Here is a 72089-nt window from a genome sequence, read left to right as displayed (position 1 = left end):
GAACTATGCAGACACTTGCGACTTGATATCACAAAGTTGTTGTTTCTTGTGTATGGTCTTACTGTACCAAATTTGTCAATGAACTCTCAATTTTACACTAGGCCGCAGTTAGCGTTTACACCTTCCCACAAGTGACCAATGGTCTTCCCAAACGATAATTTCAATCTGGTTAGAATTAGCAGTCCTTTAATGATCAATTTGAAGGCCCAAAGACCAAATCCGGTTGAATTTTCAGCTTTCTGATGATGCAAAAGTCGCATGCACTTGTGTCTGCTCTCGGTCAACTTACTCGGTTGATTTTAGTGTCTGCCCAATATTTGTCCTTTACTTCAATGTTACACTTCCTGCAGGCTTTCAAGAGTTCTCATAAGAAATGAAGCCGGTATCGTCAATAAATGACTCACTAGCCCCTCTCCTAGGTGCTCAATGTCGTAGGTCTAGTGATGTCAATGTGAATCTCAATACTCAAAAGTGTCTCAATGGCGCTCACTAGTCTCTGCAATGGACGTAATAGGTTTCTCTCGTGTACAATGTACAAGAAGTTTACTTATGCACTCACCAATGTGATTTAATACACGGTGTTTCAAGACCCAGAGTATATCTCTCAAGCAATAGCCTGTTAATTCTATGCTCCCGTCCAGGCCTAGATGTGCAATTATTTGGAGTCAAAACTCTCACCGCGCTATGCACAATCGGGGTCGCAATGTATGCTCCCAGGTTGCCTAACAATGCACATCAAATAATGGCCCTAATTGCCCTCTGATGTAGCCCTAATGATCTTCATGCGCCAAGGCAATGAAGGCGTGGGGTAATAGGAAGATCCGCGGGCAGCAACACGTAGGAGATGTGGGCCCAAAAACGCGTAGGATGACTTGAGGAGGGCCGGCCAATTAAGCGTGGTAAGGCAAAGAGCCCGGGCCCGCGTAGGTCAAAGGAGCGCAGTTTATGAAGGCACTAACAACGTAGGAAGTAGAGGGGTGGGTGCAACGTAGGATGTCAAGGTGGCAACCGCTACTGCGTAGCATGAATATGAGGCGTGACTTGGGTTGGCCGAAAGGCGTAGGGGAGGGTGGCATACCAGCGTAGGATGGTGGGCTCAATACCACGTAGGAGGTGTGATGGGCCAGGCAATAATCACGTAGGATTACACGTGGCCACGAGCATGCATGCTTAGTATGCCGAAGCGCGTAGGATGTGTACAGTGCGTAGTATGTGTGTCAGCAAATTCGTCTCGTGCCCCTCCGGGCGTAGCATGTGTGAGGGCCCACCCGCGTAGAGGAATAATCCGGGGCATGTGGGCAGTGCTGGAGCCGTTTTTGGAGGCATAAAGCCAGCTTGGCCGTGATTGGTGCGCGTAAATAGGGGGCCTGTGGGTAGTGATGGGCTTGGCGGGCAGGCTCGTGCAGCGAGATAGGAGGAGCCGAAATGTGTGCGTGTGTGTGGGGTCGGGCGTCGACAGCCAAGGCGGGACCAGAGCAGGTGGGGTCGCGAGCTGCGGGGCCGCAGGGATTGCTTGCTCGCACAATTAAACCCAGGCAATTCGGGTGGGGTCGCCAGCTGTGGGGCCGACTCGGGCCGGGAGCGCGAGCGCGTAGGAGGTCTCGCCAGCTGCAGTAAACGCGTAGGAGAACTTGGGGCAGGTGCAGAGAGTAGGGGGTCTCGCCGGCTGCAATAAACGCGTAGGAGAACTTGGCAAGGCTCACGTAGGAGGTCAATGCAGCTAGCGCGAGAGCGTAGGAGGTAGGTCAGGGCCAGCTCAGCGCGAGTCACGGCGCGACAGGCGGTTCAGCGCGACGAGATAAGGGAGGTAGGTGAGTTTTTTGTTTTATTTTATTTTATTATTTTTTTAAAAAAAATAAATTTAAAAAAAAACAAAAAATAATAAAAATCACACCAATAAATTAAGAAAACACACATAAATCAAAAAATAAATATAAAAACACACAAATAGTATATTAAAATTTTCAAAAAATCATACAAAAATTCAAAAAGGCTCACAAAATAAATTAATAAAATACTCAAATAATAAAAAAACACATACAAAAATACAAAAAGGAACAAAAATAATAAATAAAAAACACAAATAATTCTAAAAAACACACAAAAAATCAAAACATGCACAAAATTACTAAAAATCAAAGCGATTTATCAGTTTTTTGAGCATAATTAGCACATTTGAGTAAAAATTATCAAAAATTACCAGAAAATTCTCAAAAATTCTAGATCAACCCACCGACCTAAAAGTTCACAATCAAGCAATCGAAACACCGAATTGATCACTCACTTAATCAAAATCGCACAAAACCATCATTCTTGAAGCACACAAATCGTCTCGAAACTGTGCTTAAATGAATATCAAAATCACCCTCTCTTGCACGATGACTAATCGCACTCAAAACAGCATTTTGCATCAATTAAACATCAATTCGAGCATCCAAATCTCAAATTTAATCAATCATTAACACGCTTTCTGCATCAAATCATGCACATAAGCATACATAACCAAATTTGACCGAATTTCGACAACATTTCGGCGTCACAACGGAATTAGAAAAACATAACCATAACTCATTGACAACCATAAGCAATCACATGCTTCTCATAAGCAATTTGGACTCCAAAACAGCCCCAAATTACCCCAAATTAGGCACTTCCGCCTACACTCAAGCGGGCATAAACCGCACCTAGTTTTGCATTTTACGAATGCACTTGGTTCATGAACCAAACCTGCACATAAAATCAGAGAATTAGCATTAATTTCAGCACCTTAATTAGCCACAAACTCAACGATTAAGCACTTGATTAGTGCCCAACACACTAGTGTGTGTGTGTGTGTGTGTGTGTGTGTGTGTGTGTGTCGATCCCATAAAATCACCTACACACAACCAACACAAAAATCAATGTGTAGCATCGTTTAGCATGAATGTAAGCACATAATCATCATGGACATGCATCAAATAATCAATACAAATTAGCACTTTGCAAAATGCCCAAATAATTAGTGAATGAAATTAGTGAAAATTAGTGATTAATAGGTGATTTCGGCTACGATTTGCGCACAAATGGAGTAGGATATGAGTGTGTGGATCACATAGGCATGTTGTCCATACACCCAACTCACTTTCTACTTGTGTGTAGCACAAAAAACACTTATCAATCAATGGGCAATTAGCATCAAAGTTAGGAAAAATTAGTGAATTTGATGGTCAAAATTAGTGATCAAAATTAAGAACTAATGATGTGTGTGGGTTGTTTTTTGATGTTCTAAGCATAATCAATCCTGACCCAAGCACTAATCACACTAAAAAACCACTCAATCAATCAACACACCTAATCTAAAAACTAACAAAATTAACAAAAAATTAGGGAAATTAGTGTCTCCTAATCACACCAATGGCACCTCTAGCTTAGGCAATCGGTCCCCGGCAACGGCGCCAATGTTGGAACGTCATCCTAGCATAGGGAGTACATCAACATAATGTCAATCCAAGGAGTAGGATCCGGCTAGGGCATGGAAACACACAAGTGGCTTGTGCGTGCCAAATGGAGGATTAGAAGGTGAAACCTACAAACAAAGAAATCTACGGAGCGGGTATGATGTTGCTACGAGGAGTGAGCACACTACTTACTCTACCATTCGGCCTAATCTCTCACACACAAGCTTAATCACGCACTACTCTCTAATCAATCACTAATCCAACTCTAATCAAGCACACAATGAGCATAGAATAACATAGAATGACCACACCGGGCACCAACACTTTACACAAGCCTACACACACTTAGTAGCATTCTTAAACAAGAGGGAAATATGAAAAAAGAGAGAGATTAATCAACAAATCAACCACTAATCTTTGATTAATCAAGCATTGATTACACCATGAGCAAATGAGAGAGAAGAGGTTAGAGTTTAGCTATTGGCATGAGGCCGAATCGTCCATGCACGCGCGTAGAAAGCTCAAGAACTCCATAGCCATCTCCTTCTTCACAAAGCTTATCTCAAGTGAGTAAGAATCCCCTTTCACATTGTGTGTTTTGAGTTATATACTCTCTAGGCTTTTTAGAAGTGGCCGGGCACCCAAATGGCCAAACTCACTTAATCTGCTATTTGCACTGCCTAGGATCTAAATATAGCTCAATGTTTACAACTTGGAACTCTTGATGAGCCCAAAACATAATTACAACCCGCATTTGCGGTCATTTGACGGAAAATCCTAAAACTTAAGTGACCGTCAATTGTGACCGTAACTCCATAGATAGTCATCAATTCCAACTCTTCTCTGTATCTATTGCTTGTATTTGCTTCAACTTCATCTTTACTTTGCATCCGCATCATCTTGCCTCGTTAGCTTTTACTAAAAATAGTAAAGAGCATCTTTTACTGGTCCGTTTGGCCATTGTTGACTTAGCCGCCAAACAGCAGTGGTATCAAAAATTTGACAAATTCATGCAGTCTCAGGATTACATAAGAAGTCAAGAGGATCACTGCTTATACACAAAGAGGTTGAATGATGGTTCTTTAATCATCTTGATCTTGTATGTAGGTGATATGCTTATTGCAGGTGAATCAATTAATGAGATTAATCATTTGAAAGATTTTCCATGAAAGATTTGGGAACTACCAATCACTGTCTTGGTATGTGCATCAAGAGAGACAGGCAACATGGAATTCTTGAATTATCTCAAGAAAAGTACATCCACAAAGTCTTGCAACATTTTAGTATGCAAGGGGGGAGGTCAGTGAGTACCCCAATGCAAGCATACTCCAAACTTAGCAAGGAAGATTCTCCCAAGACATTTTTTGAGAAAAAGGAAATGGCAAAAATGCCATATTCTTCAACAATTAGCAGTTTGATGTACGCTATGATAGCCACAAGACCAAACACGTGACCAGACATTGCACATGTAGTGGGAGTGGTTAGTAGGTACATGGAAAACCTTGGCAAGAAGCATTGGGAAGTAGTGAAGAAAATCCTCAGAAGGGTACAGCTAGCAAGTGTTTACGCTTTGAAAATAGCGATGCATCTATTGTAGGTTACACAGATGCTGATTATGCGGGTTGCGTCGATCATAGAAGATCCACATCTAGCTATGTGTTCATGTTTGCTAGAGTAGCTATCTCTTGGAGATCGTGTCTCCAAGACTGTACAGCTTCATCTACCACTGAGACAAAATATGTTGCTGCGTCTGACGATGCAAGCAAGGCAGCCATATGGTTAGCTTGCCTAGTGGGAGATTTGGGCATTCATGAGGTTCCAATATTACATTGTGATATTCAGAGTGCCATTGCTTTGGCAAAGAATCCGATGTTTCACTCAAAGTCGAAACACATAGAGGTCAAGTATCATGTAGTACGGGATATTTTGGCTGGCAAGCACATCAAGCTTATCAAGGTTCACACTGACGACAACCCCGCAGATGCTCTCATGAAGAGCCCTAGTCTCGGAGCCATTTACACATTGCATAGAACTTATGGGTGTAGGATGAAGCCTAGTTGATGCTTCATCATCTTTGTATAGACTAACTATACTGATGCCACTATTGGCCACCATGACCTCAAGTGGGAGGTTGTTGGGATGTAGGCCAAGTGGCCGTGGGAAACTACCCTTACCCTTACTTTCTCTAATCAATATAGGGAGAGAAAGTGAGAGAGTTGAATCTCTCACTTTCCTCTCCACTAACCCAAAACAGGCTGTGCTTCATCCCCTTTCCCAATTCTCTTCTCCCCTCTCCTGCATGCTTCCTCACACGCACACTCCGCTACGAGAACCCCTAGAGTGGCCCCATGGCCGGACACCTGCCCATTTGATTCTTTAGCTTATAATGAAAATAAGGAGAGTGAGAACTTCATTCTCACAAGCTCCACCAAAACAGATCTATGTATCATCATCCCCTTCCCTTTCTCTCTTGCACTCTCCACATCCACATCCATCTACACACTTGACATGATATTGGAGAGTTGGTAGTCACAATTGTACAAAATCTAGTAGAGTTTCAACCTACAAAAGAAGTTGAATGAGCGAGGAGACAGACAAGCATTGAAAAATGAAGGAGAAATGAGTAAGAGAGAAACAAATGCATGTCCAAGCGTAAGTGTGGCAAAAATGGATGAAAAACTTTGTTTAAGGGTGCCCTCCTCTTTATATAGGTGTGCACAAATACCTATATATGATTTGATTTTGAACGAATCTCGAGGCTAAAAATAGCCATTATGCATGGATTTGAAAATTTAATACGAATTTTGAGGCTCACGATTAAGAAGCTATATATAGTTCAAAACTCCTCTAAACATTTTTACTTAATCCACTTAGTTTCCTTTAAATCTTTAAGTATGATCTTCTATTCAAGTGATGCTTAGAGGACACGAAGGTACGGTTTACTTTTTCAAATTTTTTGTTAGTCTCTTCCTTACACAAATATACAAAGCATGAACGCTTATTCAAGCATGTTGAATTTGCGTATGGAAGACACTCCTAAAAAATTTCACAAAATACACATCATGCCTTTCATTTTTCCCCTCCAATTCAAGTACCACTACTTCTTATAACACTGCAATTGCTTGCCTATATCACTAGAAGAGGAAAGGATAAAACCAACCATAGTGCCATAGTATGCATTTCTTGAGCCATAAATCTTGGAGTAAGTCCAAAAACTCTGATAGCTTGAAATTGTGTATGAGTGTCTTCCATACAAAAATTCAGTGAGCTCAAATTGTATTTTGTTATACAATTCTAGGTGGGAAATGAAAAGGAAATATATTGATCCTTGTATTATTGCCCATTTCCTTGACTCTCTATGGTGGAAAGCCTTTGTAAAAAACTTCAACTTATAGTAGATGACCTATTGTATGTATCTTTCCTTTTTTGTATACTCCTTTGTATAGTTGCAATCAAAATTATCTAATAAATTTTTTGCTTCTTATGATCTTGTCCTATGCCACACTTGTCTATAAAACCACTAGAATACATCAAGCGAGCCATTAGCTTTTTGAGCTCCTCCACTTTTTTGTATACTCCTGTGTATAGTTGCAACAATATCCACCTTATCTAATAAAATTTTTGCTTCTTATGATCTTGTCCTATGCCACACTTGTCTATAAAACCATTAGAATACATCAAGTGAGCCATTAGCATTTTGAGCTCCTCCACTATGTTTAGTTTGTTTAAAAAACTTGGTTCTTGCTTGGTAGTGGGACTTCTCCATGAGTAGACCAAATTGACAAGCTTCCATATCTATTTATAAATCTGGGATTGTGATCATAAAAAAGAGAATCCATTTAGACACATATGCAAGTGTTGAAGCATTTAGCAGATTCATAATTCACAACTATTACCATGTAGCATGTGAAGTGCTCTGAGTCCCATGCATTTTTCATAGATTTTTTAAATTTGTGAAGCTCTTTCTTGAAGTTGGAGAGGTCTCTCCTTCCCTAATGAATTTTATCATAGTATGAGAAGACTGCATCCAAGGCTTCCCATGCTTCTACCTTCTGATTCGTGCTTTGTCATCAACTCCATGGTCCTTCACAGCATTGTGTAGGGCCTTCCATTGGTTGTACTAGACGTTAGATGCACCCCTACCCTAATGAATGTTATCACAGTAAGAGAAGACTGCATCCAAGGCTTCCCACACTTCTGCCTTCTGATATCCTTCTCTGCCATCAACTAGATGGTCCTTCACAACATTGTGTAGGGCCTTCCATTGGTTGTACTAGTCTTTAGATGCACCCGTACTTGATTTCCAATGGAATCCTAGGAATGTCTTGGCTTTCACCCCACCAATAAAATCTTTCCAAGGAACCTTATTTCCATTAGCTGACCTCTTGGGGACTATCTCAATGACCACATTCTCCCTATGAAGTCAAACGTCAGAGAATACCTTTTCGATACTTTTTATGGAAATCTCTCACTAAAAACGGTTGTAGTTTCCATGTAAAACCTATGTAAAGGTGCACAATCTTCTTAATGTTTCTATACATTGCATGTACACAATTGGACATTTGAGAGGGGAATATCTCAAATAGCTTAAAAAGTTTAGATCTTTAGAGTGTCTATCTAGGGCTTTGTTCCAATCAGTAGAATTCAACGCCTTTGCTTCACCCATATAGTAGATACAAGGGCTTTTGGAATTGGCATCCTTTGACACATTGTACATAAAATTTAGTGTCTTTAGGGGTCTCAAAAATGTGCCATTCCACCTTGTACCTACTACCAAAACCCTCAACATCTATCTCCTCTCCATCATGTTGGCCATTGATTATTCCAAGAATACTAGTGTGGTGGAACACCTAATTTAGCACATTAAAATCCTCACTATCTACCTCAAAAGCATCCAACCAGCAAATTTTCTTCTTTGAAATCACACTAAAATTTTTAGGTTTTGTTTTCCTCTTTGCTATCAAGAGCTCTATTCATGAGGATTATTGACATTATCTCAATTTTTCTTGTCTTCACAATTTTACTTTTATCTAATTTAATCACAAAAAATGGCATGCCCATTCACCTTATATATGTTGAAGATGGTAGAATTTTATCATTGCCCTCTACAAAGTTCTCAAGTCAAGAAAAAATTGTTGAAATTGTGAAACTTGAGTCTTTCTTCTTGCCATGATATATGTCATTAATATGAAAAGGATCCCCAAGCATGTCCATGACCTTGGAAGTAATTTTAAGCCTTTCTTACTAAAAAACTAATAGCTTTGGTAGCAAGGGACCCTTCACTCTTAACTGCTTCAGAGTTTTCTTTATGATCTTGAATAGTTTATCGGTAACGTGTCATCCTACTAATTCCAGCTTTGTCCATAGTCCCTTGGTCAAAGCTTGAATATAGAGAAGAATATGATGGGGTTAGATATGGTGAAAAGAAAGATGTCTAATAATTGAGAAAGGAAAAATTTGAAATTTGGGCCAAAAGAGGAAACCAGTGCTTTGGGAGGGAGAAATTTTGGGAAAGAGACACATTCCCAAGAGATTTGAAAGTGACACTTCATGTGGGACCCCAAACCACGACATCCTGTGCAAAATGCTAAAAAGATGGAGGTTTTTCCAAAATTTTGGGATATGAAATCTCTTGCCTACATTTTCAAAAATGAAAACCATGTTCTCTCTCTACCATTTGTTATAGTGCAAAAAAAATGACCTCAAACTTCCCCTAATGCTCCACAAAGAGAAAGCAAAAACTCTTCAACTATGTCATTGTATTGATCAACATATAGCTACAAAACCGTCAAAGTAGTAAAATCTTCTTCAATTGACCATCTTGTGGATGGTTTCAACACCATGAAACTCCATTAAAGATCCAAAAACTTCAAGATCATCATTTGGTGATTCTCCTTGCTTTTGATATCATGTAGGCAAAGCAATCTCTTCTTCAACTTGAGAGAAATCAACATCAAAATCAACAAATTTATGGTCAACTACACTCTTGCCTTCTCCTTGCAAAGTAAAGTACTCTTCTTGCATTTCAACTTTCTTAGTTTTCCTTGTTATAATCCAAATGTCAGCTTCTTTGTTGCACTTTCAATGTCTACACATGCATTGCATGGATCTCAACTGGATTGAGGGTGTGGGATTGAAGAAAATCCTCTTTAGTATTAGCACCTCATCTTGGGTTAGGGGTCTCTATGGCATTGGTGCTCCTTTGGCAATCCCTTTATCTAAATCAATAGTAATCCCATTGGATAAATCCACTTACCATCATCATCAACACTATCAAACTCCTCATCATACATCTTTCTCAAATGCAGACATGATTTTTTCAATTATTTAGTTCCTCTCTTGGTAGAACAAGACTTACTTCTACTACCCTTAATGTTATGCAAATATTCCAACGCCTCTTTGAGTTGAAACTTCAAATCATTTAGCTTCTCATTAGCTACACAAAACTTCCCTTTTGATGATGCTTTGTGACAATGCTTAACAACCTTGTGAAACTTTGTGCATAAACTAGCCAAACACCAATAGATGCATGCTTCTCCTTCAAGACAAGAATCACGAAGAAATAAGAACTTGATATTGCGACCATCTTTTAAACACAAATCACACTTTTTCTTCTTATTCTTCCCCAATCTTAAAATTAGAAATCAAACGGCTATGCTAGCACTCACATTCAATGCACCACATCGAATAGAGACTACATGCATGCTTGAAGTGGAGAGCATAGGATGGTGTACCTAGATCCACAACAAACTTGACACATAGCTTCTTATGCATGGTTTAAGATTTCTAAATGAAAAGATAAATTTTATGCAAGAACAAAGATATGGCTTAATTGCATCAAGAAAAATCCACAATTGTATTGCAAATTTAGCAATTTGATGCTTCAATATTGACTTCCAAGCTTTAACTTGGTAAATTTTGCAAACTCAACAAATCAGCTTCATTAATTCCAAGTTGCTTCCTCTCTACATAGATATTGTAGGTTCACCTTTGCAAGTTTGATTTTGGCAAGCACTTCAAGTTCTACAGGCACACAACTGCTCCTCATGTAGTGCAGGTGAACTATTGTAGAATTTAAATTGTAGTTTAACCACTATTGCTGGAAAACTGGTGCAGAGGTTGACGAACTACAAAATTATAGATTACTTATTATTGAAAGCTTGTTAGCTGCAGCGTGATGAATTGTGTAAAACTTGTTTACAAATTGACAAACTGTAGGAAATTTCACTGCAAAACTCTTTACCACACACTGACTAACCAACAAAATCATCAAAAATCTAATGAAGACAAACTTTTCCATAACTACCTACTTCCCAAAAGCATTGATCTTGCTTCCCACTAGAGACTTCTTAAAAGTGACCCACACCACTATAGGATCACCATGGGTAGATAGGCAGATCAATCTACATGGTTTACACATGCATACATAGAGATAGTGAGAGAAAGAAGAAGATGACGAGAGATACTTGTAATTGTTTAACTTCCATTCATTTGAATCCTCCCATAATGTCATACTAAGGCTTCATTTTATAACCTTTGGCCCAAGTTCACATAGATAACTACTTTGAAAGTCCCAAGACTCTCATGCACACTCCTTTGTCTCTTGCTCTTAATGCATCTAATGCTCAACATATGCCTTGGTTAGTGCACCTTGCCTAGGAGTAAGTGCTAGAAAGTAAAGCCAAGTATAATACTATAATCTTGGCATCCCTCATTAGCAAAAATTGAGCTTGTAAGCCTGATGGACTATTGACATTGAAATACTCATGAAGGAAGTGGTAATGGTAAGTAGCCTTAGGCTAGCCTCTACAATGTAATCAACACTATTTGGAAAAGGCATGGTGGTGGATCTAGCAAGGTTTCCCACTATTACAAGCTACAAAGCAATGGGAAAAGGTGGTAATGTGGATCACTCCATGACCAATCTAATATCCCATTTATAGTGGGAACGCCAAGATTGGTCACTCCTTGACCAATCAAATATCCCTACTAACGATAGTGGGAATGCCAAGATTGCCCATGATTGTGTATAATAGTAGTGGATTGATTAAAGGTGGCTTTGCTCTATGATGGTGTTCATGATATGGGTGATGAAATTCCCTTGCCAATATTACAAAGGCCAAGGCGGGTTTCCTCTTGGGCAATGTCTATGAGACCATAGAACCGCCAATTGTCATCCCTCTTGTCATTTGACTAAAATTTTAAGAAGATATGAGCATCATCTACCTTGACAAGAAGGCATCTCTTATTATGTCAGTGAAGGCATGCTAGGTGTGACCTATAGTTTATTACTTCCATGTTATCATGAAAGATAAAAATGAAAACCCAAAAATATATTTCCATGGCAGACATGAGCTTGATACCAACCATAATAAGCATAAAAGGAAAGATACAAAATGCTACCAAAATGAGCATGGTCCACTAGAGTGGAGATGTGAAATGCATATTAGGAGCAAGGGCCACACAAACGAATATGGGGGATAGAGGGTAGTAGGGAGAATGGGGCTACATTATGAATGGATAATTTCCATAAGTTGGCCTTGTTTACTTTCTCTAGGAGATGAGGAAGTTCAAAGGAAAGGTGATTTCTTGAAAGGAAAGTTGCATGTTCTCTTAACTTGACTTTCCTCATAAACAAAAAATATGAATCTCAAAAGAACAAATTAATGACTCTTTCTGCAAAATGCATTTATCCTCTTATTTTTAAAATATTTCCCCAAAAAATGTTTTTGTCATAAAGGCATATTCAATAAAACTAGTTTTGCTTGGTGGGCCTCTCTATACAATGTTGTAGCAACCATTGATTAAACAAACATGAAATTGAAGATATTTAAATGCAGTACCAATTTGAATACTCTATATAATTTAGAAGCAGATGACCAAGTGTATGAAAAATTCATCGGGAATGCCACTCACTGATTTCCTGCAGAGGTAAAGCACAATAGCCTTCCCAATCTTTAGATACTACCCGTCAAGAAGACCTCGGTCACGTCCTCAGAAAGTTCATTGATGAAGATAGTTGTGGTAAGAGTATTACCATGGCAGATACTCGTACCTTCAAGTCCTTGAACTTCTTCACAGACAATGTCAAAATCCCCTTGGCGACCACCTCCTCCTACGATTCACCAAGAACAACAAGATGGACTATTACCGTTTGCACGGAACCCGCACCTTCTACAACATGGCACTTCTTGATGGTGAGATGGCCGATTGCAAGCTCATGTTGTCGCATCCGGAGGTGGATGGACATCGATGTGGCATTCACAGACATGACATTAAAGCTTTCTGTCTTTGCCGTGTGTAAAGCACCCGATATAAAACTTAAATTAAACTCTACGCTATTTATAGCTCCATCATCTCCTTTTCTATGACCCAGATTTCAATCATGCCAGGGTTGAGTTTGGGCCGAGTGGGCCACTCTAGGATCCAAAAAGTAAAAAATCTAATTAGGCGTACCAAGCAACAAGTTTTGAGATAATGTAAATAGGTGAAACAAATAAGATAATAGGTTGTCTAAACAACCCACACTAATGACGGTTGTTTTGGAATTCCTTTTATATACTTGGGCAAAGTCTCCAACCTATAGTTGGGGGGCATCTTTGGGCAAGTGTGGATGGTCATGGCAATAGGTAGGGTAGAAAACTAAGACAAAGAGACATAGAGAGACCATTTATGACTCCATTCCACCATCAAGCCTGAATACTCGCTCCTATTTTTCTTGAACTTGGGACTTTACCTAGAACGTTTAGGGTAAAACTGTAAAATTTACATTTGTGAAAAAAAAACATCTCTATGGGGTAGGGAATGGTTTGTCAAGGACCATTCCCAAGAATGTAGGCGACCACATGGTGATCGGCCTGGGGGGGGCATGGTGGGAGCCTTATTCTTGGGGAATGGTCTCTAACAGACCATACAGACCATTCTCGGCCGTCACAGCCGAGGGGATTATATATATAGTTTCCTGTTGCACTTGCTTGGAGAGAAAGATGGCATTTGAAATTGTCATCCTTACCGAGGAGTAGCCCTTTATTATGAGATCCACATGTGGAAAGGGGTCCTATATATATAGCGATTAAGGATAGCTTATATAAGCAGATGGTTGAGAGGAGCTTAGTGCGATCTTTCAGCTGTCATTTTAGTACTATCATAGCAAGAGGAAACCGATTCACGTCAATGTGCTCAATCACATTTTCCATGTTACTATTTGCAATGGGTCATATATGAAATCTCGATGTTTTGAGAGTATACTCAGTATGTCACATGAAGTTTTATCCCTCTTAAATCCCAATTAGCAAGGCCATCCCAATTAGCGATTTTATTAGCAAGGTTGTACATAAAAATCAGTTTTGGAACATTGCATACAAAGGCATCTTGATATCTTCCTGTTTTAACACTAGCAATGCAAAATTTAAGATGAGATTCACGAAGTGTGGTAATGGTTTCTAAATCAACATTATGCACCCAAGTTTTCTCTTGATGTGGAGAAGCTATTTGAAGAAGAAGATTTCCCGAGCATGCAAGACATTCAAGCCAACATCCTTTAAAAAGTGACTACTTGCTTGCCTTTTTTGCTTTTGGATCATTCCATGTGACACTATGGATAGTGTGTGTAGTTTGAGTTAGCTTTGATCATAAGCAAGATTACAATGTTAACTGAAAGGAATGTGAGGCCATGTGGGTAAACATGGTAGAATAATGATATTTTCAATATGGAGATAATCTTTTTCTAGCTTCAAGCAGGTAAAGAAGACTTGGGGAATTTTTTTAAGGCAAAACAAAGCCTTTTTCATATCACATGAGTATGGAGTTAATTAGTTTCTGGGACCTCTTTCACACACATCACAATTACTCTGCACATTGCTCTTCTTCTATATGAGAACAACAACATTTTCCAATGGGACTCACTACGCATGTGGAGAGGAAGTGTACCCTTGGGCTCCAAGCTTTTTATTTGTGTCGCAAGGAATTCCAAGGGTTGTTCATTTAGAGCCCACAAACGAGAGATTCATTTTTCTTTTCGATGCACCAAAAGGCCCACAGGGGGAGGTGCTTATCCCATCTAAATATTAGCCATGAAACATGGTCGGGCAAGGGCCGCATACCGTCGGGCAAGAGCCACGCGCAGGCATCACCATGGCCACCTAATTGATGCACCAATTTCCTCAATCCCTATTGAAGGTAAGGATTCCAAATTTCAAAAGGGATTTCTTAGGCTTTGGAGCAATAAGCTTTCCTAAGATGATGCAACTTGGAAGGATGTGCACACATGGCAAGGGGTTCTATATATAGGGAACAAGCCCAACCTAAAGAACTTGGTTGGTTGGGTGGAGCTTTAGTGTGTTTTTCCTTGATCGAGTAGCACAACATGAGGCCGTGTTCACACATGAGGCCATGTGTGAACACGAATGATAAAGCTTTTGCAAAGCTCAAAGAATAGATGGGAAAATCAAGAGCAAGCTTACTCTAGTCCTCAAACGAAATAAGTAAAAAATAAAAGCTGAAATGCAATGCTAAGATGATGAGGCCCTAGAATATTGTCAACGTATTGTTGAGCTTAAAGAGTAAGGATTAGAACATGTCTTGTAATTAGGTTGTACAAATGTCTTCCAAAGGGATAACCCAGGAACCATGTTCTAAACTTAATGGGGTTTCCATATTCAGAGTAATATTTGTTGACACTTTTGAAGCCAACTTTTTACTCTTTCAAAATTCCTTTTCCGAAGCCTCCACCTTTGCACATGTAATAAGTACCAATGTTGCCTTTAATGAATCCTGAACATTTGTTATTAGCAACTTGCAATCAACATGGATAAAACAAGGCAAGCATGGTTTCCTTTACTTTCAATATTTTCTTCACGCTATGAAATCTTGGTTGGAGTTTACAATGTGTGTTCCAAACTTTTCACACCAAGTTTTCCATGGCTTTTGATTTGTCCATTTTATGCTACAAGTTTTTTGTACATCTTTTCAGAGCCCTAAATACGGTCTATTTTATCTGATACCAACAAACTTAATAAGATTTGGCCTTATTGGGGTTACTTTTTTGTGATTTCCTTATCCTAATGATGTCCTCGTAGACCAGTAGCTTGAGATTTGAAAGATTGCCCAAAACCTATGCATCCTTAGACCACAAAAATTTTAAGCTCCATTAAACCTCTTCCTTTAGCCATCTCAAATCTACAACCATGTGTTTTGGTAACTACACATTACATAAAGGATGTTTGTTGAGGATATTTGGATGGACCTTGTGCGCATACACAGTGCAACATGTGCTAAGTTGCAGAGTGAGTAACAAAACCTTGTTATTCACATACACATCTTGTTTATGTGATTTGAGGTGGAGTTAATTGGTCTTTAAATCATCAACACGCTAATCTACTCAAGACAAACGGAATAAGATGGACATTTGTACACTTCTATGACAATTTCTTTATAAACAAACATTTTGTGTATTCAAAAATGTAATATAGCTAGAGGAAAGATGAGATACTTTGGATGTGTGATAATAAGCACACGGTGAGGATGGAAGCATTAGGGACTATGTATGTGAGTCTATTAGTGATTCCTTTAGAGATACCTACCTTTCACTCCACACACACACACACACACAAAATGTACCTTTAAACATTTGAAGATACTCCATTGTACACAAGTTCAAATGTCCTCAACATACACCCTAGCTTGTTACCAAAAGGCAATGCCAATAAATGTACCACATAAAATAATATCTAATAGTTAACTTTGTCCTACTTGTTCCAAGTGGTTTACCACTACCAAGGGCTCTTGGGTACAACTCTGAAGTTTTTCTTAATCCATGTGGGACATTGAAGGTCCAAATTAGCAAGGCCATACACATACACAAAATCGATTTTATTGGCAAGGTTGCACATGTAAAACGATCAATTATGGAACACTGCATACAAAGGAATGTTGATGTCTTCCTATCTTAAAACAAGCAATTCATAATTTAAGACTAGATTCAAGTGCTTAAGTGTGTTGATGGTTTATGAAGCACCCAAGTTTTCTTTCAAGGCGAAGCTGCTATTTAAAAAAGCTTTACCCATGCATGCAAGACATTCGAGCCAACATCCTTAAAACAGTGACTACTTGATTTTGGATAACTCCATGCAACACAATTCATTGGATTGATAAAATCTTCTCAAGAAAGTTGTGCTCATGTTTAAACAAGTTTTGTGCAAACCTAAGAAATCCATGATGTGATGTAGTTCACATGGGATGTATATACAAAACATTGTTATGTCTGTTTTCTTTTGACCCTTCGGATACAATGAGTATCACAACCACTGATGACTTCTACAAGTTGCTTGAATTTGCTTCATGGGTATGACTGTGGTGTTATGATGCAATGATGTTGGCAATAAGCATATTACTCCTTGGAAGTGTTATCAATTTGAAGATGATACTGATGCATAATGAAAAGCCCAAAATGAATGTGTGAAATTAGGAATTAACGTATGCTTCCACTCACACACACAAACAAACACGAGCTTAAATGCATTGAAAAGATGAAGGCTTGCACTAATGATACGAAATAATTAAAGATTGATGCAGAAAAAAGGTAGTCCATAGCGTAAATGCACCAAGAAGGACTAGACAAAAACCAACTGATGAAGCCTGAATTTAAGAATGTTTCTTTCATGCAAATTTGGTGGCTTCCTGCTGCTGCATCCTGGGAGTATTTGGAGTGCACAAATTTAAAGGTTAAGGGTAAGAAAGTATAAAAGCCGCTAAAAATGCGCACTCTTAACGATTTACAGATAACCTCAAAAATATAAGAGCTATCTTGTGCCCTCTTGAAATGATGCATACATAAAGAGGTGCCTGACAAGACACTTTAGGAGAAACTGGGCATGTAGTCACTTTCATTGTTCCAGGGCCTTTCCACAAGTTCAGGCAACCACTGATACCATTGCTTGCCTTTAAGAAAAGGCCAAGTTTAAGAATCTTCTTTTAGAAAACGCCACCCACCACTTATTTTGTTTGCCGTTTCGGTGGTAAGCTCGTTCCATCAATCGCCCACTAGTCTCTTCCCTCAATTGCTTCAAGTAACTTCTCAGCAGTTCTGTAATAAAGATCAACAGCTCTTAGGGTACATAATGCATGTGCCAATGGCCACCACTTACATATGTATTTATTTCTCAGCAGTTCTGTAATAACGATCAACAGCTCTTAGGGCACATGCATGCTTTATAGATTTGAGTATTTTATAATTGGCCTTCAACAGACTACAATCTTACCACCTTCCTCTTGAGACAAGGGGGGTGTGAACAAGCCCCCAAGAGGAAATCCAGGTTCTCCAGGGATTGGGAAAATCTCAAGACCCAAAGTAATAATAGCTTTTGTTCCTTCAGCCTCAGTCCTGCAATTTTCTACTCTCTTGAGAGCCATATTTACATATAGTGTTAAATATATCAAGAGTTTGTCAGCTGAGCTCTTAACATCAAACTTGCGGAAAAAGACGTTGGCGCGGAAAAATGTTATGGCTTCATCAATGATGTCTACCTTGTCTGGAAGAAAATTAAAATTTCGTTACTCTTTTACAGGATAAGAAATTCACACTATTTACCATTGCAAGAAAATGGACCGTTACCTGGCTCAGCAGTCGGTGCAGGTCCTCGGATGTGGCTTTTCAAGGGAAGAAGAGGGCATCCACATGCATGTAAAATCCCTTCTGTATTCACAAACGATGAATGGTATACCTGAAAAGGTGAAGGGAAACTGAGACAAGGGGAAAACAAAATAAATGGGATATTGGCTTAATCTAGTGGAAAACTCTCTGACTGCCTTTAGAAAATTTACAATTTACTGCTAATTCATTTAAGATTCTCAAAAGAAACTGAGACAAGGCAGAAAACAAAATAAAAGGGATATTGGCTTAATCTATTGAAAGATTCAGTAGAGAGAGAGAGAGAGAGAGAGAGAGAGAGAGAGAGAGAGAGAGAGAGAGAGAGAGAGAGAGAGAGGGGTTGTCACAAAGAGATGACGTGGCATGCCCAACTCGAAAGAACCGGTCGAGTGGACAAGAGAAACTGAACCCAAAAGATGGCCGAGGGGCCTAAGGGGGGTTTAGGGATTAAAAATCCTAACCCCTACCAAATTAGAGAACTTATGAGCAGTGTCGAGGGGCCTAAACCCAAATAATCAAATGCTTGGTTGGCCATTCCATAAATTGCACTGACATGATAACATGGCAGGCTGTACGGATTTTCATGTTTTACGTTGGCGAATTTCAACCATTTTGGCATGAGCTTTCGGAGAGCAAATGCTTTGGGGTGCAGGTGCTTTTAGAACTGATGCTTTTGGGCGGCTCTCCTTTTGGGCTTTCCATGTAAGCTTATAAGGACCCTTGGGGCCTCATTCTCAGGGAGCATCTAGACGCAAAGTCTCGGAGAAGAGGACCCTCGGGAGTTGTACTTTGCGAAGCATAATAATAAAGAATTTAAAGTACCGAAAGGGGCGCCAATCTTTGGGTTCAATGCGTCTTGGCTCCGAATTCCACCGTGCTCTCTCTCTCTCTCTCTCTCTCTCACCTTCAAGAAACAAGTTGAGCGGTTTTGATGTGGTTTACCCAAAGAGATACGCCAATATTGCTTGCAAAAGAAGTCTGACTCCATTAAGAGACGTATGGGTCATGCCAAACATGGTTTTGGTATGCATGCCGGCACACTAACATACCCTTCGGACAAGCCAATGTCCACTAGAACGGGGCAAGATTCATTCAACGGTAACAAGAAGACGTGTTGAGTACTACAAAGAGGGCAAGTGTTACCGCTGTGGGAGCACGAGAACATTCTTGCAAGGTGCCCTAACAAAGCGTCAAAGGAGCAAGCGGAGGACAAACCAAAGAATTCCAAAGCAGCGGATGAGAGTACAAAAAAAGGGAAGACAAAAGCAGGATTGGTTCTGGATTTTGTGGGGACAAGCCCAAAACAGATAGACGAGAGTATGGAGCTCTACAGAGCTTGGGCAGAGTATGTGATCAGGAAGTCCTTATATTCTTCGATGGAGGAGCCAAGGCAAACTTCATCTCGACCGAATTGGCGGCTCGACTTGGAATCATGCCTAAAGAAATGGGACCATCGATGGAGGCAATTCTAGAGGCACCAAGGCGAGATGTTGCCATTAAACTTGTCATAAACAAACTTCAGTTGCATTGCCAAGACAGAAACCATCAGGGATTGGCCAGATTTGAAGAAAATACATGGTTTCTATCTTGGCCAGGGCCATTTGTACACCCTCTTCATAGACAAGGACTTTTACATCATGCTTCTCGAGGGATGTGACGTCCTTTTGGGGATCCCTTGGTACCACAAGAGCAGCGTCGTGGTCGATTATCGAGCAAGAAATACCACTTCGAAGAATGCGAAAGGCAAAAAAAATACTCTTAATGTAATCTATCCTCCTTGCATCTGCTTCGGCCGTTTCAAAATTAATAAAATCCAGTGTCTTTGTTTACTCGATCTACTTATATGAACTCGATGAGAATAAGAAGTCAAATACGTCAAACTTAGAGAAAGAACGACAAGAATTTTTGTATGCGAAAGTCGATTGTTTCTCTAAGGGTTTACCTCGAGAGCTACCTCCTGAGAGACCTGAAGATCATACGATTGATTTGATTCTTGGCAGCATGCCACTTAACCGTCAACCTTACAAAGTAAGCAGAGCCCAGAATGAGAAAATTATGAACCTAGTGAAAGAACGTCTTGAAAAATTTAGCCCAGTGCATTCCCTTATTGTTCACCAGTGCTTCTAGTGTTAAAGAAAGATGGATCTTGGAGAATGTGCATTGACTACAAAGCTTTCAGCAAATTCACCATCATGAACAAGTTTCCAATACCTAGATCGATGATATACTTGACAGGCTAGAGGGTTTTACTTGTTTCAACAGAATCGACTTGAAAAGTGGCTATCATCAAATCAGGATCGCTCCTGGAGAATATACAAGACCGCTTTCAGGGCATCCTTTGGATTGTACGAGTATTTGGTGATGCTTTTTGGTCTCAAAAATGCTCTTGGAATGTTCAACGGGATGATCCATCTCTTACAAGTTTTTCAAGCAGTACGAGGACATATATTGGTCGTCAACTAGAAAAAGAGGGAGTTTTTCTTACCAGAAAATACATTTTCTGGGACAATATCTCAATAGAGGGTGTATAGATGGCCCTGGCTAAGATAGAAACCATCAGGGATTGGCCAGATTTGAAGAAAATACACGAGGTTCGAGCTTTCTAGGACTATGTTCTTACTACAGGCAATTCATTCAAAGGTTTGCGGAGACTATTTCTCTTAAATCGAGATGTGGCTTACAATAGGAAATAGTCAATCCCTGATATAAACAAAAAATTTGATTTTCTTGTACTCAATCTCTAAGGTGAGGGATGTCACGTGCACATCTAACCCTACGTGCATGTGGACAAGCTGTAGCTCCTATTTCTAGGCTTTAAAACAGCCTTGAAAGTGTTTTGGCACCGTTGTGAGCCTGTACACAAGATGTGCATGTCCAAGCACTTTAGATTGGTTACATACCCTCTGATTGCACATGAGCACAGCCAGTGTCTGCTAGGTGTAGGCACTAGGGGGTGTTCCCATAGCATAGTATTTGTACTTGGCCTAGGTAGTGAATTGCATATGAAGCACCTCTTGTAATGAGTTTAATAACTTATTTGTAAGTGACTTTTCAGTCAGCATTGTTAAAAAGTCGTGGAACTCCTCCATAACTCTGATCGACCCAACCTTTTTGACATATATAGAGCCTTTTTGACCTTGTTGGTGACCCTCGAGATCATCTCTCTAGGCATTCAATACCTGCAGTACAAGTACCCGCACCATCTCAGCAACCCTGGCATTTTTGCAACCATTAGCGTTTTCTTCATCAGGTCAACCAGCGTTTTCAACTTACTATCACCAAATCCCTTAGTACTCCAACAAAAACACTAGCGTTCTCAGTTTTCAGCTCTGAGCCTCGTACAAGACCCCATCAACAATTGTGCAATCTAAAGCAAATACCTCTCTAGTGATAGCAATGGGGGCCCTTGGAGGGGGGTTTGGGACTCCATCCGGTGTTAGTCTCACATCACCTTCACTAGCATATCTCCTCTTCTCTCTCTAGTCTATTGCAGATCTCTGTCAAGAAGTAAAAAGAACTCTCTCATGAAGTAAAAGGAACCTTGAGTATACAATGAGCACTAATCTTGAGTTATCACCATCAATCACTTCCGTTGCACATTACAAGGGATTTTTGACATAATTTGGGATCGGATGGATCTGGAAGTGCCATGATAATTTTGTGGACAATGTCAGATCCTTCGATGGGGGCTATAATGCGCAACGGAAGTGATTTATGGTGATAACTTAGGATGAGTGCTCAATGCGTACTCAAGGTTCCTTTTATTTCATGATGATAGAGATTTGCAAAGACTGAGAGAGAGAAGAGAGATACTGTGAGTGAAAGAGAGAGAGAGAGAGAGAGAGAGAGAGGAGACTCAACACCAGATGGAGTCCCAATCCCCCCTCCAAGGGCCTCCCCCTCTATTGCTAGAGAGGTATTTTCTATAGATTGCGCAAATGTTGATACAATGGTCCTAGATGCTGAGATGCTGATGGATCTGCAAGGCTAAGGGCTGAAAAAGTAAAACGTTAGGGATGCTGACAGAAATCTGCAAACTCAACGAGGCTATGGACTGATCTGGCATGGCTGATGTCGAGGATGGGCTGAAAATTGAAAACGCTGATGATCAAGACTAAGATCTGCAAGCGATGAGGCCCTTGGATGCTTGAGAACTGCGGGGCTGATCTAACGCATGAACACTATCTACAAGAAGATGCTGAAAACGCCAAGACAAAGGTGGATAGAAAAAGCTAGTGGGTGCTTGCGGTGCTGGTACGGGTACAACAAGTACTGGATGTTTAGAAAGATGACCCCTAGGGTCTCCTATATAGGTGCAAAAGTTTGGGTCAGACAAGTAAATAGCCAGAGGCAGCCCACGAGTTTTAATAATACTGCCAAAATGTCAATTATTAATAAGTTAAAAACCCATTAATAAGAGGAGCTTTTATGCAGATACTACCTAGGCTTGGTATTAATGCTTCTGTAAGGGAGAACTCCCCAATGCCTACTCCTAGCAGACACAAGTTGTGTTCATGTGCAATCAGAGGGTATGCAACTACACTAAAGTGCTGGGACATGCACGTCCTGCGTACACGTTCACAAGGGTGCCATATCACTTCCTAGGTTGTCCTAAACCCTAGAAATAGGAGTTACAACTTTTCCACATACAGTAGGGTTAGATAAGCACGTGACGTCCCTCCCTTTTTATAGTGAGGTAGTGGTAGGAAAGTCCCACTCAACACGATCGTATGCTTTCTTGAAGTCAAGGATGAAAAAAGCGAGAGGCTCAGAAGATGATCTGGCCCACTCTACTGCCTCATAAAAAGTGAAGATATTATCCAGGATGCATCGATCCATGACAAAGCCTGTCTGAGAAGTATGAATAATATCTGGTAAGAACGGCCGCAAGCGATGGCTGATCATTAACGCTAAGATCTTATAGACCGAAGGGATTAGGGTAATAGGTCTCCACTGGAGCTAAGTGGTGTCACCCCCCTTCGGAATAAGAGATATGAGACCTGAACAAAGATCCGGATGCATATATCCTGATGCAAAGATGTCCTGACAACCGCGAAGCAGTGGTATATGCAATACATCCCAATATGTCAAAAAGAAAGCTCTAGTGAGGCCATCCTCTCCTAGACAAGAGGATGGATCAAGACTCTCTATAGCAGCATGGAGTTCTGCAAGTGTGAATGGTGCCAACAAGATCTTTGCCATAGTGTCTGTACAACGGTGTCTCGTGTGATGCCAGATCTGCTCACGGGCAAGTAAAACCTCAGTAGTGCATACATCAGCAGTGAACAATGTCTCAAAATAATCTGCAGACATATCAAGTATAACATCAGGATGCATATGTAGTGTCCCTGAGCATCGCACAAAGTCCGAAGGGTGGTGCCAGGAGGGCTCTCTCTCTCTCTCTCTCTCTCTCTCTCTCTCTCTCTCTCTCTCTCTCTCTCTCTCTCTCTCTCTCTCTCTCTCTCTCTCTCTCTCTCTCTCTCTCTCTACAGAAAACACCAGCGCTACCCTTTTCCTGCTACAAGCGCCCCCTACAAACTGGTATCAGAGCCTTGCTACGAAGCATCGTCTTCGCGCCGGGAAGCAGCAACACTTATTTTCTCTATCTTCGATTTCTGCCCTCCCTCTCTCTCTACGATTTTCATCTTTCTCTCTCCTCTCACTACAGCTCAGAGCTTCTTGATGAAGCTTTGAGACTGTGAGGGTCTCGTTTCGCAATACAGCACGGAGTAGCATGCAAAATCAATCACAAAAGAAAGGGGGATTTTACAGGTGGCTGAAATTTCAGCAATTTCACAACATTTTGATGCTGTGGAAATTACATTTACAGATTGAGGAAAATTGGGGCTTTTGCAGAAGTCACAGAAATTTCAGAAATTAAACCGTCTAAATTTGGAGGGTTTTGCTGAAATTTCATTACTTTGCAGATATTTGTGCATGTATTGCAATTTGTGGATAGTTTGAGCAAAGAATTTGAGGTTTATTCTTGAATTTTTCAAGAAATTACGTGAAAACGCAGGTTTATACGCATCGAAAAGCTTACGTGGCGCACATTTATGTATTTTACATGCGGATGCTCGCCATTGAGTTGATGTATTGCTGAAAATACATTTTGCAACAGCTTTTAATCCATTTGCAGATTTGAGGTTGATGCATATGCATTTTGGTTATACTGCTGAAGTAGGAGTATTCATGCAAGGATTGTATTTCCTATTTGTGTGCTGAAATTTCAGCTTCTACTGCTGAAATTTATCCTTCTTTACTGCTACACAATTGTAGTAAAGTGCTAGTAACATAGAATTACCATCCCTTGCTCTTGTACGCTGAGTATTGAGCCCGTAAGAGGCTCAAATCTCAGTTTTCAGCCTGCTGTCATAAAAATATAGTGATAGAGTTTGAAGTCTTTTTGCACCAAAATGGCCTCTAATGCGTCTACAAGCAGTGAGTCGAAGTCTCTCCTTGAAATCAAAAGGTTTTACGGCTCTGGCTTCGACTTGTGGAAAGATAGAATGCAAGGAATCCTATTCCTGAAAGACTGGGACGATGCACTTTTGGAAGTGAAACCTGCAGCTTTGTCAAGATTGGGCTAGACTTAACAAGAAAGCAATTGCTTACATCAAGATGGCGGTGTCTGATGATGTGCTCACAGACATTAAACGTCTTGACACTGCTTATACTATCTAGAAGAAACTGACAGATACGTGTGAGAACACAGCTCTTATGAATCAAGTGCAGCTTATGCGAAAGCTTGTAAACATGGAGTTGGATGAATCCAAGCCTACATCTGAACACTTGAGTGCTTTCACAGGTGTCTTGAGTCAATTGCAAAACTCTAGTTTGCTGTCACAAGACGGGCACCACGTGCCAATAGAAAAGAACAGACTGAACAGACTTTTAGCACTTCAATAACAACTGAACTGAGAGAGAGACGACACGCGACATGGAGTGGCTCAGCAACCCTAGAGAGTATTGGCCCCAAACCTTGGCGCCCCTTTCGGTATTTCTTTATATTGCATCAACACAATACAACTCGGTACTCCACACTCTGCACCTTCTCCAGGAAGCATGCCAGAGAATGAGCCCATGACCTCATATTTAAAGGCCCTAGGCCCCAAAAGTAGTTTACATGAAAAGCCTTCAAACTCAAAAGCTTCTGGTCAAAAAGAAAATGCCAAAACGCTGCCAACCAGCGTAAATCACGGAATTCCATACAGTTTGCCACGTCAACAATCAATGCAAAACGCGGAAATCCGTACAGTTTGCCACGTCACCAGCCAACGGAAAATCCGGAGTGTCCGTACAACTGCCACGTCATCAGTCCACGTGCGCGTGTGTGTGGGTCTTGCTTTATTTTAATGTCATTATGTCACTTGGGCCCCATCGGACAGGGTCCCCATAAGTTGGTAGGACTTCTTCTTTTGCTGTTTTTTTTTTTTCCAAGAAAAAGATCCTTCTATTAGTTAATGAAAACTGCCCATAGGGCTACAACCACCTCTGCAAGAGAGGGCTACAACAAGCATGATGGGGAGACTCTCCCAATGAAAAAACAGCATATATACAATGAGGCTAAATCAAGAAAAGGGAGGAGGGAAGAGCCACACAGGTGGACAGTAGTGCCATCTGAGCACCCCCTGGACTATGGTGTAGAAAGGCCCAGGGCGCCGGAGTCGAAGGAAAGCCTCGCGGCGCTCCCGCATGCGGTCGGAGCTGCCTTGTAGTCCCTCAAGCTGTCCTCTGAGAGTATGGATCAGCTCTAGCCAAAAGTCACGAACAGTCTCTGCTGGTGGCACAGGGCGAGCCTCAGATGCGGAAACAACGGGCCCGCCAGATGAACAACAGTGTCAGGCAACTGATGAGCTCCCAACACTCCTCTCTCTCACTGCACCACTCCTGTGGAGTAAGCTCTGTAGCAGGCTGGAGTGTAGGTCACCCCCCTTGCATTACTATCATCCTGCTGGTGGAAGATAGCTCAAACTGAAGTGCCGGGCCCGTGAGGGTGGACCAAGCCGCTGCCCCCCAAGTGTACTGTTGAGCCGTGGAGAGAGCAGGCATCAGCCGAAGAACTCGTAGCCACACCTGCTGGGCCGAGGGACAGTCCCAAAGACAATGACGCTGACTCTCCACCAAATGGTCACAAGCTGCATATGTGGCCGAGAGACCACTATGCACTAGCCAGCTCCCTACTGCTGTGGCTCTATGTGCGACCAGCCACTGAAGCAAGGTGACTCGCCTCGGCTGCCTGGAGTCCCACAACCTCTCCCAAAAGTCTGCCAAGAACTCGACTGTGAGACCCTCCTCCTGCCAATGACATGCTTCAGCGGGGAGGGCCTCTCTCTGTGCTGCTAGTATATGACGTCCCAATCGAACAGTGTACTGAAAGAACGGGACTCCTGGGTGGTCTGCAGAAGAGAAGGGGTCCCTCCATAGCCACTCACCAGGATCCCACTGTACTCGTGCCAACGGACAACACTCCCAAGCCCATAGCCTCCAGTGTCCTGTTTCAAGAACTGTTGGGTCAGGGTCTATGACGCAGGTCCGCCCATAGATGCCCACTACTCGGATCCTCTGAAAACAACACTCTGCTACCTGCGGGGCCTCTACTGCAACTCGTTGTAGTCGTCCCCCACCCTGAAGCTCGAAGAACAGGGCTGAGACAGACTCCGAGTAGGCCCTGACTGAAATGAGAACCTCCAATCGTGTGAAGGCTCCCATCCACCGGGGTGCTACTGGCTCGAGAGGCGTGAGCCACTAAGCTGGAACTGACTCTGAGATGTCCTGACACATGCTCTGCACCCCTCTCATGCCTTGTAGCTGGCACCTCCTCTGACAAACCTGTGAACTTTAGCCAGTCACCTAGAGAGCGCCATGGGACCCCCAGAAACATGAGGCCAACTACCAACCAAGTGGCCTTTCTGAGTGCTAACCATGGGGTTCCAGACGAGGGGCTGCCGTAGGCGCTCCTCCGTGCACGTCGGCTGTCTCTGCTCTAGGCCACGCCGTAAGAGCTCCCAAGATCGAAGCAAACTCACAGCGAAGCAGTCCTCCAGTCTCCTGCTCAAACCAACTCGGCGCAACTCTGTAAAGATCCATCTGGTCGAAGGTTGCCAAGGGCCTCCTGACTGAGGCACCCTGGCACGAAGCCTCTGCAGCAAGAACTCCTTCCAGGGCTCCTCTCCTGGAAGAAGTCCTCTGACTACGAACTTCCCAAGAAGGGCTCTGCTCTGTTGTGATGGATCAATGATCCCAAGCCCTCCCTGAGAACAAGGAAGTGTGATGACCGACCAAGCCACCTTGGCTCGGGCAATCTGAGTGTCACGACCTGACCAAAGGAAGTTCCTGATCAGCCTCTCTACCTGGCTGATACAAGAACTCGAGAAGATCCAGCAAGAATTGATGTACCACATAGTCACCAACAACACCTGGTTGGCAACTACTACTCTACCAGCCAGCGAAAGTCATGCTGAGCTCCAATGTAACAGCTTTCTCCTGATGGACAGGAGAAGAGGAGCAATCTACTGCTCGGGGGACAAGTCCAAACCAACCTGACAACCCAAGTACCGAACTGCAGTCCCTGGGGGAATCCACCTGAAACCCTCTCCTGGCATCCAATCTGGCACAGGAGCACTGCCAACCGAGAAAGCCACTATCTTTCTCCAGTTGATCAGTGCGCCCGATGCACAACAGAAGGTCTGTAAGCCTGCTCACATCTGTGTAGATTGGCCTCCTGGCCCTTTAAGTACAAGGCTGAGTCATCGGCAAACTCAGCGTCCAGTAGCTCATCTCCCCGAATAGGGAGTGCTAAGCCCCTCAGACCAACCTGCTGTGACACCAAAAATCTGCTCATCGCCTCCGCATAGAACAGAAAGAGAAAGGGGGCAAGAGGACAACCCTGTCTGACCGAGTGTGTGAGCATGAAGCGCTCCCCTCTACCTCCTGCCAAAAGCACCTGACTGAGCCTGTCTGTACAAAGCTGACACCCCTCTGATCCAAGCATCTGAGAAGCCCATCCTGTGTAGAGTGCCCTCTAGGAAGTCCCAGTCAACTCTGTCGTACGCCTTCTCAAAATCGAGAAGAAGAATCACAAGGTCCTCCCCACGGAGCCGTGCCAGGGCAGAAGCCTCCCAGAAAGTGAAGATGTTGTCAAGGATACTGCGTTCCTTGACAAAACCTGTCTGAGTCCCATGTATAAGGCTCTCCAAGAGTGGCTGAATCCTCGAACTCAGAGCCTTGGCAAGAATTTTGTAGACTGAGTTGAGGATGGTAATGAGGCGCCACTGTCGAATCTCGCCACCCTCCTTTGGAATGAGGTAAATCAAGCCCTCACTCATGCTATCCGGCATCACTCCTGTGTGCAAAATGTACTGAAAGGCACTACAAAGATCTCGGCCATGCAGGTCCCAGCACTCCAAGAAAAAGCTGGGAGTCAGCCCATCTTCACCTGGACAGCTACCACAAGGGAGGGCCCTAAGAGCCGTGTGCAGCTCCTCAAGCTAAAGTGGAATCTCTAGCCTCTGGCGCAGCTCCTCAGTCACAAGACAAGGCATCTGTTCCCAAACCTGCTCCCTGCATGCATCCTGCCGCTCTGATTGGGGCTCAGCAGACAGTAACTCACGGTAGAAGTCAGTAGCAACTGCACGCATATCCTCGGGCTCACAAACAACTGACCCATCGGGTCTCCTCAACTGATTGACCTTGGCATGCGAGTGCCGAGGTCCCACTGTCTCAAAAAAAGCACCTGTCACTCTGTCACCCATCTGAGTCCATTGAGATGCCTGTCGGTGAAAGGCAAACTCATGACGCCTCTCCTCTGTGCTAGCAAGCTCCTGTCGAGCCTGCTGTAACTGCTCCTCCAACCATGGACTGTCTGGATGCTGCTCCTGCATCCTTTGTAGTGAAGCAATGCGTCGTCTGAGACGCTGCTCCTCCTCTCTCGCTGCAGCCCGGCGAGCCAGAGACTCCTGGAGAAAAAAGTGGCTAAGCTGAGCTAGGCCTAAGGCCACTCTGTCTGCGGTAGAACCTGGCTGTCCATGCCCTCTGTCCAGAGAGCCTCTACCCTCTCTCTGAGTGTTGAGTTCAACAAGACCCGCTCTGGGATGCGAAGCATCGTGCTCCCACTCCTCTGCCTGTCTGCCACTGTGAGGATCACTGGTGCATGGTCTGAGAAGGATGTCCCTGCCAGGATGCCCACTGATCCCCCCAAGTCACTGAAGTGGTCACTAGTGTAGAAGCGATCTATCTGCGATAGATTCACTCCTCCCACTCTGCGGTCCGATCTAGAGAAGGCAAGACTGGCTGGAGGCCTCACAAAGCCAGAGTGCTGCCATGTATCCGAGACCCTCAAAGTCATACACAACCTCTCCCAAGCTGCTAACTCGACTCCATGCACAGTAGCATGGCTGCCTCCAATCCTATCAGAAGGGTCCTCCAACATGTTGAAGTCCCCTCCTACACACCAATGGTCAGCCTGCGGCAAAGACTCAACAATCTGTGACCAAAACTCTGCACGAGCACTCGCCACATTGGGCGCATAGATGTTCAGGAAGCCCACAAGGCCACCCTGAACCTGCATAGTAATCCACTGAGCCCTGCCTGGCACAATAATCCCTCTGCCCACAATGGCCTGCTGCAATGAATCCGCAATAGTCATACATACCCCACCTTGGATGCCTCCAGGTCCAAAAGCAGCTGACCAAAAGGTATCATATCGTCCACGCAAAATCTGACCACATCGCCGAATGCGGCTCTCACACAGATGGTGCTCCTGAAGCATAAGGAGATCAATCTCTCCTCCCACAAGGCAACGTTGAAGCTCCTGACGCAATCGGCCCCGCTATCGCTGAAACTGGGGCCCACCTAGTCCCTGCACGTTCCACGAGACGATCCTCACGGGGAGCGAGAGAGAACAGATGTTGCCGTAGCAGGAAGACGGGCTATCTTCGAGGCTGCCTTGGATGGGGAGTAATCCGCATCCGAGCGTCCTCTAGATAGGCGAGACTGCAGTGAGTGCCTAGCCCAAGCCCAAGCAGAGCGAGCCGTGCGTAAAGCAACCTCCTCTGTCCAGGAATTCTCATGAATGTATACATAGCAAGGTAAACACTGCGTATCAGCAAAAAGTACACCACAATGTGCCTACATCTTGCTGAGTCAGAGGGTGTCACCGCAAACTTGGTCAGTGGCCACAAAGTCTGCAGCAAATCTGTAACTCCAAGTTCTCCCATGTGATGAGAGAACTCGAGAACCTGTGTATGCAACCATCCCAACACTGAGTCGAGGGACCACTCTGTCTCGGCCCTACCACAGAGGGGGAAGGAGAAACCAACTGCTGAGTCCAAGGCCTCTGTCCCCCTAGCGGCGAGGAACAAAGCATGGACCCTGAAGCAAGCTGCCTCGTGGTCTGTTGCGGAATCGCCGAGAAAGCGAGTGAACCCGTAGTCGAAGAAATCCTAGCGGCGTCGGAGGTCAATGCTTGTCAAACCACGAGGGATAGATGCAAGGGAAGATTTCTGAATCTGCAGAGGGGGCAGCAAGAAGGGCTGACCCTCCCTCGCTAGGCGACTCGTGGCAAAGGCGCTGCCAAGAGATCTCCTAGCCGCCGGCGAGGGACCAATCTCTTGAGTCGACTATGGAACTGGAGCAGGAGGGGGGGGAGAAGGAGCTGGGGGGAGCGGAGGGGAAGAGGAGCGGGGTGGGGCGACAAAGGTAGAGGGGCGAGGTGGAGAGGCGACGGGAGCAGAGGGCGGGGGGGAGGATGAGGAGGAGGATGGGAACTCTCAAGGGGGAGCGGCTGTCGAGGGTGAAGCAGAGGTGGAGGCTGGCGTAGGGGACTCCTCCTGCTCAAGAGGACCAAAGCGGTTCCCCGTGGGAACCCACTGCTGCTGAGTAGGCACCTGAGGGCCACTTTGAGTGCCAGGCTGTCGCTGTGGCCCCTGGCGTCGACGGCCACGGGCCTGCTGCTACCCCTCCTCCGTTGGAGCCCCAGGCTCGGAGGGTGGCTCTAAATCTGTGCGTTGTGCCGCTGACTGTGGCTGTGGCCCAGCCTTGGCAGGCTGGGGCTGAGACTGGGGTGCAGGTCGTGGCCTCCTCCGTGGACAGGCCTTCACTAGGTGGCCCATCTGTCGGAAAATGAAGCACTGGTTTGGGAGACCCGAGTACTCCACACTCTGTCTAAACCAACCCCCACTCACCCGAGGCAAAAGGATGACCTTCGGGAGCGTGTGGGTATCTTTGACCAAAACTCGAACTGAGGGGATGCCAGCCGCCTTGGTAGCTACTAATGCTGCCATACGAGGTGTCTCCAGGACAGTCCCGATGGTAGAGCCAATCCTGGAAAGAAGTGGTAGGTACTCCCTCCGTAAACCCGGAAAGCAGACTGAGATGGGGATGTCTGCTTCCTCTACTAGAACATCCGAAGTCGGGTCAAAACCATGTCGCCACTGTCGAAAGTGGGCGCGTGATGCTCGGATGGCCAGTGGACTCATAGCTATAACCTTGGAAGCCATCTCGGAGGTCTCGAACTCGATCTCATAGTACCCCCGTCCGAGAATCTGGACATCCAAGATCTTGCCCACCTCTGCGAGAAGGCGGACCTGGAGAAGGTCTCGCAGCTCTCCTCTGGTAGGTCGGGTACCGAGAATTTTGCAAATGACCAAAGTCGCCTGCAATCGCTCTACCTCAGCGGCTGGGCTCGCTTGCTCTGTCGGCGATAGAGCAAGTCGAATGGTGGGCTCAACGGGGTTGGGCGAGGGGGCTTCTGGCGAGTCCCTCAGTGGCGAAGCTGGAGCCTCCATCTGTGTCTACTGCTGTGTCGTAAGAAGAGGTCGACGGACGGACGCTGCAATCAGGCGCAGGAGACACTGCCCCAAAAAATGAAGCAATGCCGAGGAGGCCGAACTACAGTGGTTGACGGGGAGAAACCGAGGCGGGGGGGGGGGGGGCAGCGGGTTGGGGGAGGCGGAAACGCTGGCGGCAGCAGGAGGAGGGATAGGGGAGGGGGGGGGGGGGGGCAGAGGACAGGCAGCCGGCGGCAGAGGGTAGGCAGCGAGCGAGCTAGCGGGCGGCGGCGCAGATTGACAGCAGGCAACGCGGGGGAGGGTAGCGGGGCATGGGGCAGGCTGAGGAGGGGGGGGGGGGGGGTGTGAAGCTAGGCGTGCGCAGGTGGAGCAGCAGTAGCGAGCTCGCGTTTTTTCCTTCTTCTTCTGCTGTTGCTTATTCTTCTTAGGGTTTGGGTCCCTCGGCCGTGATTTGAAGGTTTGCTCTGTTCTTCAATGACTTGACATGTCAGCAGTTTGTGACATCCCCCCTTCTTGAAAGTAAGTTATCGTCCGCGATTACAACATATCTGCAAAACAACTCGAGTTAGCAAAAAAATTTCCGAGGGTCATTTGGAGGGACAATCAGTTTGCTCTTTTTTTAAGGAGTTGGCTTCTCCTTTCGGCTCTTTTGATCAAGGAGTTGGCTTCTCCTTTCGTCTCTTTTGATTAAGGAGTTGGCTTCTCCTTTCGTCCAGATCGGAACTCTTGATATTCTGGCTTAGTAAAATTAGTCATCACACCATACCGCACTGATCTTCCACAGGTGTCTTGATGCACTAAAATTACATACCCAAGCAATCTCATCCAATTAGTTCACTGGTTGGCACATCACAATGCAACACAAATGCTCACATATGCATGTTACATACACAACAAACAGCGCCGCTGAGCACTCCCCTGAGACAAAGGGTCTGCGGTATGAAGCTACTCAACGACTACCTCGTCACTCCCCCGCAAATAACCTAAAAAGGTCCGGGCCATGAGCTCAGAGGACTGTACAACCAAACGCTCCCCAGACCGCAATCTGCGTCGCTTGGAGGTTCAAGCATACAACCAAACGCTCCCCGAGCATCAGCCTGCGTCGTTTGAAGGTTTTCTAGCATACAACGGAACGCTCCCCAGACATCGGCCTGCGTCGTTCCAAGGTTTTCAAACATACAACGAAACGCTCCCCAGGCATCGACCTGCATCGTTTCAAGGTTCAAACAATACTAAAACAGTATTTCTCACTTCTCCACCCAGGAGTAAAATCACCAATCATTGAAACCAGTATTAAAACCAGAGTCAAACAATTCAAATCGGCACCAAGACAGGTTTAAAACAGATAGCATCCATTTCAAACAATGTTCAAAAGTATCTAAGTAGAAAACAACTAGAGAGGTCATTCAGGGCTTTGTTCGGACAACCGAACTTTGAGGACAACTAGCTTGCCCTTCTGCATCACGATGATGGTTCGGTTCCCAACCTGGAGAGTTGCATCATTCTTGTCGTGCCAGGGCATGCCCAAGAGAACGTCACAATTGCCCAACTTCATAATGTGGAAATCCGCTTTTACATGATAATCTTGTATAGTCACTCGAAGAGCACCTGAGCGGTACCACTTTCTAAGTTTGCCCTGTGGCTAGCTCAGCTTCAATTTCTCCACCCTTTGCATCATTACCAAAGTGCATCTGCTTCAAGAATTATGGATGGATGAAGTTCTCCATAGCTCCGCTGTCAAAGAAAATAAGGGCTTTCAAGCCATTGACTTTTCCCTAAGCTCTGCTCGAGGTGTATACCATAAATATCGCGTACTAGTCCAATAGCAGGTCTAGCCCTATTGGCCGGAGGTGGCCCCGAGGATCTGTCTGATGTGGGAATTTAAGGTTGCACTAAGGATGTCGAGGCTCGCTTAGGACATGTATTGAACGTATGCCCTGTTTGGAAACATTCGAAGCATCGGCCTTCTTGTAACAAGGCATCTAATTGACGGTGTGTCGTTGAGGTTGAATTTGACGAGATTCTCGAGAGTTTGTTCGTTTTTGCCGGGAGTTCTGGTTGGTGACCGGAGGTTCTTCTGTGGTAAACTCCAACTTTCCCTTCATGAGCTTGTAGCCGCCAGCGGCATGGTCCATAAGCTCTTGCATGGTAGAAACTTGCTTGGAGAGACAATATTCCTGCAATGGTGATGGTAGTCCAATGGTGTAGCGCTCGCACTGGTCCTCCGAGGAAATGAACTTAAAGAAGGACACCGAAAGGTACACGTCGAGAAACCTTTGGTTATAGTCGTCCATGGTTTCGATGGCAAGCATTTTCAAGTTACCCCACTCTTGCAAAATCCGGACTTCAAACATCGATGTCATGTAACTACATGCAAAAACTGTCTTGCAAGCTTGCCAGGTCCTTGGAGCATGCGGTTGTGTCGCGATTGAACTCCACCATTGCATAGCATTATCTTTAAGAAATGTCGCTGCTCGAGAAATCTTGGATTCTTCTGTATAGTTCCCCAAAGCATAGATGTTGTCGAATTGTTGTAGGAACTGCAATACTTTCTTGTGATCTTTCACCCCAGAAAAAGTGAAAAATTTGGTTGTCGCACCGCCATCTTTGAAAACTTTGGATTGGTTAGACGCATATCGCGGGTATGGATAATAAGGGTATCCATATGGGCTCCAACCATTGTAGCTTGGTGGTGGTGGTGGTGGTGGAGGTGGGGGCAATGGCGGTTGCACTAGATCAAGGTCAGATGACTGCACCATTCCTAAAAACTCACCCGATTAAAACAGACGACTAAGAAGTTTGCCGGTTGGAAGCTCTCGTACTTTCTGATGCCAGAGGAGGAGGTACCACCTAGGGTATCAGAGGGGGTAACATGTAGTTCAAGAATTGTTGAAAACTTTGCAGCATCGGAAGATTCAGTTGAGGATGCCATGAATGTCGTGAAGCTCATTGAACAGAAACTACAAATATTCTGTTGAATCCATGAATTCCGTGTCTTGGGTTCTTTATGGCTTATGCCCTGTAAGACATGAGGGGTGAAGACGGGAGCACGCCCGATGCGCGATGAAGTAAGGGTGGGAGTGGCTAATAAGTCCAGGGTCGGAGCACGAAGCTAAAATTTCCAACAAAGCTAAAATGTGCAATCTTGCTGTGTCTACTCTTTGGTAGGACCGGTATGCTTTCAAAAAAGCACACGCCTGATGCTTTGATACTACTGTCACAAGACGGGCACGACGTGCCAATAGAAAAGAACAGACTGAACAGACTTTTAGCACTTCAATAACAACTGAATTGAGAGAGAGAGAGAGAGAGAGAGAGAGAGAGAGACGATACGCAACACGGAGTGGCGGAATTCCATCCGAGAGAGTATTGGCCCCAAACCTTGGCGCCCCTTTCGGTATTTCTTTATATTGCATCAACACAGTACAAGCCGGTACTCCAAACTCTACACCTTCTCCAGGAAGCATGCCAGAGAATGAGCCCATGGTCTCATATGTAAAGGCCCTAGGCCCCAAAAGCAGTTTACATGAAAAGCCTTCAAACTCAAAAGCTTCTAGTCCAAAAGCAATGCCAAAAAGATGCGAGCATAAATCACGGAATTCCGTACAGTTTGCCACGTCAACAGTCAACACAAATACATTCTACCACATCATCAGCCAACGGAAAATCCAAATCGTCCGTACAACTGCCACATCATCAGTCCACGCGTGTGTGTGTGGGTCATGCTTGTGACATTTGCAGCCTTTTGGTGATAAGCTCAAAGCTATCTTCTTATTGATGACTTTGCTCAACAGTTGGGAAGCTTTGGTTGTCTCTTTGAGCAACAATGCTGCTTTGACATTTCATGGTGTACGAGGTTCTATTCTCAATGAAGAGATTAGAAGAAAGACCAACGGTGAAAGCAACGGGTCAACGTATAATGTATGTCACGTGACACATCCAACCCTATGTGTCCGAGGACAAGCTACATCATGACCAGGGTTCAGTTTAGTCGAGTCAGTCTAGAATAGCAAGTGATCTGGCACTTTTGTGAGTCTATTCGAAAACCGTGCATGTCGAGACACTTATATTAGATGCATATCTCTGATTGCACACAACATGATCATCAGCATTCCCATCAGAATCCATCTGAATCCATCAGGGGAATTTTCCAGAGCATTAAACCTATTTTCCCTATTTTTGCTTATTTATTAAGTGACTTTTGTTGGGAACTAGGTAGGGCAATTTTGCTAAGATAATATATAAGCAAACCAAAGCTAGCACTATCTGGCAAAAGAAGAAGGAGAGAATCAAGCACTCAAGTGCAACAGGTGTCACAAGGCGGGCACCACGTGCCAACAGAAAAGAACAGACTGAACAGACTTTTAGCACTTCAATAACAACTGAACTGAAAGAGAGAGACGACACGCGACACGGAGTGGCGGAATTCCACCCCAGAGAGTATTGGCCCCAAAACCTTGGCGCCCCTTTCGGTATTTCTTTATATTGCATCATCAAAGTACAAGCCGGTACTCCAGACTCTGCACCTTCTCCAGGAAGCATGCCAAAGAATGAGCCCTGGCCCCTAACCTCATATTTGAAGGCCCTTGGCCTAAAAAGCAATTTATAGTAAAAAACCTTCAAACTTAAAAGCTTCTAGTCCAAAAGCAAAGCCAAAATGCTGCCAGCATAAATCACGGAAATCTGTATAGCCTGCCACGTCATCAACCAGCGCAATTTTCAAAAATCTGCCACGCTGCCCTTAGGGTTAGGGTTAGGGTTTCTACAATTTTAGGGTTAGGGTTTCTAGAATTAGGGTTTCAGCAGTTAGGATTTCTGACAGAAATTAGGGTTTCCATTCTTTAGGCTTTGGCACGTCAGCAGTTTGTTACATCTCCCCTTCTTGAAAGAGAGTAACCGTCCGCGATTACAGCATATCTGCAAAACAACTCAAGTTAGCTTAAAAATTTCCGAAGGTCATTCCGAGGGACATTCCGAGGAACATTCCGAGGGACCATCAGTTTGCTCTTTTTATTAAGGAGTTAGCTTCTCCTTTGTGCTCTTTTGATCAAGGAGTTAGCTTCTCCTTTCGACTGTTTTGATCAAGGAGTTAGCTTCTCCTTTCGGTGTTTTGATCAAGGAGTTAGCTTCTCCTTTCTACTCTTTTGATCAAGGAGTTAGCTTCTCCTTTCGTCCAGATCGAAACTCTTGATATTCCGGCGTAGTAAAATTAGCCATCACACCCAGACCATACTGATCTTCCACGGGTGTCTTGATGCACTAAAATTACATACCCAGGCAATCTCATCCAATTAGGAATATTCAGTGGTTGGCACATCACAATGCAACACAAATGCTCACATATGCATGTTACAAGACATAGAAACATAAAGCCGCCGATGAACACTCCTCCCGCATAACCTAACAAGGTCAGGGCCGGGAGATATTCAACGACTCCCTCATCACTCCTCCCGCATAACCTAAAAAGGTCCGGGCCGGGAGATATAGAGGCCTTTTACAACCAAACGCCCCCCAGACCGCAACCTGCGTCGTTTGGAGGTGCTGAGAGTACATTGCTCAGACTTCTTAATACTCCTCCCGTATAACCATCCAGGTCCAGGCAGGGAGTCACAACAACAATTATTTTACAAGCATACAACCAAACGCTCCAGGCATCTGCCTGCGTCGTTCGAAGGTTTTCAAACATACAACGAAACGCTCCCCAGGCATTGGCCTGTGTTGTTCCGAGGTTCAAACAATACCAAAACAGTATTTCTCACTTCTCCACCCGAGAGTACAATCACCAATCATTGAAACCAGTATCAAACCAAAGTCAAACAATTCAAATCGGCACCAAAACAGGTTCAAAACAGATACCATCCATTTCAAACAAATTCCAAACAGGATCACCAAACAAGATCAAACAAAACTCAGACTTAAAAAGCAATCTCGACATTAGTCGAGCTCGAAAAGTCGACTGACTTTCCACCTTGAAACCTGCACCAAAAATTAGGGTTAGGTTCCTTCCATGAGGTCGTAGCCGAGCACGGCATGGTCCATCAGCTCTTGGACAGACATTGTTTCTTTGGCGGCGATGGTAGTCCCAAGAGATAGCAATCACACTAAACCTCCAAGGTCATCTGCTCGTGCAAAGACATCTACTGGGAGATGTCGAGAAACTTCAAGTTATAATCTGCTAGGGTTTCCATGGCAAGCATTTCAGGATACCCCACTCTGCCAGAAGTTGCACTCCGAAGGAAGATGTCAGAAACCATATAACTTCGAGCAAAGATTTTCTTGAAAGCTTGCCAAGTACTTGGAGTATGCTGCTTGGTAGCTGTAGACATCAACATCTGCATGGCACTGCTTCTGAGAAAAACAGTGACTTGAAACAAATCTGGACCCTGCTCTTGCAAGGGATCTTAATTGGCTTATGCCCTGTAAGACATGAGTGGTGAAGACGGGAGAGCGCCCGATGCGCGATGAAGTAAGGGTGGGAGTGGCTGATACCTCAAATATAATTCAATTCCAATAGCACTGTCTGCTATTTTGTAGGACCGGTATGCTTTCAGAAAAGCACACACCTGATGCTCTGATACCACTGTCACAAGGCGGGCACCACGTGCCAATAGAAAAGAACAGACTGAACAGACTTTTAGCACTTCAATAACAACTGAACAGAAAGAGAGAGACGACACATGACACGGAGTGGCGGAATTCCACCCCAGAGAGTATTGGCCCCAAAACCTTGGCGCCCCTTTCGGTATTTCTTTATATTGCATCATCAAAGTACAAGCCGGTACTCCAGACTCTGCACCTTCTCCGGGAAGCATGCCAGAGAATGAGCCCTGGCCCCTAACCTCATATTTGAAGGCCCTTGGCCTAAAAAGCAATTTATAGTAAAAAACCTTCAAACTTAAAAGCTTCTAGTCCAAAAGCAAAGCCAAAAAGCTGTCAGCATAAATCACGGAAATCCGTATAGCCTACCACGTCATCAACCAGTGCAATTTTCAAAAATCTGCCACGCTGCCCTTAGGGTTAGGGTTAGGGTTTTTGCAGTTTTAGGGTTAGGGTTTCCAAAATTAGGGTTTTAGCAGTTAGGATTTCTGATAGAAATTAGGGTTTCCATTCTTTAGGCTTTGACACGTTAGCAATTCGTTACAACAGGCCCTTTGGAGACCCTTCTTAGCGAGACGACTCTCACCATTGCCTTGGGCGATTTCAGCCAGCAAGAGGACAGTAGCTTCAGCATTTTTGAACCAGAACCCATCAGCGTTTTGGTGAGCAAGCATCAGCGTTTTCAGACCTTCAGCCTTGGCGAATTTCAGCAGCAAAATCAGCATTTACAGCAGCCAGCCATTAGCGTTTGTAAACCAGAGCAGTTGGCGTTTTCAAGCAATTCAGCCAGCGTTTTTTCAGCCAGCCACATAGCGCTTTGCATCAGCAGATTCAGCAATAGAAGAACCCCCGGACAGCCCTAGTATTTTTGCATTTACCCGCAAATATGCCAACGTTTTCTAAATTCAGCATATAGCTTCTACGAAGCGACCCGAACCCGCGACAGATCCTCGCCGTGAGAGCTTCCGTAGCCGGACTTGCAGTGATCAGTTTTCAGCCATTACGACAGCCATTTATTTTCAGATTTCAGCCTAGTCTCGTCGTCGTCATCCACTCCATCGGCATCAACACAGCCGTTAAACCTGCATCAGCATCAATGTATCAGATTGTGCACTCAATAGTAGCCACACTTGCCATCGAGAGTGGGGCCCTTGGAGGAGGGTTTTACAACATCTCTCGTGTCGTATTCTCTTCTCTATCTCTCAGTCTCATGCACTTCCATTCACAGTGTCCATTCACTTTGTTTGTGTCCATTGCACTCTCTCACTGAAGGAACGGAAGGCTCTCCCTTCCGTAAGTAAAAGGAACCTTGAGCACAGTTCGGAGCACTCATATTGAACAAAGTTATTCATTCCGCTGCACCTTACATTGGTATCAGGGCTTTGGCAGTGTTCTATATCACTCAAGGAAAGAACCAAAAGAACCACATAAATTTTTTTTCTTGTTGTGGTCGCACGTAACCCAAGTCCTCTTGGGCGTGTCGATTACTAATCGTGTTTTTGAAGAGTGACAGGAAATCCAAGAAAGAAGGGCTTGTCCAGCCTCCCCTTCTGCCTCTTTTCACTCATTGAGAGCGGACCGTGCACTTAGAGGCTGGCCAATCGACGTGAGGTGGGAAAAAGAAACCTTCGTGTGAGCGCAAGGCCGCCAAGGGGTGCGCCAGCAAAAAAGAGTAGAACTCGGGTGAAGAGAAGATCCTTTTGTAACACAGATTGCAAGCGAAAGAAGAACCTCAAGACCCTCAAGACCCTCAAGAACCAAGACCCCCATAAACCCAAGTTCCTCGTGAACTTAAGAACCCAAGACCACAAAAATCCACAAGAACCCACGACTTCAGTGGATGGTCATCACTTGAAGCGGAATGGATACCTAGCTTGGAGGTGATGCGCATGAGAGAGGCGAAGAAGACACCAGGAGGTTTTTCCGACCCTCCCCCTTCCCCATCTACGACAAGGGTTGCACTAACTCCTATGGAGGAGTTGCCGCTTTTGTTTATGGACAGGAAGTGAGAACACGACGAAAGAAGGGCAGCCATAAATCGTGACTACGAAGAAAGAGTGGCAGCGATAGAGCGTAAGTACCGCTTGGAAGCCAAAGTAAGAAAAGCAGAAAGAAAGGCCGACTTGGAGCGTGAGCGTGAGCAAGCGCGCTTGGCGGCCGAACAGAGCGCCCGACACATGAAAGAGATGTTGCGACTCTTTTCTCAAGTGCAAGCACAGATGCAAGAGATTCGAGAAAAGGAGACTCTCTCAGTCTCTTCTTCTCCAAATCATGACACAGGATTTGAATGATGATAAGCATGATGATTTGAATGACAATGATAAGCATGATGATTTGAATGATAATGACAAGCATGATGAATTACATGATAATGACAAGCATGATGTTTTGCATGAAGATGATGTGACTGTTCACAAGGATGATGTGTTAGTTGATACTTTTGACCCTCACCATTGCCTTGGGCGATTTCAGCAGGCAAGAGGACAGTAGCTTCAGCATTTTTGAACCAAAACCCATCAGCGTTTTGGTGAGCAAGCATCAACGTTTCAGACCTTCAGCCTTGGCGAATTTCAGCAGCAAAATCAGCGTTTACAGCAGCCAGCCATTAGCGTTTGTAAACCACAGCAGTTGGCATTTTTCAAGCAATTCAGCCAGCGTTTTTTCAGCCAGCCACATAGCGCTTCGCATCAGCAGATTCAGCAGTAGAAGAACCCCGGACAGCCCTAGCGTTTTTGCATTTACCCGCAAATCTGCCAGCGTTTTCTGAATCCAGCATATAGCTTCTACGAACCAACCCGAACCCACGAGAGATCCTCGCCCTGAGAGCTTGCCATAGCCGGACTTGCAGTGATCAGTTTTCAGCCATTACGACAGCCATTTATTTTCAGATTTCAGCATACTCTCGTCGTCGTCGTCCACTCCATCAGCATCGACACAGCCATTAGACTTGCATCAGCATCATTGTATCAGATTGTGCAATCAATAGTAGACCACTCTCGCCATCGAGAGTGGGGCCCTTGGAGGAGGGTTTTACAACGTCTCTCATGTCGTATTCTCTTCTCTATCTCTCAGTCTCATGCACTTCCATTCACAGTGTCCATTCACTTTGTTTGTGTCCATTGCACTCTCTCACTGAAGGAACGGAAGGCTCTCCCTTCCGTAAGTAAAAGGAACCTTGAGCACAGTTCTGAGCACTCATATTTAGTAAAGTTCAACATTCATTCTGCTGCACCTTACATTGGTATCAGAGCTTTGGCAATGTTCTGTATCACTCAAGGAAAGAACCAAAAGAACCACATAATTTTTTTTTCTTGTTGTGGTCGCACGTAACCCAAGTCCTCTTGGGCATCGATTCCTAATCGTGTTTTTGAAGAGTGACACGAAATCCAAGAAAGAAGGGCTTGTCCAACCTCCCCTTGTGCCTCTTTTCACTCATTGAGAGCGGACCGTGCATTTAGCGGCCGGCCAATCGACGTGAGGTGGGAAAAACAACCTTGGTGTGAGAGCAAGGCCGCCAAGGGGTGCGCCCCCAAAAAAGAGCAGAACTCGGGTGAAGAGAAGATCCTTCTGTAACACAGATTGCAAGCGAAAGAAGAACCTCAAGACCCTCAAGAACCCCAGCAACCAAGACCCCAAGAACCCAAGTTCCTCGTGAACTTAAGAACCCAAGACCACAAGAATCCACAAGAACCCACGACTTCAGTGGATGGTCATCACTCGAAGCGGAATGGATACCTCGCTTTGAGGTGATGCGCATGAGAGACGCGAAGAAGACACCAGGAGGTTTTTCCGACCCTCCCCCTTCCCCATCTACGACAAGGGTTGCACTAACTCCTATGGAGGATTTTCCGCTTTTGTTTATGGACAGGAAGTGAGAACACGACAAAAGAAGGAAAGCCATAGATCGTGACTACGAAGAAAGAGTGGCAGCCATAGAGCGTAAGTACCGCTTGGAAGCCAAAGTAAGAAAAGCAGAAAGAAAGGCCGACTTGGAGCGTGAGCGTGAGCAAGCGCGCTTGGCGGCCGAACAGAGTGCCCGACACATGAAAGAGATGTTGCGACTCTTTTCTCAAGTGCAGGCACAGATGCAAGAGATTCAGGAAAAGGAGACTCTCTCAGTCTCTTCTTCTCCAAATCATGACACAGGATTTGCATGATGATTAGCATGATGATTTGAATGACAATGATAAGCATGATGATTTGAATGATAATGACAAGCATGATGAATTACATGATAATGACAAGCATGATGTTTTGCATGAAGATGATGTGATTGTTCACAAGGATGATGTGTTAGTTGATACTTTTGACCCTCACCATTGCCTTGGGCGATTTCAGCAGGCAAGAGGACAGTAGCTTCATCATTTTTGAACCAAAACCCATCAGCGTTTTGGTGAGCAAGCATCAACATTTCAGACCTTCAGCCTTGGCGAATTTCAGCAGCAAAATCAGCGTTTACAGCAGCCAGCCATTAGCGTTTGTAAACCACAGCAGTTGGCGTTTTTCAAGCAATTCAGCCAGCGTTTTTTCAGCCAGCCACATAGCGCTTTACATCAGCAGATTCAGCAGTAGAAGAACCCCGGACAGCCCTAGCGTTTTTGCATTTACCTGCAAATCTGCCAGCGTTTTCTGAATTCAGCATATAGCTTCTACGAACCAACCCGAACCCACGAGAGATCCTCGCCCTGAGAGCTTGCCATAGCCGGACTTGCAGTGATCAGTTTTCAGCCATTACGACAGCCATTTATTTTCAGATTTCAGCCTACTCTCGTCGTCGTCGTCGTCCACTCCGTCGGCATCGACACAGCCATTAGACTTGCATCAGCATCATTGTATCAGATTGTGCAATCAATAGTAGACCACTCTCGCCATCGAGAGTGGGGCCCTTGGAGGAGGGTTTTACAACGTCTCTGGTGTCGTATTCTCTTCTCTATCTCTCAATCTCATGCACTTCCATTCACAGTGTCCATTCACTTTGTTTGTGTCCATTGCACTCTCTCACTGAAGGAACGGAAGGCTCTCCCTTCCGTAAGTAAAAGGAACCTTGAGCACAGTTCGGAGCACTCATATTGAGCAAAGTTCAACATTCATTCCGCTGCACCTTACATTGGTATCAGAGCTTTGGCAGTGTTCTGTATCACTCAAGGAAAGAATGAAAAGAACCACAATGTTTTTTTCTTGTTGTGGTCGCACGTAACCCAAGTCCTCTTGGGCGTCGATTCCTAATCGTGTTTTAGAAGAGTGACAAGAAATCCAAGAAAGAAGGGCTTGTCCAGCCTCCCCTTGTGCCTCTTTTCACTCATTTAGAGCGGACCATGCACTTAGCGGCCGGCCAATCGACGTGAGGTGGGAAAAAGCAACCTTGGTGTGAGCGCAAGGCCGCCAAGGGGTGCGCCCGCGAAAAAGAGCAGAACTCGGGTGAAGAGAAGATCCTTCTATAACACAGATTGCAAGCGAAAGAAGAACCTCAAGACCCTCAAGACCCTCAAGAACCCCAAGAACCAAGACCCCCATAAACCCAAGTTCCTCGTGAACTTAAGAACCCAAGACCACAAGAACCCACGACTTCAGTGGATGGTCATCACCCGAAGCGGAATGGATACCTCGCTTGGAGGTGATGCGCATGAGAGAGGCGAAGAAGACACCAGGAGGTTTTTCCGACCCTCCCCCTTCCCCATCTACGACAAGGGTTGCACTAACTCCTATGAAGGAGTTGCCGCTTTTGTTTATGGACAGGAAGTGAGAACACGACGAAAGAAGGGCAGCCATAGATCGTGACTACGAAGAAAGAGTGGCAGCCATAGAGCGTAAGTACCGCTGTCGTGCAGCTCCGCTCCCATGCTAAGAAAGATGCCAGTACAATGCACATCAAGTTGTTTGAAGCTTACAGGATTAATGAACAGTGATTAGGGCCTGGTAACAAGCCAAGTTCAATGCTAAATGTATGTCAAATGCAGCTGAAAGAGCCAAAACATGCCTTAATGATGCTAAAAAGTGTTATTCTTGAAGTGAGCATAGATGGAAGATTATGACCTAAAACTGTAGTGCTTAAAGTGCTCTACCGTCCTGTCTTTACGGCTCGTCGATTGGAGCTACGGTGAAGAAGTTATGGAAGTTTAAAGTTTAAGTCGAGTGTAGATGCGTATCGGATTGGGCAACTGCAGCTGAGGTGAGAGAATTGAAATGAATGCGTCGGGCTGAAGTGCTCACTTTGTGGATCGCGTCGGTCTTTTCTGATGATCGGAGTCCCGGTCGCCAAGATATTAGCCGTTAAAGATTCACTGGGGACCGGCTCCATACCAGTCCAATCGGCTCGGTCGGTGTCTCAACTGGGAGTTTTGCCTATTGTCTAGAGTTTGGGATGCTGGAGTAGTAGAAGCTTGATGAGTCTCATGCCCGGGATGTCATTTCATGCAGTGATTGGCCGGGAGTGGTCGTAATTGGAAATACCCGGCTGACAAGAAAGAAACTCTGACACTTTTTATCGGATGTGATGGGAAGGCCTTACTTCAATGCAATCACCTAAACTTGCATCTTAAAGGTATGTAGGATTTAGGATTATACGAGAGGTTGATACGGGCATGGAAGTTCAAGATGATAAGGTTAATCAAGGACTGCTCACAAAGAATGCCGTGTTTGGCAGTGCTTTGCTAGATATGTATGCCAAATGTGGTGCCGTAAATTTTGCAAAGCTTCATGTCTGCAATGCCGGCTCTTGCAATGATTAAAAGATTTGTATGCCAAATGTGATGCCTTCTACTACAAAGCCATGGCTTGCACAAAGAATCCATGCCAACAATACTTATGGAGCTATGGCCGCCCAAGGAAAATAAAAAACTAGCCACCCACCTTAAGCAATGCCCGCCCAATGGGGTAAAACAAAAGGGTTTTTTTAAAACCCACCCAATGGAAAAGGGAATAATCCATGGCGTTCAACAGAGCGCAGAAGGCGCATGAGGAGGGAAAGAGCTTCGCGCTGGGCGCCATGGTGCTCGGTTGAGCCCGCCACAGAAGCGAAACCTGTTGGAAATCACCTCGCGCACAGGTTCGGTACCAGTTGCGCGCATTTTCATGCGCGACGAAATCCAACTACCACGTCATCAATAGCGTTTCCCGCGCCACGTCGATAGCGCCCGGCACTATTGAAGGGGGGGGGGGGGAAGAGCTATAAAAAGTGATTTTTTTTGCATGAGAGGGACTTTTGCATGCAAGAAAGAAAAGAAAACGAGGAAGAGAAGAGAAAAAGGAAGAAGGCGAGGGAGCTCAAGGAGGCTATCAACGAAGGGAAGGGAAGCTATCTATTCTCTCTCTCTCTCTCGGCAAGATAAGCCAACGAGGGCAAGAGGGGAAGGAAGCTATCTATCCTCTCTCTCGACCGCGGCTAACGGAGGCAAAGCTCCTTGGCTAACGGAAGAACAAGAAGAAAGGAGGTAATCAAGGCGTGGAGCTCTCTCTCTCTCGAGATCTCGACAAGGCTTAAGCAAGGGCTTTGCAACCAAGGCAACCAAGGAGACTATTCCTCATCGGCTTAGGCAAGGAGATATCATCAAGGCTTGTAAGCAGTCATAGGAGAAGAAATACTTTCGGCATAGACATTGATTGAAGACAAATCCAAGAGATAGAATCGACACAATAGGATTTTCCTCGTCCGCAGGCAAATTAGTCCGATTATCTCTTTTTGATGGATTGCGGAGCCGTTAACGGCCCGGAGTGATCTGTAATGGGAGTTTAAGCTCCTTAACTGTCATTAGCATTATTTAATGGTATCGTTAACCACACTTCTTCTCGATTGCGTATCAGTTTCGTCGGTGTTACCAATTTTCAAGCAAGTTTTGTGAGTCAATAGTATTACCGAGTAATTAATTGCTGTTGTATTGTGTGGTGCGACAATTTTTCGCTCTCAGTTTTTCCACAACCAACAGCCCGGTGCTGACCTGGCTCAAGTTTCGAACACTTATCCCCCGACACCGCTTGGAAGCCAAAGTAAGAAAAGCACAAAGAAAGGCCGACTCGGAGCGTGAGCGTGAGCAAGCGCGCTTGGCGGCCGAACAGAGCGCCCGACACATGAAAGAGATGTTGCAACCCTTTTCTCAAGTGCAAGCACAAATGCAAGAGATTCGGAAAAGGGGACTCTCTCAGTCTCTTCTTCTCCAAATCATGACACAGGATTTGCATGATGATTTGAATGACAATGATAAGCACGATGATTTGAATGATAATGACAAGCATGATGAATTACATGATAATGACAAGCATGATGTTTTGCATGAAGATGATGTGATTGTTCACAAGGATGATGTGCTAGTTGATACTTTTGACCCTCACCATTGCCTTGGGCGATTTCAACAAGCAAGAGGACAATAGCTTCAGCATTTTTGAACCAGAACCCATCAGCGTTATGGTGAGCAAGCATCAGAGTTTCAGACCTTCAGCCTTGGCGAATTTGAGCAGCAAAATCAGCGTTTACAGCAACCAGCCATTAGCGTTTGTAAACCACAGCAGTTGGCGTTTTTCAAGCAATTCAGCCAGCGTTTTTTCAGCCAGCCACATAGTGCTTTGCATCAGCAGATTCAACAGTAGAAGAACCCCGGACAGCCCTAGCGTTTTTGCATTTACCCGCAAATCTGCCACCGTTTTCTGAATTCAGCATATAGCTTCTACAAACCAACCCGAACCCGCGAGAGATCCTCGCCCTGAGAGCTTGCCATAGCCAGACTTGCAGTGATCAGTTTTCAGCCATTGCGACAGCCATTGTTAGGTGCAACGGAATGAATGTTGTATTTTCTCAAGATTAGTGATCTTTACTGCTCAAGGTTCCTTTTAGTTCTTAGGGAAAGAGAGAGCTTTCCGTCTTATAGAGAGTGTGGTGATCACGAACAAAGTGAGTGGATATTGTGCGTGCAAGTGAATGAGAGTGAGAGAAGGAGAGAGAAGAGATACGACACCGAGAGGTTGTAAAACCCTCCTCCGAAGGCCCCACTCTCGTCGGCGAGAGTGGTCTACTTGATTGCACAAATGCGTACAATGCAAATGCAATGGACTGATGCAATGGAACTATGCTGATGACGACGACGGAGATGACGACGGCGACTTGGGCTGAAATCTGAGATCTTCTAGATGTTGAATTTCTTGGACTGTTTCAAGGCTGAAAATGGACTGTTTTGGCTGCGTTTTTCGAGGCTAATCTTGAGGGTACATCTGCAACCTTGCGGGGCTGATCTGCTACTGTGCATGGGCTGAAAACATGTGTGTATCGATGGCTGAATTCTCTGCTGAAAAACGCTGAGGCTGCAGTCTCCTAGCGTTAGTGGTTGCTTGACAAAACACTGAAGTGCAGGGGCTCAAAACGCTGAAACCTGCTGTTGGCTGGCTGGCGTTTTTGGCAAGAAAAACGCTGGCTGAAATGCACTCTAGGGCGATCATGGGAATCTGCAACGAAGGGATGCTGAGGGTATTGGCGATCACGCAAAGGCTAGAAACACCATGGGTCTTGAAGGTACTGCGAGGGAGGTCCAATCCAAAAATGCTAGGCTATGGGAGAGCTTGGCGCTTGAGGTTCTTGTTGAGAAGAAAGCCTGTTGAGCATGTGCTCCTGCTGCCTCTTCTGGCATTTAGTGCTAACTTGGGTTTGCTTATATAGAAACTTAGCAAAATTGCCCTACTTACTTTTGTTGGAAAGTCACTTAAAAATAATAAGTGAATATCCCACGGACACATAGGGCTGGGATGTGTACGTGACAGCCATTTATTTTCAGATTTCAGCCTACTCTCGTCGTCGTCGTCCACTCCGTCGGCATCGACACAGCCATTAGACTTGCATCAGCATCATTGTATCAAATTGTGCAATCAATAGTAGACCACTCTCGCCATCGAGAGTGGGGCCCTTGGAGGAGGGTTTTACAATGTCTCTGGTGTCGTATTCTCTTCTCTATCTCTCAGTCTCATGCACTTCCATTCACAGTGTCCATTCACTTTGTTTGTGTCCATTGCACTCTCTCACTGAAGGAACGGAAGGTTCTCCCTTCCGTAAGTAAAAGGAACCTTGCGCACAATTCGGAGCACTCATATTGAGCAAAGTTCAACATTCATTCAGTTGCACCTTACAATGTAAGAGGAAGGTCTGAAAAGAAGAATAATGCAATCAATAGAGGCAAGAACAAGAGTAAGAGCAGGGGTAAGTCCCAAGATGTTACATGTTATCAATGTGGACGCAAAGGGCATAAAAAGCCCGATTGCAAGTACTACAAGCAGGAACTTGAAAGAAAGAAGTAGCAGGGCAAGAAAAAGAAGGATTCTAGTGATGCTAAAAGTGATGATCATGACTCTTCCTCCAAGAGAGTTGCAAAAGCAAATGTTGCTTCGAGTGTTGTCATTGAAGAAATAGTTGATACACATGATGCACTTGTTGTTGACTCATGCCTTCATGATGATAGTGTGGCAATGGCTAGTGACATGTATATCACAAAACCAGAGGTAATTGATGCATTACTTTCAGCACAGGATGGTTTGTCACAATCATGGATAGTAGACAATGGTGCCTCGTTTCATGTTACTCCATCTTTGGAGTCCTTTGCTTCATACACTACAGGTAGTCTGGGTAAAGTTTACTTGGGCAATAACCATGCATGTGAGATTGAGGACGTTAGCAATATACACTGGTGCTTGAAAATGGTCAAGAGTTGATTTTGCATGATGTGAGGTATGTCCTGGCATCAAGAAAAGTCTACTTTCAATTTGGCAGCTAGATGTGAAGGGTTATCACACTATGTTTGGTGGTGGCTCTTGGAAAGTGCTTAAAGGCTCTATATCGATTGTAAAGGACAGCAAAAAGGGAACTCTTTATTATTTGCATTGCAAGGCATTACCTGGCAGGTTTTTGGCTGTAATTGAAGTTCATTCTCACAAGGAGCTTTGGCACAAAAGGCTTGGCCATATGAGTGAAAAAGGGCTTGATGTTCTCTCCTCTTTGGGTAAGTTTGATGTAAAAGGCCTTGGCCTTGATTTTTGCAATGATTGTATCTATGGAAAGCAAGTGAAGTTCTCTTATTCTTCTGGTGTCGCTCACGAATTGCATGTTCTTGATTTAGTACATTCTGATGTTTGCACTATGCTTGTGAAATCACATGGAGGTGCACAGTACTTTGTGTCTTTCATTGATGATCACAGTAGAAAGACATGGGTGTGTACTAAAAAGTAAAAGTGATGCACTTAGACTCATTCAAAAAGTTTCATGCATTTGTGACGACACAAAAGGGCTTGAAGTTAAAAGCTATTAGGACGGATTATGGAGAAGAGTATGTATCACGTGAGTTTAACAGTTTTTGTGAGATGTATGGTATTAAGCGGGAATTGATAGCCCCTTATAATCCGTCATCTAATGGTGTGGCTGAAAGATATAATCGCACAATTTGTGAGAGAGTGAGATGCATGTTGTCCACGGCTAATCTCCCTCAAGAGTTTTGAAGAGAGGCTCTTAAAACTACAGTTCATGTGCACAATCTCTCTCCGAATTGTGCGTTAGATAACGGCATCCCTGAAGAGGTTTGGTATGGCAAACCTGCTTCATATGACCATTTACGAGTCTTTGGTTGCGATGCGTTTGTGCATGTACATGTTGATCAGAGGACCAAACTTGACATGAAATCTATCAAGGGAAACTTCATGGGATATGGAGATGAGGGAGAGATGGGTTACTGAGTTTGGATACCTCAGTACAGGAAGATAATACGCAGCCGAGATTTAATTTTCAAGGAGGTTAAATTTGCTGAAAAATGCTACACATGTAGACATTGACAAAAAGAAGGTCAAGTTTCAGCAAAATCAGCCAGCCATAAAGCCACCTTTGGCTGAAAATTCGACTCCTTTTGATGTTGAAAATGAGCAACAATCTATTGTGCAATTGCCAGAAGACAATGGACAGCAAATACATGCACAAAATGGGATTATACCACATGACCAGAATGCTGAAAATGAATTACAGCAGCGAGGTAATGCTGAAAATTAGCCGCCATTTGATAGTGTGCACATTCCGGACGATGTAGACCCAATACCAGTTGATGTGGATCATTGGGTGAGAAGGTCTACACGTGTTAGAAGGCAACCACAAAGGTTTCAACCATCTATGGATTGCATTTTGTTGATAGATGAAGGGGAGCCTCTTACATACAAAGAGGCACAGTCTTGTGCAAACAAAAGTAAGTGGGAGCTTGCTATGAAATCTGAGATGCAGTCACTATATGCAAACAATACATGGGAGCCTTGTACCTTTACCCAAAGGTAGGAAGGCTATTCCTAACAAGTGGGTTTATAAGGTCATATGTGTTGATGACAAACCCAAGTACAAAGCACGTTGGTTGCTAAGGGTTATGCACAGAAGGAAGGCATCGACTTCCACGAGATCTTTTCACCTGTGGTGAAGATGACTACGCTCCGAGTTTTGTTTGCCTTATGTGCTCTCTTGGATTTCGAGTTGGATCAAATGGACGTAATTACTGCTTTCTTACATGGTGACTTGGATGAGGAGCTATACATGCTGCAGCCTGAGGGCTTTGTCATTCCAGGGAAAGAGCATTTGGTATGCAAACTGAAACGCAACTTGTATGGGCTGAAACAAGCCCCTAGGCAATGCCACGATTGTGACTAAGATACATTATACGCATACACTCATGGATGCAGATAGGCGAATTGCCATGCCAAGGAGGACCCCTACGCTTGGATGGTTGCGACCCTTCGCCCAAAAGACATGCCTCTTCACCAAAAGCCACACTCCTTCGATGACTGGTCACACCCCTTCGCTCTACGGGTGCGACTCTTCACCCAATGGTTGTAGCTCTTCGCCGAAAGGATGTGTCTTTACGTCTAAAGTCATGTCTCTTCACCAAAAGACATGCCTTTTCATTTGTGTCTCTTCGTCTCCTATATAAGGAGCCTATTGTACTCAGTTTTTAGGCATTCATTCAATCATTCAAACAACAAGTGTTCTTGTCTCTTAAGTCTCAGTTTGATCTTAAGTATGAAGTTTTAAGTCTTAATTATAGGATTAGCACCACTAATCCTCACAGTGGTATCAGAGCAAAAATTTTCCAGGGAACTGAAGGTTGTGAGCCTCTCACCCTCGCCGCTACCCTCTCCCCCCTCCCCCCCCTCTCCCGGAGTTGCATGGAAGCAAAAGAAAGGTGGTACACACACACACATACGTGTATGTGATAACATGGATTTTTCTGTTTCACTTACACAAGTAACAGACAGAGAGCAGATGTGTGTGTAAGGCGTGCCACGTACTCGGTGAATTTCAGGCAAACTTCTGTTAGTGCCCTTTCGTGTGCCTCTTCATCGGGTGGCATCCCTTCGGGATCACGCTCACACCTATTCATGTGAAAGGGCAGCACATCTTCACCTTGTTGGCACCCTTTCGCATACATGAGTACCTATTTACGGGTGTGGCTCTCCCTTTTGCTGACGGCTGAATACCTTTGCTGACTGTTGCATATCAACGGGCACATCTCTTTGTGAAAGGGCACCACGGATCCCTTTGCAAGAGTCCTCTCCCCCGGCATGCCTTGGTAGCCTCTCTCTCTCTCTCTCTCTCTCTCTCTCTCTCTCTCTCTCTCTCTCTCTCTCTCTCTCTCTCATGCGCTTGGCCCAATACCCATCTACAGGTTGAAGTCTATGTAGCCAATCCACCAACAACGACAATTTTTCCTAGCGCTGCCCCTTCAAGTTGCCCTTTCGCTGGCTACCCTTTGCGCGTGCCTTTCATCGGGCAAAGAGTTTTACGTTGCAAATTTTTTTATGATGAGGTTTAATGCAGCCAGCCACTTATGATTTTCCATTTACCTTGTTAAAAAAGTGTTCAAATTGGCCGGGCACCCTCTTCATATCATGTGAACCCATTCTTGGGCACCTTACGTTAAAAAAAAAAAACAAAAACAAAGAACGATGACAACCAGCGCTGGCCCTCACTCATTCTCTAGCGCTGGCAACTTTCTTGTGTGTGCGCCATGGCCGACGACGACTATGTACACCTAAGCTTCCTCTCGTACATAGACGCAATTCCAGAAGAAATCTTACCCTGAAACCCTCCTGCACGTGAGGTGATCGTGATTCCAAACCCGAGGTTATCATAATTCCCGATTCCTCAACTCCAAAACCCGAACCAGTTCCAAAACCAGTTCAACAACACCCATTATCCACTCCAGAGGCCAACCCCATACAGCAGTAATACAAGTTGTATGTGACACATAGTCACGCCACAGTTTTAATTATTCCCTCGAAGCAATCGGCATGGCTGAATGACAAGATGGCAAGAACTCTATTCCACCCAAGGACCAGATAGCAGTTCTCAAAGAGCAAATGGCAGCACTTTTGACAAGTCTCGCATCAATTCACACTCGCTTGGAGTAGATGCAGACGCAAACTTCGTCTCGAAGTCATATTACTACTTCTCGGACTACAAATGCTGCTTCTCTGCCATTTTCTTCCGACGCTTCGGTGGTCAACCAGGAAGAACCACTCAAACAAAAGCCTTCGGAACTCAAACTTTCTCACCCAAAGCATGGTTTCTCAGAGACAACTAGACACAAAGTACCTTCGTGCGAGCAGCAAAAGTTTAGTTACAGTTCTAAACAACCTACTTCTTAACAGAATCATCAGCAACAAAAGCAGCAATATGAAGCTTCCAAAGGATCATCAGCGATATCAAAATGGGCTTACTTAGTGGCACATATATCCGACCCTAGTCGAGTACTCGGTCGTGAACACCGTCACGTTGGACAAGTTCCCCCTCGCGAGCCATGCCCTACATTTAAGTCTTTCTTGTCTGATGGTGGTACAGTTGAAGATTTATTGATCCATTCCTTGTGCAAGAGGATTCTTCAAAGGTCTAAGATGCAACAACTCCCTCGACCTCCCCCTTCTCCATTGGAAGCCTTAATACACGCTGAGAAAGCTGAAGGTTGAGAAGATTCCAGTTCTTGTGTGACAACCAACAAGCACATAACCCTTCTCGGCCGTGTACCTGGCAGAAAAATTCGCCTCGTCACTGCCCTTGCAGAATAAAGTCTATGTCTCTGACACATACCCAATGCAATGGTGAATGATAATTCTTCAAACTTGAAGACTCCAATCCTTGCCTTCAGCGGTGCAAAGGATAAATCAGATGCAGACTCTTGCAGCATGACTTTAGTACTAACGCTGCAATTGAATCTTTGGACACAACTTGTTCTATCGATAAACCTTTACAGATGGATATACCTCCAAACACTATTCTACCTCAGTCTACGACATCCCTTCAGGAGGATTTTACTATTCCAGGTAAACCAATGGAATACCTTGCAGATTTCCAACCAATGGTCATCATTCAACAGAAAACTCAAGTCAACAATAATTTCACTCGAAGCAAATACAGATTCAATCTTTTCTTGGATAAAACTCGAAGTTACAAATGACTTTGACAAAGGCACAACTCAAGTTGCAGATATGATCAGTTTTCAGTTTGACATGGGACTTAACAGTTAGAGCTTTTGATACAGAAGCAAGCAGAAATACATTTTCCTTCTCCCGGAGTTTCTACAACTACCCTTGGTTTTATTTTAAATGGGAGGGAATGTCACGATTGTGACTAAGATACATTATACGCACACTCATGGATACAGATAGGCGAAGTGCCATGACAAAGAGGACCCCTACGCTTGGATGGTTGCGACCCTTCGCCCAAAAGACATGCCTCTTCGCCAAAAGCCACACTCCTTCGATGACTGGTCACATCTCTTCGCTCTAAGGGTTCGACTCTTCGCCCAATGGTTGCAGCGCAGCAGCTCTTTCGCCGAAAGGATGTGTCTTTAGGTCTAAAGTCTTGTCTCTTCACCAAGAGACATGCCTTTTCATTTGTGTCTCTTTGTCTCCTATATAAGGAGCCTATTGTACTCAGTTTTCAGGCATTCATTCAATCATTCAAACAACAATTGTTCTCGTCTCTTAAGTCTCAATTTGATCTTAAGTATGAAGTTTTGAGTCTTAATTATAGGATTAGCACCACTAATCCTCACTGGCAATGGTACAAAAAGTTTGATACTTTTATGCTCAACCATGGGTTCAAACGCAGTCATGCAGATCACTGTCTTTACCCCAAAAAGGCTCCTGATGGTAGTCTTATTGTGCTAGTCCTCTGTGGATGATATGCTGATTGCAGGCAAGCATAAGGAAGCTTTGAATGCTTTGAATGCTTTGAAAAAGGAGTTAAATTCAGCTTTCTCTATGAAAGATTGGGTGCAGCTAAACATATTTTGGGTATGCGCATTGCAAGGGATAGAAAGAAGCCTCTTTTATTCCTTTCTCAAAACAGGTACATCAAAAAGGTGCTTGAGAGATTTAATATGGTTGATGCTAAGCCTCTTGGTATGCCGTTACCACCACACACAAAGCTTAGCAAGCATGATTGCCCAAAAGATGTTGCAGCTACCTATGCTATGAAAGGTATTCCTTATGCATCAGCTTGCGGGTCTTTGATGTATGCCATGGTTGCTCTTCATGACCAGATATTGCTTATGCAGTGGGAGTTGTTAGCAAGTTTATGTCTACCCTGGCAAACCACATTGGGAAGCAATAAAAAGCATTTTCAAGTACTTGAATGTACACAGGACACATGCATATGTTATGGAAAGGGTACATTGTCTGTGCGGGGATTTTGTGATTCAGACATGGCAGGTGATCTTGACATTCGGAAATCTACCAATGGTTATGTCTTTACGTTGGCTGGTGGAGCTATTTCTAGGTGTTAAAGATTGCAAAAGATTGTTGCATTGAGCACTATAGAGGCCGTATATATTTCAGTCACAGAGGCTTCCAAAGAAGACATTTGGCTTGGTCGTCTTGTGAGGACTTTTGGTCTTCCAGCTCATGCTCCAGTGCTTGGTTGTGATAGTCAGAGTGCAGTATGCATGGCTAAAAATGCCATGTTCCATGCTCGTACCAAACACATTGATGTGCGGTACCATTTTACACGCCAAGTGCTGAAAGATGGCCTTGTCACACTGACAAAGGTCAAAACACAGGATAACCCCGCAGATGTTCTCACTAAGTGTCTTGCTAAGACAACATCAGCATTGCTTGCACTTAATGGGAGTTACTTAAAGGTACCACATCGGGCCTTTAAGTGGGAGGTTGTTGGGTCTAAAAGCCCTCTGGCCACCCTTGTATACATTATTTTATTCTTTGGGTGTGAACCACCCCTAGGGTCACTTATGTGACCCTTATAGTGTGTACCCTCATAATAATAAAACATTGCATTAGTAAGTGTACTAAATAGCACACGCAAACACTTGCGTACAATCTCTCTCTCTCTCTCTCTCTCTCTCTCTCTCTCTGTGCAGAAAACACCAACGCTACCCTTCTCCTGCTACAAGCGCCTCCTACAACCACTAGGGGCTTTTACTTTTTGACAAATAAAACACTGCGTAACACACTTTGACACATCTTTTCCCATTTTAGGCAATAGACAAATCTTTCTACATTCTCTAGGTATTCATGCATGTATGCCCACCCATGAGTGCATCATGTGCATCGTGCAATATGGCTTGCCTAAGAGAAGGTAACACACAATGACGATGACAAAAATACAAGAGACCATCACGAATGAGATAGTTGTTAGGGCCTTGGGTAGCAAGAGCCTCCAATCATTGCTTACCAAACTCGAAATCTGCATACTGATTTTTCATGTTGTCAAAAGATACTCCCTAAACAGACTCAAGAGCAGAGATCTGTCCTTTGCGACTTAGCGCATCTGCAACGGGGTTAGCTTTACTAAGAACAATCAATCAAACCACCAAATTGCTCAAAAAACGGAGACCACCTAAGCCTTGCCTGGTGGTCACTCCAATGTGCACTCGGTATAGACTAGAGCCATTTGAGGGCTTTATGATCAATACAAACAATAAAATCTCTACCATGCAAAAAATGTTTCCAATGCTCCAGAGAATGAATGACAAAGAGAAATTCCTTATCGTACAATAAGTAATTCTTTTCTGCACTCTTTAACTTCCTATTGTCACGTGACACATCCAACCCTGTGTGTCCGTGGACAAGCTACAGCACGACAAGGGTTCAGTCAGTCCAGTCAGTCTAGATTTAGAAGTAATCTGGCACTTTTGTGAGTCTATTCGAAGACCATGCATGCCCAGGCACTTAGTGTAGATGCATATCCTCTGGTTGTACACAGCATGATCATAAGCATTCCCATCAGAATCCTTCAGGGGAATTTTCCAGTGTATTTAGCCTATTTTCCCTATTTTTGACATTTTTCACTTATTATTTTTAAGTGACTTTTGTTGGAAAGTAGGTAGGGCAAATTTAAGTAAGTTTGTATATAAGCAAACCTAGACTAGCACTAATTGGCAGAAGAGGCAACAAGAGCTCCACGCTCAACAGGCACCTTCTCAGCAGAACCCCCCCCCAAGAGACCTAGCGTTTTCATCATCAGGTTAGCCAACGATTTGCTTTGCAGATTCCGGCGATAGCAAGACCACAAGCCTAGCGTTTTAATCCCATATCTTCACCGCAAGTATACCCCAGCACCTAGCGTTTTTGGAGATCCTGACCTAGCACTTTCAGCAGATGAACCCTCAGCCATGCAACGTTTTTCAGCCATAAGAACCTACAAATTCAGCCCTAAAAGAGTAGCAGATTCAGCCCGAAGATCATCAGTTCTCAGCCCTACAATAGATGCAAATTTTCAGCCCTAAAGACCAGCAAAATCAGCGTTTTTCCTTAGCAGCGTTTTCGGCAACAGCAGATTTCAGCCCATAGCGTTTTTGGACAGCAAATAAAAGATTGCAGATTTCAGCCCTTAGGTCGGTCTCGTCGTCCCCGTCGTCATCGCCGACATAGCCTAGACTTGCATCAGTCATATGCATTCCCATTGTACCAGATTGTGCAATCATAAGTAGACCACTCTCGCCGACGAGAGTGGGGCCTTCGGAGGAGGGTTTTACAACGTCTTTGGTGTCGTATCTCTCTTCTCTCTCTATCTCTCAATCTCATACACTTGCAGGCATAGTGTCCATTCACTTTGTTTGTGATCATAACACTCTCTCATTAAGAACGGAAGGCTCTCCCCTCCATAAGAACGAAAGGAACCTTGAGCACAGTTCGGAGCACTCATCTTGAGCAAAGCGCAAACATTCATTCCACTGCACCTAACATTGGTATCAAAGCTTTGGCAGTGTTTTGTATCACTCAAGGAAAGAACCACAAGAATCACAAGAATTTTTTTTGCTTGTTGCGGTCGCACGAACCCAAGTTCGCTTGGGCGTGTCGATTCCTAATCGTGTTTTTGAAGAGTGACAGGAATCCCAAGAAAGAAGGGCTTGTCTAGCCTCCCCTTGTGTCTCTTTTCACTCATTAAGAGTGGACCGTGCACTTAGCGGCCGGCCAATCGACGTGAAGTGGGAAAAAGCAACCTTGGTGTGAGCGAAAGGCCGCCAAGGGGTGCGCCCGCGGAAAGGAGTAGAACTCGGGTGAAGAGAAGATCCTTCTCAAACACGGTTTGCAAGCGAAAGAAAACCTCAAGAACCCAAGTTCCTCGTGAACTTAAGAACCAAAGATCATAGTGCATGGTCGTCACCCAAAGCGGAATGGATACTTCGCATACAGGTGATGAGCATGAGAGAGGCAAAGTAGAATTTTCCCCACCGGGAGGTTTTTCCGACCCTCCCCCTTCCCCCCATCTACGCCAAGGATTGCACCAGATCCTATGGAGGCTTGGTGCAAGACGATGATGGACATGATGATAACGTGGCACGAAGCAAGAATGACAGCCATGGAGCGTGAGCGCGAGCAATTACGCTTGGAGGCCAAAGAATTTGATCACAAGTATGCAAAAATAAAAACAAAATTGGATCGCAAGAACGGTGTTCATTCTTCCTCTCTCATTTCTAATATGCAGGCGAAGATTGTACGGATTTAGGAGAAGGAGACTCTTTCGGTCTCGTCTTCTCCAAAGCATGATACACAGGAATTGCATGATTATGCTAAGCATGATGAATTGAATGATAATGACAAGCATGATGATCAAGATGTGATTTTTCACAATAATGATAATTTGCATGATGATCAAGATGTGATTTCTCACAAGCATGATGAGTTGCAAGAAGATGATGTGATTGTTCACATAGATGAGGAGTTGCAGGAAGATGATGTGATTGTTCACATAGTTGATGCTTTTCCTAGCGAAGCTATCCTCGTTGTAGATTCGATCAATCACGAAGGATCGATCTTGGCTCTTGAGCCTAGGTCCAAAGAACCCTCACAGGAAGTATTATGTGTTCGCATGATTCATACGCACGCATTGTACGAGTGTTTCATTCGTGATCGTTTCTTGTATTTTCGTCAGCGTCTTTATGTGATCCCTTTTCCTAGGCATGACATATTGTACGTTGAGCAAGTTTCGCTCATGAATGAGCAAGAATGTATGCGGATTTTTCATGAAAAGTATGCATTCAAGGAAGTCACATTCCATGTCTCTTCCTTGGCATGGCACATTGGTAGAAAGAGCACATGGAAGTATGAGCACCAAGCATGGGCATTTCCGATGTGAATTGCCAAAGTTGATTGCTTTAGATCCTAAGAGAAAGATTCGATCTCATTGTTTGCGTGTGTGTGGTGAACGGTTTGGCACTCCGTCTCTTTGTTCATCTACATTGTATGCACAGTCTTTTAGGAAGACAAGATTTCTTCCAGTCACTTTACATGGAATAGGTATGTTCATGTTTTTGTGTTGGAAGTGTTTCAGGAATTTTCAGTCGTGGAGATTCTTGAAGACGGAAGAAGCATGACTCTAGACGAAGTTGAAGCATTGAAGGAGCCACAGAAGACTTTGTGTCGCTTTCGGCACGGCCCAAAGAAGCAAGCATTTCAGACCTTTATGAAGTTCAAGTACCGCACGACCCACACATCAGAGTGGGCCGGCGAAGAGTCCCTTCCAAGATTCCGGATGTTATTGGCGATCTCCCTCGACGCCATACAGTTCGGTACCAGTACCTCACTTTGAAAAGGAGGGGATGTCACGTGACACATCCAACCCTATGTATCCGTGGACAAGCTACAGCACGACAAGGGTTCAGTCACTCCAGTCAGTCTAGATTTAGAAGTGATATGACACTTTTGTGAGTCTGTTCGCAGACCGTGCATGCCCGAGCACTTAGTGTAGATGCATATCCTCTGGTTGCACACAGCATAATCATAAGCATTCCCATCAGAATCCTTCACGGAATTTTCCGGTGTATTTAGCCTATTTTCCCTATTTTTGACATTTTTCACTTATTATTTTTAAGTGACTTTTGTTGGAAAGTAGGTAGGGCAAATTAAGTAAGTTTGTATATAAGCAAACCTAGACTAGCACTAATTGGCAGAAGAGGCAGCACGAGCTCCACGCTCAACAGGCGCCTTCTCAACAGAACCCCCCCCCCCCCCCCCCCCCCCCACCAAGAGACCTAGCGTTTTTGGAGCAGAAGCCAAGACCTAGCATTTTCATCATCAGGTTAGCCAGCGATTTGCTTTGCAGATTCCGGCGATAGCAAGACCACAAGCCTAGCGTTTTAATCCCATATCTTCACCGCAAGTATACCCCAGCACCTAGCGTTTTTGGAGATCCTGACCTAGCATTTTCAGCAGATGAACCCTCAGCCATGCAACGTTTTTCAGCCATAAGAACCTACAAATTCAGCCCTAAAAGAGTAGCAGATTCAGCCCGAAGATCATCAGTTCTCAGCCCTACAATAGATGCAAATTTTCAGCCCTAAAGACCAGCAAAATCAGCGTTTTTCCTTAGCAGCGTTTTCGGCAACAGCAGATTTCAGCCCATAGCGTTTTTGGACAGCAAATAAAAGATTGCAGATTTCAGCCCTTAGGTCGGTCTCGTCGTCCCCGTCGTCATCGCCGACATAGCCTAGACTTGCATCAGTTATATGCATTCCCATTGTACCAGATTGTGCAATCATAAGTAGACCACTCTCGCCGACGAGAGTGGGGCCTTCGGAGGAGGGTTTTACAACGTCTCTGGTGTTGTATCTCTCTTCTCTCTCTATCTCTCAGTCTCATACACTTGCAGGCACAGTGTCCATTCACTTTGTTTGTGATCATAACACTCTCACATTTAAGAACGGAAGGCTCTCCCTTCCATAAGAACAAAAGGAACCTTGAGCACAATTCGGAGCACTCATCTTGAGCAAAGCGCAAACATTCATTCTGCTGCACCTAACACCTATTGAGAAATGCAATTGGACGACCATGCTGTTGAGGCACAGCTCCTATGGCGACGTTGTTCGGCTCTTGGCAGCCTGATTGTTCGGATCTGGAGTTCCCTTGTGCACTTCGTCACCTCATTCCTCGTTTTCCTCTTGCCGATAGTTACATCTAGCAGTGTTTTAACTTTTTCTAACGTCCATCGGCGTCCTCCTCTTGAGGCTTGTTGAGTTTGTCCAAAACCCTTTGGACATCTGGCAAAGTAAGTAGAGTAACAAGGAACGGGCGGAATGGGGTTCTCTCGTTCTCCGAACACGTTCCTGTTATGCTCGGTGCGCCTCCTAGAAACGGAGGCGGGAACGGAACGTCGTTCCCTTTGCAGGCATAACCAGAACGGCCGAAATGGCAAGCGGAACGCGAAACGGCAAATCTGGAACGCCAAAGTTTGGAAATATGGTTGTTTGGGACAAGTCTTTTGAACTTTTAGGGGGGTGTTATTTCCATCCTTTCCTATATAAAGAAGGGCTTTAAACCCTCTCTCTCAAGCTCTCTACCTCACCCTCTCCCTCAAGGCTCTCTCTCCGCTTCCCTCAAGGCTTCAAATTTCAAGCCTCAAGCTCCATCACTCTCAAGCTCTCAACCTCACCCTCTCCCTCTCCCTCTCCCTCTCCCTATCCCTCGGGCCTCAAGGCTCCAAGCCTTCATTGAAGTTCAAGCCGCAAGACTCAAGCTCCATCCCTCCCTCAAGGAGAATTAAGCTTCATCTGGCATCCCTCCCTCGTGTAAGCCTTAAGCATTACTGAAAATCATGTCTACATAAGATTCTACTTCGACTAATAGGTGTGTGTGTCTCTCTAAGAACATATAGGTTGAATCCAGCTTAATTTAAGCATATTGTAGGTTTACCGTTCCAACAGGAGGCATGGAAATCGCAGAAAGAGGTTCACTATTGTGTTAAAGCACCCATATGAAATGGTGAAAATTGGTTTGGTCAGTACCCATGAGGCTGATTTGCCGATGGAGGTGCGTGTAACTTGAAAGTCAGGAGTTGATGCAACTCTACAATTGAGCTCGTACTTGTTGAAGCTCTTCTTTGGCGGTCTCTCTTGACTCGTTGTGGCTCTTTCCGTAACTTCTTAGAATCGTCTTCCTTTGCAAGAAAGAGAGGAGGCCTTGCTCTGATACCACTATCACAAACGGGAGAGCACACGAGCAACTATAGGCTGAAAATAAATACAATTTGATAGAGAGAGAGAGAGAGAGAAGGGACAAGATCGACACATTGTTGGGGACCAGAAGATTGGTTGGTCCCCCCTCCCCCCAAATAGAACTTTATTAGCGGGGAGAATCTTTTACAAGCACTAGAACCGGAGTTAACCCCTCCGTTCTAGATCTCAGACTCGATGGTCCTTTCCTTCCCTTTCGGGAACTCGAAAGACTAGCTCTCCTCTCAGATACCTTCCAGTTTGCTCTTAGAGCATGGGAGCTCTGCAAACCGTCTCAGATTTCGTTTCCAGAATCTCTCAAGCATAGGCCATAGCCTCCTTGCTCCTTTCTCAGAGGTGTACCACCTGTAAAACACGAACAAGGTAGCAAACACTAGTAGAACTCATATACAAATCATCGATTGTTGCTCCAGGCACGGAAAGCAACCTCCGATCGCAAACTTGTCGCAGTGTTGTCGCAGTAGAATCTCCTCAGAGTTTTCTCCAACAAGAGCCCCTTCTAGTTGGGACAGTAGCTGGCTGAAGTGGGGGTGCTAGGCTGATTTTATAGCTGGCAGGAATAGAGAGCAAGGGCTGAAAATAGTGAACTTCTTGATGCCACGCAAATAAAGGGAAGAGTGATGGTTCCTGCTAAATTTGGCTACGCGAAGGAGGCGCCTAGAGAGCAGGGGACTGCCTTGGAGTGCAAGCCAAGCAGAGGAAGAGATAGAGGTCGGAATAGCAAGACATGAGGCAAACATTGGGCTGCCCACCTATTAAGTGGGCAGCAATATAGCTTTTAAAAATAATATAAACCTCTCTAAAAACTTGCTAAAAACTAATGAGCTGGAAAAACTATGCTTACACAAACACACCCAGGCGTCCTTGCATGCAATCTCATGCACAGAGATGCGATGCAGACATAGACTCCCTCACGGTTAAGCATCTGCTTTCTTGGAAAGCACTAAGAAAGCAACCTGCTTTTTAGAAAACATATGCATGTCTTCAAAGCTTCTCATAACCCATATTCATTCATGTGTTTACATCTTTACACGTAACTCTTACTTAGTTCGGATTTCCTCCTCAGACCAATAAAATATTCCCTAATCGATACTCCCGTCACCCATCCTGTGACGCATCTGGAATACCGTTACCAATCTCTCACACCGAGCTTACGAAACAACTCCTTTGCTATGCTTTATGTTACTCATCATATGACGCATCAAAGATGTCCATTCCTGATAGCTTTTCTCAGTTCTCATAGATCTATCGTTCCTTACTTAACAGTTCCCAAGTGCACAAATTTAAATATCCTAATTTCATTAAATAGAAATTACTTAGAGAATAAGAAAATAGTCAATTTGACAACAACAAGCTCACAAAACGGCATACAAGTGACACACTACCATCAAAGAACATGGAGATAGGAGCTGTCCACACTCCAACAAAACCTCCTCGAATCATTGTCATAGTCGACTAAGCATTGGGCACCACATGCTCCACCTCTAGGTCTGTCAAATGATCATACAAGAAGTGGTATTGGAGATATAAGAATCCCCCTCTGCCTACCAAAGCCAACTCCAACACATGCACCTAGTATGTTACTATGTTGCATACCGGATGAACAAGAGTCAACTAAAGCCAAAACTAAAATGTCCATCCTTAGATGGAAAAGAAAAAACTAAAGTACATCCTTTGCTTCTAGGAGGAAAGTAATCCTCCTCTGTCATCCAAAATCCGCAACCTGGTAAAAGGTGCAACTGCGCCATCAACTTGCTACTTGAAACTCCACATTTGCATGTACAAGACAAGGGTGGAACTCCATATCAGCCTACATAAAGTCCTCCACAAGGATAACTCTATCAATAACCCAAGATAAAAAGTGCGACTGCAAAAGACATGACACATCAACCAATCCATCTTCTCAAAGAAAACACCCATAGGAACCCGCTCCATAAGGCATAAGTGTTGAAGATGATCCCACTGCTATCCAAACACTTCTTTCTCTGAAGAAGAAAGCCAGAAAAAAATGTCTCTGCTATGGATCCAAAAGCTGCAAGCTTGCACAAAGCCATTACAAAAAAACTCGATCTGGGAAAATCAAACCATCCAGCAATACTCCACATCCTGAATCCTCCACACAGTTCCGCTCGGTAAAGAGAGGTCAGCATAAACAAGGGTAAATGAAGAAAAGTTGTAGACAAGGATCCATAGCTTCCACATACACAAGTCAGTCCTGAACTGGAAAAAATGTAGGAAAACACAAGCTTCTTCTCTATAACTCCAATAGTTATATTGTCTTGTGGGTGACTACCATGGGTCTATACCTTGCACTTTCCTTTAAGGGTTGTTGGATGCAAAAAAGTGAGCATTAAGAGTGATTGAGACACCAATGTTTTGATACCATGTATGAATAGGAAGTGGCAAATGCAATGAAGACACGGGCTGGCCTCCAATCATGCGAACACCTCGACTCTGATCTGACTCGACTTCAAAAAGATCCTCTGACACTAGAGAACACCTGCAATTGCCAATGCCACATACATACACAACGCAACTGTGGAAAAGAGAGGTCACCGAGGTAGAAAGAGGCAGAACGTCTGAGAATGAGAGAGAGAGAGAGAGAGAGAGAGAGAGAGAGAGAGAGAGAGAGAGAGGGAGGGAGGGGGGGGGGGGCTCTCCATGCTGATACAAAGCAGTCCCCAAGGGTGGTCCGGCATAAGTATGCCATGCCCTTCATGGATAGAACCATCGTACACACAACTGCTACTACTATTGCCATCTTCTCCTACACACGAGACCTTTGACTCGGCCTCAACATGGGCAATAACTCCAACATCCTCTGTGAATAGAGCAAAATTGATCCTCCTAGCATAAAGAAAGAGCTTGAGCGGGGGGAGGGGGGGTAGAGAGAGAGAGAGAGAGAGAGAGAGAGAGAGAGAGAGAGAGAGAGAGAGAGAGAGAGAGATGCCTCAAGGCTAACAACTAGAGGAGTGCTCTACCTCTGCATATGATGCCCACTGAATGGGCTGTGATGAGAGGAAGACTCCAAGGAGAAGACATGCTACCCATTGCCCCAACTCAAGGGACCAACCACTGTTGGTTGGTCCCTTGAGTTGCTACCCATGGCCCCAACTCAAGGAAGACCCCATGCTGCCACTGCTGCCCCGCAGAGCTGCCATAAAATGCAGGTGAGGGCTGCCTAAAAAATGCTAGGGCTGCCCTTCTGCATGCCTACCTTTAAGGCCCGTCAGCCGCAAAAGCCTGCCCGAAGTGGGCCCTACTTGCTGGGACTCAGAACAGACTGCATCTAAGGAATGTCCCCCCGGCCTCCTATATAGGGCCAAAGCTGGCTGCCTGACCCAGATCAACCCCCCCAACATGAAATTAGGGGAGGAAATACGAGAAAATGTGCAGAAGGGTCGCAGGGGCATCTGAGACACCTGGCAGACATGGTAAAAATCCTTTGCACCTAGAGGAACCTACATGGTTAAGGCCAAACACGGCAAGAAGAACCCGACATGGAAATACTAGCTTGCTACGGCCGGACACTGGCCACAAAACAGCTTCACTCCTTTATCACCTGCCCTGGGAGGTACCGGGACCAACTAGATGATTTCAGAAAGATGCCATACTCTTAATTAAAATATCAACCTAATTGGCGTCTCTTTTCCTTAAAGATCCTATGCTAGCTTCGAAGTAAGAAAAACAACATACTGATTAACACCAACTAAGAAACTTATCACGGTCGAGACAGGCTATGGCATTGACACTTGAGGAGCTGACAATCCAGAATTGCACTGCTCCATGCGATAGATCACAAGTGGTAAAGCTATAATCAATAATTACGGAAATTGTCATGCTGGTAAGCCTATTTCTTGCTATGGGAGAATGCTATGGCCTGTGTGTTCGATGCACCGTGATCGATTCATGTGATGACCCGGGTATTGCATTTTGCAGTCCTATGGCTATGGCGGCCTTGAAGTCATTACAGACGGAAGATCAAATAAGAGCGCCAGAGAATACTCACCATTTTCTTGGTGCAGCACGCAGACTCGCGTTCGTCCCTCTTGATCCTCACATAGACAAAGAGAAGCACGCCTTCTTCATGGTCTCCACTTCGTCATGCCACGCTTGCAACCTGGAGCTTATTTAACCAAATACATGAACATGCTCTCAGGTGTCAATTACAAATACAAAATCATTTTAATTCTGGTCCACTCGGACACTTGGAAACAACTGGACATAAATTTAATTCTGGTGGAACAACTAGATATAAACATCAAAAACTTTACGGATATGATCCTCGTACATATATCAAGTTCCACCAGCAAAGACTCAGACGTTTTCACAAGCTGGCTATCCCAATCATAGAAGAATGCATCCACATGCTCCATGAGATTGTCGTTGCATCTCGTTTCCTCACCTTTGACATATCTCTCCAAGTGGCGGAGATCCGCAAGTGTCTAAGAAAGCTACTCTTCACTTCAGAAGCCTGCAGCAAAACAATAGATAGCCAATCATTGTCGACTGGTTGTTTATTGGCAAAATTTTAATTACACCTTGTAATCCAATACGCCATAAAATCTCCTAAAATGCGTGCAGAGAAGTCCATAAAATCTCCTAAAAGAATATGTTTCCATGTCAACTAAGAACATTTTAAATTTTCAAGATGGTTCAAAAATTGCAAATATTGTTCATTATCCCTACACAATATATATAAATGTAAAAATCTCTTCAAAGAGCTGCACCACTGCATATTGCATTACTCAAGCCTAGTTTTAGTACTTTATCCCCCATTCACACACTTTTGTGGAGAATAAGCCAAAAATGAGAGGAGTGTTTTGGAATTAGAGGATTGACCCATAACATACTGAATTCCCGCCTCCATTGCCTTCGGTCCTTATTAAGCCTATCACTTGTTGAGGTTGTTGTGTAAAGATATTGAGGGGAGGAGATCCCCATGCTTGGTGTGGAGGAAGAGAGAAGAAGAAGAGGAGAGTGGGAAATTGGGGAAACACAACACTAAGAAGGAGCCTTGTGTGTGTCTCTTCATTTCCTTTTGTATAAGAGAAATGAAGGGTTAGTGCGTTAGAGATGAGTGGCCAGCCAGTTGGCGTGAACCCTAGCAATCTCCCACTTGAATGCCAACGTGGCCCAAGTGGCTATAAGTTTAAGGGTTAGTATGTACAACTATTTAAGTGTGAAGTATGTGCAACTATACACAAGTGTGAATCATGACCTTAGCTTCACCCTACGTCCATCATCTCTATGCAATGTGCAAACCGCTCTAAAGATAGACTCTTTGTCAGAACATCTACAGGATTCTCATCCGTGTGCACTTTGGCTATCTCAATGCGTTTGGTAGATAAAATATCTCGTATCAAATGATACCTGACCTCGATGTGTTTCGATTTGGAATGAAACATGGGGCTCTTTGCTAACGCAATCGCATTTTGATTGTCACAATGTAACATTGGAGTCTGGTGTATACCAAGGTCTCCCACTAGACAAGATAACCGCTTCCTTGTTGGCACTGAAAAATGCAACAGACTCGGCCTCAGTGGTAGAAGACAAAGTGAAAAATTGGAGACACGGTCTCCAAGAGACAATCGCTCCAGCAAACAAGAAAACGTAGCCAGATGCATAATCAGAATCAATGTATCTAACTATGAATGTATCACTGTTCCCAAAGAGTAAACACTTGTTGGCTGAACCCTTAATGTATCTCGAGATATGCTTCACCGCTTTCCAATGCTTTTTTACCTTGTTTGCCATTTACCTGCTAACCACTCCCACTGCAAATGCAATGTCTGGTCGTGTGCTAACCATGGCATCTGCCATTGTCAAGGAATATGGCATCTTTTCTATCTCTACCTTTTCAACATCCAATTTGGGGCAATCATTCTTGCTAAGTTGTGGTTAGGGTACTCAATGTTTTACCCCCTTGCATGTTAAATGTTGAAAGACCTTGTGAATATACTCTTCATGTGATAGTTCAAGTATTCTATGTTCACAATATTCTTGATACGCATACCCAGAAAGATGTGCATCGCCCAAATCTTTCATGGCTGACTGCTTGCTTAAGGCATCTCTTGAGAAGTGCAATCTCATCTTTTGACTTCCCGGCTATAAGCATATCATTCATCTACAAGATTAGAATGATGAAGGAACTATCTTTCAACCTCCTTGTGTACAAATAGTGATCCTCTTGGCTCGTACATAACCTTGGAACTGAATGTACTTATCAAACTTGATGTGCCACTGTCTTGAGCCTTGCTTTAGTCCATACAACGATTTCTTGAGTCTAGACACTATTTCTACCCTTGTTGGTTTCTCGGGCTTTATCTCAAAACCTTTATGGTTGCATCATATAGGCATCTTCTTCTTCGATCCCCATGAAGTAACATCATCTTCACATCTATTTGGACCAATTCCATGTCCTCTATGGCTACTAGACCAAGCACAAGATGCAGTGTAGTCATCTTGACCATTGGAGAGAAATTCTTACAGAAATCAATGCCTTTCTTCTACTTAAATCCTTTCGCAAACATGTAGCCTTAGGCTCGAAATCTTTTTTCGTATAATTCTTCTAGTACACCCATTTACAAGGTAATGCTTATTTACTCTCTCTTAACTCTCTATACATAACATATGGTGAGGCCACAAAAGGGGATCTCCAATAGCCTAATCCACCTCACATTGGGTAACTCGGACCCTGTACTAAACTTCAAAAAACCCCACGCAATGACCCCCACAAAAGGTTATGCAGACTCAATGACTAGCCACGGTCTCATAAAGGGTTCTTTTGGACCAAGTCTCAGAAACGGCCGGGTAACTGCCAAAAATATCAAGCCAAATTGGCTTCACAAGTGTTGCGTAGTGGCAGTAACTGCAACTCATCTCATAAATGAGTAATCTCGCACAAACAGGCGCTAAGAACTGTTGCATGCAATAATCAAATCCCTGCGGGAATGTCTGCTCTCAAAAGAGATCAATAGCATTGTATGTGCTCAAGAAAATATGCATCTGTCAATGCATAACTATCCGTAGAGAAATATTTCCAAAACGACTTCCAAGCATTCCTTGAAGGCGTTGTACGTGTGTGTGTCTATAAAGCTGGAGAATAGGTGTATGCGGGCTCTAAAGCCCCCTCGTAAATCTGTATGACAGTGTAGACTAGGGATCTGATGTAGATTTCCAAAATTTCAAAAAGATCATTGCTCGATGCTGAAACTAGCCCCAAAAAAAAAGACCGATGTGCTCGATGCCGATGTCGGGTGTCACTCCTCTATGATAGAGGTACCTCACCCAAGCATGTCATAAGCGTTGTCATCCATGAGAAATCCCTCATCCGCAGGAATGTTGATGTCGATGCCAAACACCAATGCGAAGCGTTGAGAAATCCGGTGCTCTCTCTCTCTCTCTCTCTCTCTCTCTCTCTCTCTCTCTCTCTCTCTCTCTCTCTCTCTCTCTCTCTCTCTCTCTCTCTCTCTCTCTCTCTCTCTCTCTGCCAAAGTCGGGAAATACTATCCGCGAGGATAAATGTCCATGGGAGTATACATCTGTGGGATGGTCGGGAATGACATTGTCAAAGTGGTAATCACCATTGATGTGGATGTCGACGAAGCCAAAAATGTCAGAGTGTGTGTTGTGTGACTTTGCACTACTCGATAACTTCCTTCTTGCTTGAAATTTCCCAATTTGTGTGGTTGCAGCCCAATTCTATGCCTAAGCCTTGATAGGTTTAGCGTTGTCGAAATCCCTTATTTGTGTATACACTCTTACTTAACTTCATTAAAAGAAATGTGGATGCTTTGCTCACTGAAGGTTATTGTCCTCCATCTTTCGATGTTGGAAAGCTTTCGAGTTGCTGTTGACTTATTCGATTCACGCTTGCGAGACCTACTCAATGCTATGTTCCAAACCAGCTTTGCCCAAATGTTTAGTGGTTGCTTTTGATTTCCCTCCTCTACTCACGCTACTCGACTTTGCAGATCTCCTATTCTCTTTGCTTGAGCTCAATTCCCTCTGCAATCCTTGAAGCCCGTTGATTGTGTGTGTGTGCACACAAGCACACACACGATCTATTTGTTGCCCTCGACTTAGCTTGATTTGCAGGTCAAAGCTTTGCAACACAAAAACTAAATTCTATCTACTACCTGTTTGACTTGAGCTATCCCAATGTGTTCAATCCTCTACAATTTGATCGAGTGCTGCTCCAAGACTTACCCAAAGCTTTTGCACCTTGCTCAAGAGTTCTACAGAATAGTGTCGAGCTCTTCTAGAGCTCAATATTTTGCACACAAGATTATCCAACGCTTGAACCTTATCTCATTGGTAAGCCTTTGTGCACGCGCACCGGAGTTGGGAAGAACCATTGGCTTTGATACCACTCGAGGGGAGGAGATCCCTGTGCTTGATGTGTAGAAAGAGGGAAGAAGAAGAGGAGAGTGAGCAATTGGGGAAACACATTACCAAGAAGGAGCCTTGTGTGTGTCTCTTTATTTCTTTTTGTATAAGAGGAATGAAGGGTTAGTGCGTTAGAGATGGGCGGGTGGCCAGTTGGCCTGAACCCTAATAGCTATTCATGTGGACAGTTGTAGTCGAGGAATTTTGGTTAGAGGGAGCCTACTTGGTGGTTGAGGTCATTGTAGATCAAGGTCCCCTTTACATCCAATTTTCCAAACTATGCCCCTCTAGAAAAAGTAGGATGCCTATGGATAAGAGATGAGTCACTTATTGAGAGGCGAAACTTAGAATAAGTTCCCCTTTCAGAAAAAAAAAATGACACTATTGTTGTCCCACACATCTTGCCACGCTCAAAACTCCCTTTTTATTAAGTTTCTAAGCTTTTCTGACATCTTTGTCCTCCAACTTGGGGATATTAAGAGTTGACCACCATTGAAAATCAAATTTAATGTTATCCCAATTTGATTTGCATATGATATCTAGAAAGGATAAGTGTGTTATATGTATTCCATAACTTCTAGATTTCGTTTACTATAACAAAGCTTGTACATTTAGTAGGAAAAGGACTAGAATATACTTGAAATAGGAAGAACTTTCCAAATCGGGGCTTGAGGGAAGGAGTATTTCCTCACATCTCTATGATTTAAATGTGCCAATCGCATAAAGGTGCTAGAAACATCCATTTTGCTACAAGTTTATTTGTTGTTGATGAGGTGTCCATGCTTCCTTGATCTTTACGTAAGATGGAGAACTCCCACCTGACTTTTGCCATACCCTTTTTGGAAGAATATCCCTTCCATAGAAAGTTTCTCCATACTTTATGGACTTGTTGCAATGTTCATTGTAGATATCTATAGCATGATACATAAAATAACAAGAATGAAACAACATAGTGATTAATAACCAGATTCCTACTAGGAAGATGGTGGTAAGATTACAAGTAAACCCTCCACATCTTTTAAGGTTGGCTTCAACTCTATTCATAACCCACATCCAAAACAATTTGGGCTGTATATCAAACCCCTTAAAAATGCCTAGATATTAAAAAAGGCACCCCTTCTACAATCTCCTAACATCCTTGATCTTTGAGCTCCATTGGGATGGATTTAGTAGAAGAGTAATTACAGAGGAAGAAGGAGGAACTCAAAACTCAGAGATATATTATTTGTCATTATGTATTAATCATGTAGTGTCATTGTTGAACACTTGTAGGTACATTTGATCTTCTTCCTAAAGAAGTATTTCTCCATGTTGAATCATATCTTGTATTATGATACTTAAACCCTTTATGACTATAGCAAAAAGGAATGGTGCCAGAGGGTAGCGTTGATGAATAGATCTCTTAGATTATTTGATCAATTAGAACTCCCTTTGATGTATTGTTTTCTTGAGAACCCTGTGCAAAGGATATGTCAGGGCAGTTTGTAACCTTCTGAATTTAATGCAATTCAAGCTCGATTGAGCACTTTAAAAAAAAAGGCTCCCTTAAAGAATTTGCATTGATTTGTAAGGTTAGAATTCCCAAGATCAAAAATGGACCTAATCCCATATCCTTCAAGGGCTGGATTATGAAATCCCATTCTAACCTATCATATGCTTTGTTGAAATCAATTTTGTTAAAGTCTTGTTTGATGTCCTTAGCATACACTTTGCCTTCCCACGGTGCAATAACAACATCCAAAATGTATCATCCTTTGCTAAAACA

At 44.2% G+C, this 72089-nt stretch overlaps 1 protein-coding gene across 2 annotated transcripts; it reads right to left on the bottom strand.

The window, feature by feature from the left end:
- Positions 1–17054: 17054 nt before the first annotated feature.
- On the bottom strand, positions 17055–66098 carry ARPC3 (actin-related protein C3). Of its 2 annotated transcripts, none has more exons than XM_086516015.1 (4): positions 65943–66098; positions 18049–18157; positions 17696–17965; positions 17055–17520 (listed from the first exon to the last, which is right to left on the bottom strand). In XM_086516015.1, the coding sequence occupies exons 1-4, from the start codon at positions 65943–65945 to the stop codon at positions 17378–17380; spliced, it is 525 nt and encodes a 174-aa protein (XP_086372141.1). In that variant the 5' UTR covers positions 65946–66098; the 3' UTR covers positions 17055–17377. The 2 variants fall into 2 exon arrangements, with proteins under 2 accessions (XP_086372141.1, XP_086372142.1); XM_086516016.1 differs by having other exon boundaries at positions 17699–17965.
- Positions 66099–72089: the final 5991 nt, after the last annotated feature.

The sequence above is a fragment of the Adiantum capillus-veneris genome, chromosome 7 (assembly GCF_014529385.1).
Source record: "Adiantum capillus-veneris isolate H3 chromosome 7, ASM1452938v2, whole genome shotgun sequence".
NCBI lineage: Eukaryota > Viridiplantae > Streptophyta > Polypodiopsida > Polypodiales > Pteridaceae > Adiantum > Adiantum capillus-veneris.
Note: the sequence above shows the minus strand (reverse complement) of the source record. Positions and strands in the feature narration are given on the sequence as shown.

Excerpts from the sequence above, each read along its gene's own strand:
- ARPC3 (XM_086516015.1), bottom strand. Across the intron at positions 17,966-18,048 it reads TGCACCGACTGCTGAGCCAG|ACAAGGTAGACATCATTGAT; the intron begins GTAACGGTCCAT and ends ATTTTCTTCCAG. Across the intron at positions 17,521-17,695 it reads CTTGTCTCAAGAGGAAGGTG|AACTGCTGAGAAGTTACTTG; the intron begins GTAAGATTGTAG and ends TCTTTATTACAG.